This window comes from Haliotis cracherodii, unplaced genomic scaffold (genome assembly GCF_022045235.1).
Source record: "Haliotis cracherodii isolate W230 unplaced genomic scaffold, xgHalCrac1.p SCAF_16, whole genome shotgun sequence".
NCBI classification, from domain to species: domain Eukaryota; kingdom Metazoa; phylum Mollusca; class Gastropoda; order Lepetellida; family Haliotidae; genus Haliotis; species Haliotis cracherodii.
Genome location: NW_027266271.1, coordinates 30,114,055 through 30,185,377, shown reverse-complemented (window position 1 = coordinate 30,185,377; position 71,323 = coordinate 30,114,055). Strand labels below are relative to the sequence as shown.

General features: G+C 41.5%; 3 protein-coding genes across 4 annotated transcripts; 1 reads left to right on the top strand and 2 right to left on the bottom strand.

The window, feature by feature from the left end:
• The first annotated feature begins 13,877 nt into the window (after positions 1-13,877).
• Positions 13,878-38,848, top strand: LOC139464059 (cell division cycle protein 27 homolog). Of its 2 annotated transcripts, XR_011653089.1 has the most exons (20): positions 13,878-13,963; positions 18,352-18,427; positions 19,221-19,368; positions 21,341-21,466; positions 22,905-23,002; positions 23,534-23,706; positions 24,576-24,751; positions 25,313-25,436; positions 25,611-25,714; positions 26,304-26,361; positions 26,471-26,669; positions 27,497-27,669; positions 28,738-28,890; positions 29,711-29,919; positions 31,232-31,349; positions 32,811-32,939; positions 33,502-33,576; positions 33,978-34,134; positions 35,242-36,760; positions 36,833-38,848. XR_011653089.1 is itself a non-coding variant. In XM_071245597.1 (19 exons), exons 1-19 carry the CDS (start codon positions 13,940-13,942, stop codon positions 35,349-35,351), a joined length of 2,430 nt encoding a protein of 809 aa, XP_071101698.1. In that variant the 5' UTR covers positions 13,878-13,939; the 3' UTR covers positions 35,352-38,848. The 2 variants fall into 2 exon arrangements, 1 of the variants encoding a protein (XP_071101698.1); XM_071245597.1 differs by having other exon boundaries at positions 35,242-38,848.
• A 2,134-nt stretch (positions 38,849-40,982) lies between these two features.
• On the bottom strand, positions 40,983-51,424 carry LOC139463566 (uncharacterized). The gene is made up of 5 exons (XM_071244839.1): positions 51,180-51,424; positions 45,858-46,089; positions 44,109-44,248; positions 42,879-42,996; positions 40,983-42,214 (listed from the first exon to the last, which is right to left on the bottom strand). Exons 1-5 carry the CDS (start codon positions 51,220-51,222, stop codon positions 42,019-42,021), a joined length of 729 nt encoding a protein of 242 aa, XP_071100940.1. The 5' UTR covers positions 51,223-51,424; the 3' UTR covers positions 40,983-42,018.
• Positions 51,425-60,240: 8,816 nt separating this feature from the next.
• On the bottom strand, positions 60,241-68,934 carry LOC139463565 (uncharacterized). Its single transcript, XM_071244837.1, has 5 exons — positions 68,759-68,934; positions 65,325-65,514; positions 64,521-64,660; positions 62,779-62,896; positions 60,241-61,961 (listed from the first exon to the last, which is right to left on the bottom strand). Exons 1-5 carry the CDS (start codon positions 68,793-68,795, stop codon positions 61,772-61,774), a joined length of 675 nt encoding a protein of 224 aa, XP_071100938.1. The 5' UTR covers positions 68,796-68,934; the 3' UTR covers positions 60,241-61,771.
• Between the last annotated feature and the right edge of the window lie 2,389 nt (positions 68,935-71,323).

Here is a 71,323-nt window from a genome sequence, read left to right as displayed (position 1 = left end):
GAATAAACAAACAACAACCGAAGCGCTTCGATTCCATTGGCGTAACCTTCATACTTGAGAATAAACAAACAACAATGGAAGCGCTCCGATTCCATTGTCGTAACCAACATATTTGAGAATAAACAAACATCAATAGAAGCACTTCGATTCCATTGTCGTAACCAACATATTTGAGAATAAACAAACATCAATAGAAGCACTTCGATTCCATTGTCGTAACCAACATACTTGAGAATAAACAAACAACAATGGAAGCGCTTCGATCAAGTGTCGTAACCAACATACTTGGGAATAATTAAACATAAATAAACACTCGTAGCGTTACGATTACATTGGCGTAACCTTCATACTTGAGAATCAACAAACAACAATGGAAGCGCTTAGATTCCATTGTCGTAATCAATATAATTGAGAATAAACAAACAACAACCGAAGCGCTTCGATACCTTTGTCGTAACCAACATACTTAAGAATAAACAAACAACAATCGAAACGCTTTGATTCCATTGGCGTAACCAACATACTTAAGAATAAACAAACAACAACCGGAGCGCTTCGATACCTTTGTCGTAACCAACATACTTAAGAATAAACAAACAACAATGGAAGCGCTTCGAATCATTGTCCTTATCAATATACTTGGGAATAAACAAACAACAATGGAAGCGCTTCGAATCATTGTCCAAATCAATATACTTGGGAATAAACAAACAACAATGGAAGCGCTTCGATTCCATTGTGGTAACCAACATACTGTGCTGTTGTAGGCCATGCACGTGGCTTTATAAGTGCAATTATCTTGAACGCGACGTTTAACCCCATTTCACCTCACTTCACCTTTAACATAGAGGCAAACAGCAGTGGGAGAGCTACGAGTGTTGCAAGTCTTGTATTTAACGTTGTCTTGCGACTTCTGTAATGCTTACGACCGTCTCAGCACTATGATGGCCGTGACTCTGAATCCGTGAATCAGCTTCTTGCACAACATAATCTCACTGTTAGTCCCCGAGTCTTTATATCAAATACCTCTAATTAAGTGTATTATAAAGTATAATTTTGCATTATGTAAATGTTAGGGGTCAGGAGTGAGGGGGTAAGACTCCTGACAGTGTAGCGTTAAGCCCGGCGGAGTCATAAGTCTGTAGACAGTCCTCCAGTGTACCAGTCAGCGCTAATACACAGTGACACCATCAAGTGTAACAGGAATAACCAACCACCAGCACATTGGAATACGACATTCCTGGAGCTGTCGTTCACACCAGAGTTCGGTGCAAGTTCCTGTTTAGCAATTGCCTCCATTACAAGAAAGACCTGTGTGTTTTATGGCACGAGGAATCCCACGCGAGAAATGTATGTAAAACTACAGCCGCGGCAGTGTTGCCAGGCGGTCTCGGCAGACAATCATGAGCTCATGTTAAAACATTAATGGCGAATTAAAACTGTCGATGGACTTGTGATGTGATTTTTTGTATAGTTATTTTCCTGAAATGGGATTGTCTGCCTGGGTAAGTCCGGCCAAGTAGGACCAATAGCGTGTGTTTTACACAGTGTTAGGCCCTGGATGAAATGGGCTGTAATGTCTGTCTACAATGTCAGGTCTAGGTGATGTGGACTGTAATATCCGTCACAGTGTTGGGCCTGGGTGATATGGGCTGTAATATCCGTCTACAGTGTTGGCCCTGGGTGATATGGGATGTAATATCCGTCTACAGTGTTGGTCTACAGTGTTGGGCCTGGGTGATATGGGCTGTAATGTCCGTCTACAATGTTGGGCCTGGGTGATGTGGACTATAATGTCCGTCTACAGTGTTGGTCTACAGTGTTGGGCCTGGGTGATATGGGCTGTAATGTCCGTCTACAGTGTTGGGCCTGGGTGATGTGGACTATAATGTCCGTCTACAGTGTTGGGCCTGGGTGATGTGGACTATAATATCCGTCTACAGTGTTGGGCCTGGGTGATATGGGTTGTAATGTCCGTCTACAGTGTTGGGCCTGGGTGATATGGACTGTAATGTCCGTCTACAGTGTTGGGCCTGGGTGATGTGGACTATAATGTCCGTCTACAGTGTTGGGCCTGGGTGATATGGGCTGTAATGTCCGTCTACAGTGTTGGCCCTGGGTGATATGGGCTGTAATACTCGTCACAGTGTTGGGCCTGGGTGATATGGGCTGTAATGTCCGTCTTTAGTGCTGGGCCTGGGTGATATGGACCGTAATATCCGTCTACAGTGTTGGGCCTGGGTGATATGGACTGTTATATCCGTCTGCAGTGTTGGCCTTGGGTGATATGGATTGTTTTATTCGTCTACAGTGTTGGGCCTAGGTGATATGGGCTGTAATGTCCGTCTACAATGTTGGGCCTGGGTGATATGGGCTGTAATATCCGTCTACAGTGTTGGGCCTGGGTGATATGGGCTGTAATATCCGTCTACAGTGTTGGGCCTGGGTGATATGGGCTGTAATATCCGTCTACAGTGTTGGGCCTGGGTGATATGGGCTGTAATATCCGTCTACAGTGTTGGGCCTGTGTGATATGGGCTGTAATACTCGTCACAGTGTTGGGCCTGGGTGATATGGGTTGTAATGTCCGTCTTTAGTGTTGGGCCTAGGTGATATGGGCTGCAATGTCCGTCTACAATGTTGGGCCTGGGTGATATGGACTATAATATCCGTCTACAGTGTTGGGCTCTGGGTTATATGGGCTGTAATGTCTGTCTACAGTGTTGGGCCTGGGTGATATGGACTGTAATATCCATCTACAGTGTTTGATCTTGGTGATATGGGCTGTAATGTCCGTCTACAGTGTTGGGCCTGTGAGATATGGGCTGTAATGTCCGTCTACAGTGTTGGGCCTGGGTGATATGGGCTGTAATGTCCGTCTACAGTGTTGGCCTTGGGTGATATGGACTGTTATATCCGTCTACAGTGTTGGTCTACAGTGTTGGGCCTGGGTGATATGGGCTGTAATGTCCGTCTACAATGTTGGGCCTGGGTGATATGGACTATAATATCCGCCTACAGTGTTGGGCTCTGGGTGGTATGGGCTGTAATGTCCGTTTACAGTGTTGGCCTTGGGTGATATGGACTGTTATATCCGTCTACAGTGTTGGTCTACAGTGTTGGGCCTGGGTGATATGGGCTGTAATGTCCGTCTACAATGTTGGGCCTGGGTGATATGGGCTGTAATGTCCGTCTACAGTGTTGGGCCTGGGTGATATGCACTGTAATATCCGTCTACAGTGTTGGCCTTGGGTGATATGGGCTGTAATATCCGTCAAAGTGTTGTGCCCTGGGTGATATGGGCTGTAATGTCCGTCTACAGTGTTCAGCCTGGGTGATATGGATTGTTATATCCGTCTACAGTGTTGGCCTTGCGTGATATGGGCTGTAATATCCGTCAAAGTGTTGTGCCCTGGGTGATATGGGCTGTAATGTCCGTCTACAATGTTGGGCCTGGGTGATATGGGCTGTAATGTCCGTCTACAGTGTTGGGCCCTGTGTGATATGGGCTGTAATGTTTGTCTACAGTGTTGGGCCCTGTGTGATATGGGCTGTAATGTCTGTCTACAGTGTTGGGCCTGGGTGATATGCACTGTAATATCCATCTACAGTGTTTGATCTTGGTGATATGGGCTGTAATGTCCGTCTACAGTGTTGGGCCTGTGAGATATGGGCTGTAATGTCCGTCTACAGTGTTGGGCCTGGGTAATATGCACTGTAATATCCGTCTACAGTGTTGGCCTTGGGTGATATGGGCTGTAATATCCGTCAAAGTGTTGTGCCCTGGGTGATATGGGCTGTAATGTCCGTCTACAGTGTTGGGCCTGGGTGATATGGATTGTTATATCCGTCTACAGTGTTGGCCTTGGGTGATATGGACTGTTATATCCGTCTACAGTGTTGGTCTACAGTGTTGGGCCTGGGTGATATGGGCTGTAATGTCCGTCTACAATGTTGGGCCTGGGTGATATGGACTGTAATATCCGCCTACAGTGTTGGGCTCTGGGTGATATGGGCTGTAATGTCCGTCTACAGTGTTGGGCCCTGTGTGATATGGGCCGTAATATCCGTCTACAGTGTTGGGCCTGGGTGATATGGACTGTTATATCCGTCTGCAGTGTTGGCCTTGGGTGATATGGATTGTTTTATTCGTCTACAGTGTTGGGCCTAGGTGATATGGGCTGTAATGTCCGTCTACAATGTTGGGCCTGGGTGATGTGGACTATAATGTCCGTCTACAGTGTTGGGCCTGGGTGATATGGGCTGTAATATCCGTCTACAGTGTTGGGCCTGGGTGATATGGGCTGTAATATCCGTCTACAGTGTTGGGCCTGTGTGATATGGGCTGTAATACTCGTCACAGTGTTGGGCCTGGGTGATATGGGTTGTAATGTCCGTCTTTAGTGTTGGGCCTAGGTGATATGGGCTGCAATGTCCGTCTACAATGTTGGGCCTGGGTGATATGGACTATAATATCCGTCTACAGTGTTGGGCTCTGGGTTATATGGGCTGTAATGTCTGTCTACAGTGTTGGGCCTGGGTGATATGGACTGTAATATCCATCTGCAGTGTTTGATCTTGGTGATATGGGCTGTAATGTCCGTCTACAGTGTTGGGCCTGTGAGATATGGGCTGTAATGTCCGTCTACAGTGTTGGGCCTGGGTGATATGGGCTGTAATGTCCGTCTACAGTGTTGGCCTTGGGTGATATGGACTGTTATATCCGTCTACAGTGTTGGTCTACAGTGTTGGGCCTGGGTGATATGGGCTGTAATGTCCGTCTACAATGTTGGGCCTGGGTGATATGGACTATAATATCCGCCTACAGTGTTGGGCTCTGGGTGGTATGGGCTGTAATGTCCGTCTACAGTGTTGGCCTTGGGTGATATGGACTGTTATATCCGTCTACAGTGTTGGTCTACAGTGTTGGGCCTGGGTGATATGGGCTGTAATGTCCGTCTACAATGTAGGGCCTGGGTGATATGGGCTGTAATGTCCGTCTACAGTGTTGGGCCTGGGTGATATGCACTGTAATATCCGTCTACAGTGTTGGCCTTGGGTGATATGGGCTGTAATATCCGTCAAAGTGTTGTGCCCTGGGTGATATGGGCTGTAATGTCCGTCTACAGTGTTCAGCCTGGGTGATATGGATTGTTATATCCGTCTACAGTGTTGGCCTTGCGTGATATGGGCTGTAATATCCGTCAAAGTGTTGTGCCCTGGGTGATATGGGCTGTAATGTCCGTCTACAATGTTGGGCCTGGGTGATATGGGCTGTAATGTCCGTCTACAGTGTTGGGCCCTGTGTGATATGGGCTGTAATGTTTGTCTACAGTGTTGGGCCCTGTGTGATATGGGCTGTAATGTCTGTCTACAGTGTTGGGCCTGGGTGATATGCACTGTAATATCCATCTACAGTGTTTGATCTTGGTGATATGGGCTGTAATGTCCGTCTACAGTGTTGGGCCTGTGAGATATGGGCTGTAATGTCCGTCTACAGTGTTGGGCCTGGGTAATATGCACTGTAATATCCGTCTACAGTGTTGGCCTTGGGTGATATGGGCTGTAATATCCGTCAAAGTGTTGTGCCCTGGGTGATATGGGCTGTAATGTCCGTCTACAGTGTTGGGCCTGGGTGATATGGATTGTTATATCCGTCTACAGTGTTGGCTTTGGGTGATATGGACTGTTATATCCGTCTACAGTGTTGGTCTACAGTGTTGGGCCTGGGTGATATGGGCTGTAATGTCCGTCTACAATGTTGGGCCTGGGTGATATGGACTGTAATATCCGCCTACAGTGTTGGGCTCTGGGTGATATGGGCTGTAATGTCCGTCTACAGTGTTGGGCCCTGTGTGATATGGGCTGTAATGTTTGTCTACAGTGTTGGGCCCTGTGTGATATGGGCTGTAATGTCCGTCTACAATGTGGACCCTTGGTGATATGGACTGTAATGTCCGTCTACAGTGTTGGGCCCTGGGTGATATGGACTGTAATGTCCGTCTACAGTGTTGGGCCCTTGGTGATAATGGCTGTTATGTCCATCTTCAGTGTTGGGCCCTGTGTGATATGGGCTGTAATGTCCGTTTACAATGTGGACCCTTGGTTATATGGACTGTAATGTCCGTCTACAGTGTTGGGCCCTGTGTGATATGGGCTGTAATGTCCGTCTACAGTGTTGGGCCTTTGGTGATAATGGCTGTTATGTCCGTCTACAATGTTGGGCCTGGGTGATATGGCTGTAATATCCGTCTACAGTGATGGGCCCCGGTAGATATGGGCTGTAATGTCTACAATGTTGACTTCATGTACACCATGATCGAGTGCTCCCCTGTAGGGACTGATCTTGTCGTTTCTATCAGATGTACATATCCAGGATATATGCAATCACTGGTATGAATTTTGGGGATGTATATATAAATAATGTATACAAATAAATACGTTTCGTCCGCAGCATAACCTTTATGCAGACATGACTTGACATGTTTTATAGAAGCGGTGCCTCACTCCCACAATTCCATTTCCATTTAAACCAGTTCTGGGCTGATCCTATATGCTTGTTGAATCTCCTCTGAGACTATTACAATAATCCATGCATTGTACCATCTGTCAACATTACAATAAAATGTACATTGTTTCATATGTCAGTGTAACCCACAATAATGTGCCCTTTGTCTATGTACACACACAAACATGCGTCTGACGTTCAGAAGGTACACTGTGGATAGTGTTCATATGGTATGTTGTCAGTAGTGTTCAAACGGTACGTTGTCATCAGTGCTCATACGGTACGTTATCAACAGTGTTCATACGGTACGTTATCAAAAGTGTCCATACGGTACGTTGGCAAAAGTGTTCATACATTGCGTTGTCACTAGTGTTCATACTGTAGATTGTCGACAGTGTTCATACAGTACGTTGTCAAAAGTGTTCATACGGTACGTTGTCACCAGTGTTCATACGGTACGTTGTCAACAGTGTTCATATGGTACGTTGTCAATAGTGTTCATACGGTACCTTGTCAACACTGTTCATACGGTAATTTGTCAACAGCGTTCATATGGTACGTTGTCAACAGTGTTCATACTGTAGATTGTCGACAGTGTTCATACAGTACGTTGTCAAAAGTGTTCATACGGTACGTTGTCACCAGTGTTCATACGGTACGTTGTCAACAGTGTTCATATGGTACGTTGTCAATAGTGTTCATACGGTACCTTGTCAACACTGTTCATATGGTACGTTGTCAACAGCGTTCATATGGTATGTTGTCAACAGCGTTCATATGGTACGTTGTCAACACTGTTCATACGGTACGTTGTCAACACTGTTCATATGGTACGTTGTCAACAGTGTTCATATGGTACGTTGTCAACAGTGTTCATATGGTACGTTGTCAACAGTGTTCACACGGTACGTTGTCAACACTGTTCATATGGTACGTTGTCACCAGTGTGCATACGTGTCGTTATCAACAGTGTTCATATGGTACGTTGTCAACAGCGTTCATATGGTATGTTGTCAACAGCGTTCATATGGTACGTTGTCAACACTGTTCATACGGTACGTTGTCAACACTGTTCATATGGTACATTGTCAACAGTGTTCATATGGTACGTTGTCAACAGTGTTCATACGGTACGTTGGCAAAAGTGTTCATACATTACGTTGTCAGTAGTGTTCATACTGTAGATTGTCGACAGTGTTCATACAGTATGTTGTCAACAGTGTTCATACGGTACGTTGTCAACACTGTTCATATGGTACGTTGTCACCAGTGTTCATACGTGTCGTTATCAACAGTGTTCATATGGTACGTTGTCAACACTGTTCATATGGTACGTTGTCAACAGTGTTCACACGGTACGTTGTCAACACTGTTCATATGGTACGTTGTCACCAGTGTGCATACGTGTCGTTATCAACAGTGTTCATATGGTACGCTGTCAACACTGTTGATATGGTACGTTGTCAACAGTGTTCATACGGTACGTTGTCAACAGTGTTCATATGGTATGTTGTCAACAGTGTTCATACGGTACGTTGTCAACAGTGTTCATACGGTACGTTGTCAACAGTGTTCATACGGTACGTTGTCAACTGTGTTCATACGGTACGTTGTCAACACTGTTCATATGGTACGATGTCACCAGTTTTCATACGGTACGTTGTCAACAGTGTTCATACGGTACGTTGTCACCAGTTTGCATACGGTACGTTGTCAACAGTGTTCATACGGTACGTTGTCAACAGTGTTCATACAGTACGGTGTCAGGAGTGTTCATACGGTACGGTGTCATGAGTGTTCATACTGTAGATTGACAACACTGTTCATATGGTACGTTACGTTGTCAACAGTGTTCATACTATAGATTGTCAACAGTGTTCATACGGTCCGTCTTCAACACTGTTCATACGGAACGTTGTCAACACTGTTCAAACAGTACGTTGTTAACAGTGTCCATATGGTGCGTTGTCAACAGTGTTCATACGGTACGTTGTCAACAGTGTTCATATGGTATGTTGTCAACAGTGTTCATACGGTACGTTGTCAACACTGTTCATACGGTACGTTGTCAATAGTGTTCATACGGTACGTTGTCAACTGTGTTCATACGGTACGTTGTCAACACTGTTCATATGGTACGTTGTCACCAGTGTTCATACGGTACGTTGTCAACAGTGTTCATACGGTACGTTGTCACCAGTGTGCATACGGTACGTTGTCAACAGTGTTCATACGGTACGTTGTCAACAGTGTTCATACGGTACGGTGTCAGGAGTGTTCATACAGTACGGTGTCATGAGTGTTCATACTGTAGATTGACAACACTGTTCATATGGTACGTTACGTTGTCAACAGTGTTCATACTATAGATTGTCAACAGTGTTCATACGGTCCGTCGTCAACACTGTTCATACGGTACGTTGTCAACACTGTTCAAACAGTACGTTGTTAACAGTGTCCATATGGTGCGTTGTCAACAGTGTTCATATGGTACGTTGTCAACACTGTTCATATGGTACGTTGTCAACAGTGTTTAAATGGTACGCTGTCAACAGTGTTCACACAGTACGCTGTCTTCGCTGTTCAGATTATACGTATCGGGTGTCATTCACGGAACACAATCAAGACATTTCGAATGTCATTGGAAATCACGTATCCGATGTAGCTCACAGTCTGTACGTTGTCAACAGTTCAGGGTGCGATGTCATCAAGGCTGTCTAAATACAATGTCTGTTCCTGATATAGATAGCGCGTGAGTTGGATTTAACCCCGCTTTGAACAGAATTACACTATAATATAACCGAGTGGTTGGACGCTGCATGTAGTGGCATCATGTTAAAAACCCTGAAACTAATTGCGAACTGTCGACAAATACCTCAAGAAGTGGACGCGCACAACAAAACAATACGCTGAAGGTATACATTGTTAATTAAACTTCTAGTTTTCGTTTCAGGATGACCGAGCAGTAATTAAACAATCCACTTTAAATCAGTTAACAATTATAGATAACTTTGAAAAGAACGGAACACCGTTTATACTAAAGTGTAGTGAGCTGGCCGTTAATATTCGACCCTGAGTGAGACCGAGCACTGTCGATGTAAGGGAGATAACTCTTCACAGACGTAGATAAGCTGTAACCAACGCGACTTCGTTACTGCGTGTGATCGATCCCAACCAAAACTCTTATGATTTGGAGTTTGAAAATTAGAATTTTAATGTTAAAGATTAACTGTGGATGTTTCAATATCTTCTTTATACATGATTTATCACATATTTGTATGACAAATTGTGTTAATTTGCAAAAGGTTACGATAACAGTAAGTGAAATATCCAAATATTGAAAAACAGACTCCGTGTCCCTTAAGGGCCACCGTAGTTTCACACAAGGCACTGATTACGTCCTATCTGGCCTGGGTAAGGCGTGAGGGGTTTTGTTCATAATTTTTGGTATATTTAAGACTAGTTGACCTCACATTTTACGACCGCGGCCTATGTCTGACACCTGGAATACCATACACCCTTGACCGTTGGAGACAAACCTGTGTAAAGTGGTAAATACGTAAAAATATAAACACCAAACTGAAAATTGTTACATTTTATAACTACCCCAGGTGCATCATTGTCATCAAGGCTGCGTTGGTTTAAAACATTTATAAACAACCTTTCGAAGCTACACAGTTATTTGACCGCCCCCGACCGTCTGTTAAACTGCGGCATGGTATCTCGCACACACAGGCGCATGCGCACACACGTGCGTGCGCGTCACTATATAAGTGCAATAATCTTGAACACGACGTTAAGCCCCATTTCAGCTCACCTCACATTCTATTTATTATTTATTTTCGAAAACTACATTTACCTCAGTTTCCTGACTGGGGCTGAAGGACGGACTACAATTATTGTGAACCGCCTACACATCACATATTCAAAAAGACGTTTGCAGTAACAGCAATGCTGAGTGAGTATGGTTTTACGTCGCGTTTAGCAAAATTAATTTTCCAGCAATGTCATGCTAGGGGACACCAGAAATGGTCGTCACACAATACACCGATATGTGAAATAGAACCCGATTCTTCGGTGTGACGAGCGAACGCTTTCTCCACTGGGCCCTTCAATACTGACGTTAATAGGACGACGAAAGAGCTATATCTGTACATACAGTGACGGTAGAGTAGTGGATAACGTTGTGTCAGGTGTACAGTCTTAGCTCTACATATAAATGCTGTGGGACATTCGTTGAAAATAGGTCTTGAAGAAATACCTGATGGGCGTTTAATGCAGAGTTGCGTCCATTTGGCGCGCCAGAAACCCATGACTGTGGATTCGCCATGTCATGTTTCTAGATTTGTCAGCACCATACCCGAGATCGCGAGTTTCTCCAAAGTGGTAGACATCTGAGACATGCATAACTTCGGGCTTTCCTCCCACATTAAGCTGAAACGCCGTGAAATAACTGAAATACTGTTCAAAGCGGTGTAATCAAAACTCACTCATGTGACAGACAATAGCGTGTCTAAATATATATTCTTAGATATGGCATGGTATAACTTAATAAGCAATTAACATGATATTAAACATATGGTGTTTATTTGGAGAATCGGCCCTTTAAACCACTGATATAAACTATTTGGCTAAATATATATATATATATATATATATATATATATATATATATATATATATATATATATATATATATTTAGCATTTAAAAACGACAAAAGTACCTTGACTCTCATGTATGACCAATATGCACCCAGTATCAGCTATTCTCTAGGACACGTGTCAGAGTATATGTTCAGAGCTCCTCTAGTACACACGCACAGGGGCGGTCGGGTAGCCCAGTGGTTAAAGCGTTCGCTCGTCACGCCGAAGACCCGGGTTCGATTCCCGACATGGGTACAATGTGTGAAGCCCATTTCTGGTGTCCCCCGTCGTGATATTGCTGGCATATTGCTAAAAGCGGCGTAAAACCATACTCACTCACTCACACGCACAGATACACACAAATACACACTCGCACTGACACACACATACAGAAACACTCGCACAGACACACACACATACAGACACACTCGCACAGACACACACACATACAGACACTCTCACAAACACACACATACAGACACACTCGCACACACACATACAGACACACTTGCACAGACACACACACGCACACACACGTACAGACACACACACTCGCACAGACACACACACGCACACACACAAATACACACACACAGACACACACACATACAGACACACTCGCACAGACACACAAATACAGACACACTCGCACAGACACACACATACAGACACACTCGCACAGACACCTACACGCAATCACACACAGACACAAACATACAGGCACACTCGCACAGACACACACATACAGACACACTCGCACAGACACACATACACACTCGCACGCACACACACACACTCGCACACACAAACACATACTCTATACTTACACACTTACACCCAAAAACCCATACGCCGATGCATGCATATATAAATAATTACATGTATACAGATTCACTATCGTAACATTATAGGAAATGTTGGGAAAATCAGATGTAACCAAAGAAGACACTAGTTAAGGCTAACAACTTCTTTATTTACTGTAACAGGCGATGTCTCGGTGTATAGATCCCTGTACCGTTGTCAAGCAAGACGGTCAAGTTCGTCAAACGTGCATTTGATACATCTAATCCATTCATGTTTACTCTTTCCAAATTGGTTGTCATGAAACGATAACTTGATGAGGATACGTGACATGATTTCCTGAAGAGTAAGTACCTTGGCCCCAAAACATTCTCGCTTTAACCAGTTTAATAGATGGAGTCTTCCAGGTTCCCCATGTGGGGTAGCCTAGTGGTTAAAGCGTTAGCTCGACACGCTGAAGACCCGGGTTCGATTCCCCACCATATCTGTCCCCCCGAAGTAACATGTGGCCCAAGTGGACGTGGACCACCCCACCTCCACCCTCATTTAATGTTTTATATCCTGGAATCGACCTTGCCACAACGGGTGATGTTTAGTTCAATATGCACATATCAATTAGAATTTGCATATAGTTTGTATGTATAACGTTACGCACTCGGAGACATCCGTAGAGTAATGTACACTGAAGATGGGCCGCCAATGGGCGACACTGAACACGACAGACCCCCGGCGGCCAAGGTCTAATTAGCATGCTAATGGGTTGATGAAGTCACGCCACGTTGCCGCAACTAATTGTTGCACAATAGTGCCAAACTCAACTTTATAAAATACCATACACTGACCACAATAAGTAGGTAATTAGAGCCGACAGAATTAACAGAATCATTCTTCGTATCCGGGCAACAAATTGTCAAGTAATCTGTATATATGGTGTGTTGTGTCTCTCATAGGCCACGTGGCCTGACGTTGTATACGTATTGTGAATATTGTTATTGGCATCGCTACTTGCATTTTAAAATGTGTGACACTTTAATAAAATATTTGTCTTCTTTTATTTTCTTATTCTATAGATATAACGATGTTCTGAGAGAACAATATGTTTATTCAATTTATCCACAGAACGACAGGAATATGTCTTTAAATTCATTGTCCACAAATACTTCATGTTCATCATTTTCTTTAATAGTATTTATATACAATGTATACCAAGTCATTAATCTATATTAAAAAGCAAGGCGGTAACATGCATCCCTGGCTGACGCCAGCCCTGGTTTTGAAAGAAATGTACCCACTGATAAAGGTCTCTGAATGTGTCAAAAAATACTAAACAATTAAGAATTGTTAACAGACCTTGATAAATGTATTTCAACAAGCAATGCATTAATATGTAGACTATTAGAAGAAGACTATTTACAAGAATAGTATACGTTCTATACTCAAAAAGTTATAATTACACAAGAAAATATATGAGAAATAGTCTTGAGAACATGTTTTCGTATACAATTGCTTCTCATCTTCTTCGATATGAAATGGACACACATAAATATTCTATCCAACGCTATGTATACGCTAAACCAGGGACCATATACAGGATCATATCTGTATAAGGTCTCTGTCTAATCGATGTTGATGACGTTGTTACCTCGGATACGATCGCGTGCATTGGTCATTTCTGAACTTTACACAATATAAACAATGCGTTATACAAACACAGTTCAAATTCAAATACAACTGATTTAAACATTACGAATTGACCACAGATTAAAACATATCCTATTATTAGGAACAATTGCACTATAAGCATGTGTCTTACGGTGTTGTCACTGTACCTGGTTGGATAATCCATGTGAAGCTTTTCAAAGATAATAGACCGTAATTGGTTCGTAGGAATACCCCCTTGGTTCACAAGACAAACCAAAACGAGGTTAACTGTCATGGCGGTCTACATTGGGATATGAGCTGCCAGTGACAAACAGACAACCAAAATGCTCTTACAAGAGCCAGTACAGGTACTTGCAAATTATTTATGCGTTATGTCGAAACACTGACGTATTTAGCAGTATATTTTGTCAGCATATAAACCACTGTTTCTTTCTCTGTAGTTGAAATTGTAACGAAAATCGGTGACAAACATTCTGATTTATGAAATAGAAAATGGCGTATGCCCATCTTTGTTATGATTTCGCGTTAGAAGGTTATGCGGGTTGTTTTGTGTTGTTTGGAGGTTAAATGTGGTCACTGGGTGCCGTATACACGTAGGGGAGATAAATATTTTGTATCTTGTTGGTGTAGGTTGTAATGTGTGTGTATGATTACAAAGCGAGTGCAGTCCGAACACAGCTGTTGCGACGAAGGGCACCTGTCAAGCAGCCATCGCCCTAAAGTTGTAAATAACGTTCTCAATCTGTTACATGTAGTCAAGTTTATGTATGTGATTAACAGTGGATGTTGAAGGATCATGACCCTACCTGAAGTAGTGTCAAAGACGTGTTCTAGAAAAAGAAATTCATCGCTGGTAGTAACCCACTTTTTTCTTTATTTTTTTTGCATCTCAACACTAATACCACTCACTGTTTTGAAATACTTGTTTTTCTCCTAGAATTTATGATGTCTGAGTGTTTTCTTCATCCATATAAATGAACACATTTGTTAGACTATTGCAAGTATGAACATGATAGGTAAACAATGATGGTAAGAGTATTCATACATGTAATCCTTGAGGTGTATAAGAATAACATGTTACACAAGCATCAGTGAACATGCCATGGTAACTCTCTGATCAGGGGTGTTGAAATTAGTATGCCCAACTTGCCAGACTGGTGAAGATATGGTACCAGGCAAAAGGGAAAATTGAATTTAGTTGCCTTTGCCCAGTGGTTTTAACTTTGAAACTTAAATTTTAGAACAAGGTATAGTGTGTTCGTCAACTACAGTAGAAGTACCTGACTAGCCGTGTTTCTATTCTGGAGATCTCCCTTCAGGTGATGCTTCAGTTAATAAACTTTAGTTGTCAAAATAAAATGTTCTTCTTTTCCATGATTTAGCAGGGCAAGTTGAAAATCAGACTGGACAAGTTGAAATTTTAAGTTAATTTGCCCATGGGCAAGTAGGGAATGTTTGTATTTGAAACACCTGCAAATGCTCACAGAATAGAACTAAGTATTGTTTTGAAACTACAAACCTTTTCATGAATTCTTACCAATTTTGCCCTGTATAAATATTTCACAATATGATCTATAGAGATTGTTAGACATTACTTGTAATGACACCAGCAGGTGAAATAACAGTTGATAATTTAGAAATAGTTTTTGTGATCGGGATTGACTTGGAGATAAGTTTGGGAAACATACATTTGAATATCCATGATATTTGTTTATACAAGGATTGCAACAGTAGACTGTGACAATGTTGATGTGCCACAGATTGGTGTCAGCATTGAGCTGATTGTAATTGGCACTAATTGAGTTTCACTATTCTTAAGTATTTTGTTCACAGTGGCAATATAGTAATTACATGTACATTTCTCATTCACAGCTGATAGGGATTGACTGAGTTTGACCATGCCATTTCTTGTTGAAGGAAATAATGATTTTTGTGTGTCTTTGGGCCGAAAAATCAGTTTTCTATAACTGTTAATTTGTTACAGAAAATTTGTTACTTGTGTCATTTGAATGATAATATTTAGTAAAGCAGTCTAGACTTTGGAAATAGTTTGATGTGACCAATGTGTAAGTTAATATGCAATGTTTGCTATAACCATGTTCTACTGTGTAGTTGGTTCGGTTAATCCTGAAATGTAGCTTCTGTAACAGGACTTCTATGAGCATGTTTAATAGGCATTTCTTAGGAGTTGAAGGATGACAAGATGGACATAATTTACATGGATTTAACTAGACCTGCTCAGAGGCCAATCTTCGACCCCAAGTCTACAGCAAATGACAGTAAAAATTCCCAATTTGAATAATAATGTTCCATTTCCTCAGAATTTACAAAAATATCAACTTTAAGAAAAAACAATTTTGAACAATATATGCTTTCCATGGGCTCTTAGGTATCCTAGATACATCTGGATTATGGATAACAACTTCTTTAATATACTGTTGTTGTGACGTGTCAGGGTACGGATCTATTTAAGGACTGACTGTGTATCTTTATCGGTTCATTGAGGTATGAATCAAGAAAACCTATGTGCAATCTGTATGAATATGCATAGCGTTTTCTTACAAAAGTTACTTACAAAAGTGTGCACATCAGTTCTACCTCAATGAACCGAAATAAATACACAGTCAATGCTTATAATTAAATTTGACATGAAAACATGTTTTATCTACAATAGTTTAACCAAAAACAGCTGTATATATCAAAGCAGACAAAAATGCCAATAATTATAAAGAGTCCAGGTGTATGAATACATACTGTGGCGTGACATGAATCAGGTGATTGTTTAATCTATGCACATAACTTGACACGCCTACAAAGTCAGTAGCCCATCAATGGAGAGCCAAAACAATGTTCATAAGACCTGTCATTCAAGGCAAGAGGCAAGATGAAGTGCAACAGTCAGACTGCAACGAAACGGGACAAATATGTCTGAGAGAAGGTGGCTGTTTCAAATGACATGGTCAGTTATCGCCAGATTCAACCATTAATTCACTGAGAACGGGAAGACACGGTCGAAAAATGAAACCCGAAGCCATGAAAGTTGTGGAACCGAGGCAAACAGGGAAAAAACAGGCGAGGTTGTTTGGACAATGAATATGCATGAATTTTGCTTAATGTCCTGTGCATGACGATACTCGTGAACAGAAAGGTAATTCCCTCCCTCGAATATTGGGATTCCCTGACATTCCGCAGTAATAAAAGCAGTCCGCCTTGGTGGTCATGACTTAATTTTTTACATTCATTGGGAAATGAATGCAATAACACGTGACCAATTCAGCTAATCAGAATACAGGAATTTCAATGAACACAATGAAAATTTACTTATAGTGTAATGTCGCTAATATTAATGAAGTTGTTATCCATAACTTGTGTCCACTTTGTGAGAGTGATTAAGGGGACCCAACTAATAATACATCATAAGTCTGTATCAAAGTAATTAACATGATTTACATCTACTGTCAATGTCAGACTATTCAGTAAGCTTGTGCTCTCACTGGCACAAACATGTTGAAGCTTCAGAGGTGATATACGCAATGAGCCATGTGCTCATAAATTTGATAAAATAGACTTTGTAGGCATTGTAAGCGGGACTGTACTTGACATATGATTTGTAGCTATCACATGATGTAAACAGCCTAGCTAGTAGTCGACAGCCATGTATGCCTTGTCAGATGAAAGAAATGCAGAAAACAGTTTTCTTAGTACTTTCATCTGTTTGGCAAATTGATGCTATCAGTATGGTCTGTCAGTGAACATAACTATTCTTTGTTGATAAAACTTGTTTTCCCTTGTCAATTACAACTGCCTCTGTGGTCTGGTGGTAGAGCAGATCCCTGGCCGCATTGTACCAAAAGATGTTAAAAGATGGTACTTGTGTTGTGATGGTACTTGCAGTTACACATGTGCATGGAATGTAGGGCTGTGTATTGACCTGGATTTTGTATTGCAGTGTATTGCCATACTTTAACCTGGATTTTGTATTGCAGTGTATTGCCATACTTTAACCTGTATTGCGATACATATTGCAATATATTGCCATACTTTAACCTGTATTGCGATACATATTGCAATATATTGCCATACTTTAACCTGTATTGCGATACATATTGCAATATATTGCCATACTTTAACCTGTATTGCGATACATATTGCAATATATTGCCATACTTTAACCTGTATTGCGATACATATTGCAATATATTGCCATACTTTAACCTGTATTGCAATACATATTGCAGTATATTGCCATACTTTAACCTGTATTGCGATACATATTGCAATATATTGCCAGTTTACATTTTTATCATTTATTCAGAGTTATACCCTGTATTAATGTCAGATACCATCGGTCAGTGTCCCTCACTATTTTTCCTTTTCAGTGAATAAATGTATGATAAAGAGATTAAAGAATAAAAACAAAACAAGAAATAAATCTGACCTTATCCTGTTTATTTTGTAACATAGATTTGGAAAGATACAATTTTCCAACTCCATTTAATTAGGAACACAAATATACTTATTTATATTTGCCCCAATATATTGCTACATTTACAAAGGTATCACAATATGTATTGCTGAAGATTTGCACCACATTATACCGCACACCCGTTAGTGGAATTTAAGTTAAACCAAGAGACAAAACAAAGACATGATGCTTAGGTAGTTATCCATTATGGATCCAAAGAGAAAATAACATTATTGGTCAAGGTGTTTATAAAAGCCATCTGATTTTCAGGCTGCCATCTTAGATGCCTTGAATCACTATGCCTACAGCGATGCCACATTCCTTGCTGAGAGACTGTATGCTGAAGGTGAGTTGAGATGAGGATAGTGATAATTGGATGCAGGTGAGACTAGCATGGACACCATGACATGAACACTGAGAGGGACTGCAACAGATACTTTGTTGTAGGTGAAACATGTACAATATGGTATTTATATGATTTTATACATATTTTGCTACTGTGAAAATAACAGAATCACAAGAATGTCACTGATTGTTATGACAGGTGGTTTTGATACCTGTATCATAAGCAGATGCAGAGGGTGGATCCAGGGAGTCTCCCACTCCCCACCCAAACCCCCCACCCAAACCCCCCTTTTGAAATCCAAATGTAGTATGTTGTAGGCAGAGACTGAGAGGATATTGATATTTTGACCCCTCCCTTGTAACAATGCTAGATCCACCCTTGTATATGTTTCATGTCAGTTCTCCAAAAGCTGTAACAATGGAATGACAATATGGCTGAAACATTGCAGATGCAGCATTCAGTTCTAAGAGGCGACTTTACTTGTTGTAAGAGGTGACTAACAGGATCGGGTCGTCAGACACGCTGACTTGATTGAAGCATGTCATTGCATCCTGGTTGCATGGATTGATGCTCATGATATCGATCAGTAGATTGTCTGGTCCAGGCTCGAGTATTTACAGACCGCAGATATGTAGCTGAATATTGCTGAGTGTGGAGTCAAATGACAAACAAACAGTTTTCAACAGGGAATGACAATATTGCTGTGACATTAAAATAATAATTTCAACTCACCCACACAAGACTAAACATAAGACAGTTTTCAACACCTGTCATGTCCATGCTCTGTTTTCAGTGTCGTCAGATGAGGCACTTCACCTGTTGGCAACATGCTATTATCGGTCAGGCCGACCCATCCAGACGTACATGCTGCTCCAGAAGCGAGGCTGCCCCACCCCCCAGTGCAAGTACCTTATGGCCAAGTGCTGCATGGACATCCAGAAGTAAGGACTTCATCCCGACTCCTCTAACATAATGAACATAATTTGTCCCAACCCAGCAGTTTTACGAGTCTTTAGTGGGTCACAAAACAGCGATTTTATTCCAAGATAGGGTTTGGTTGGATCATGTATAGAAAAATAATGATTTCTTATTTCTTTTCATGTGATAGTCTTGGAAAACTACTGTCAATTTTTCATGTGTTTTATGTATTGAGAATCTCACCCCAGTGTCTTTGATATCAAATATATCAACGCTGTTCAATAAACATGATAAAAGTTTAAATCTCTATGGCTTGCTGAAGAATTTTAACCATTTATTGACAAATATTGATATATTTGGTGTCAAAAGACACTTGGGTGAGATTCTATTTATCACCAACATTCGTCCAACTTTTCCGCTTGTAAACTGTAATAAGTGATGTCTTGAGTGTAAGAAGTACTGTTGACCACCCTCAGTGGCTGAAAGATCAGTGATGTCATTTGATTACAACATCATGCTGACCAATTATGTCACAATTGTCTGCAAATCATTGTGATGCAATTTCATTACATCGCTAGGAGATATCGCTGGGTGATAAATATATTTTCACATGCACTCTGAATTGTTTTGTCATGAAAGGTGAGTACAACTGTTTTAGGTCCAGTGATTTTGAAGCAAAACATAAACCATAACAACAAATCAGTGAATACCTAGACTAACATCTATTCTCTGAAATGAACATATCGTACAGAAAAAAACCAGTTGTTCAATTATCTTAATAAAAATGTAATAAAAGGGAGCCCAGTGACTCTCTTCATTTTCACTGCAGTAGTCTAGACTTGCCAAACATTATAGACTTGCATGGGCTGTATTTGATATATATTTGTATCAGGGTCTGTAAGACAGACTATGCAATACCGTTCATAATTGGATGAATATATACGAATATATATGAAAGTTACTAAAGCTCCTGACACATTTCCCTCTGATACAGAAAGTATGATACAAACACACACACTGCTCAGAATGTCAGTTATGATTTTTGATGACTGTGCATTATTTAATAAATCGATACTCTAAGTAGGACCAATCCTTTTAGTTATCAAATTATGAAACGTGTGATGCCTCGCTTAGAATTTCTATCGGTCAAAGGTTCGACAACTTAAACAAGTAGGTGGAGTGGTATTCCAGGAGTTGGTGAGTAAATAATAAAAACCTACAACTTTATGGATAACAACTTCTGGTTTATTGCATGTAGCAACGTTTCGATGTAGATTCTTGCCCCATTATCAAGCTGGAGTGACTACAACCAAGTGTTGAGAGGTGTATGATATATGGAAGATATGTTGTCATAAGCAGCCATATGGTTCACAAGCCAGATGTACAGTTAGGATTAAAACCTAAACAATCGGATTAGATAATAATAGACAAAAATAAAAAAGCTGATTGGATACTAATTAACTGGTTGGTCAAGCTGATGGGATACTAATTTAAAGTCTATTGCTTTTTAGATTTTCATAGGCAGACGAGATATAAAACCCTTGATCTCTGTTGATCAACGGTTTGTGACATTGGACTTCTATGGCTTCAACGAGTTTTGTTTTTGTGAAATTCTGAAGTTTAGTTGAGATTTTGTCAAACTGGATTTGATGGCTTGGGAACTTTTGTTGGTGGTCTGAGAGGGCTGATTTGCTGTCTGCTCTGGCTGTTTTTATGTTCTTTGATGTGTAAATCTACTGGGCTTTGCAAAAAGAAAACTCTCGGATAGTGCTTGATCATGGTGTACGAATCTACAACGAGGCGACGCAACATGCAATAAACCGGAGGTTGTTATCAGTTGTATGTTTTTATTATTTACTTAAACAAACTATCTGTCAAATCTGTCACTCTGAGACTCATTGTGATATGGTGGACCAGCATGATTAAGGGTGTTTAACTGTTACCATCAGGTGTTTGGGGTTTCAGATTCCAGTGTACTAATGTGTTGTGTTGCAGGTATGCGGAGGCTGAGGACACGCTGGCGGGGAACATCCTGAGTCGCTGCAAGTCTCTGGATGAGATCGAGAATGAGTTCGGCAACATGGCGTGCCACGTCTTCTCTCTCCTGGGGAACATGTATAGGTGAGCTACAGACTAGACCCAACATCTCAGGATGTATGTGAGGTCATGTGTCCATAATCAGGTTATTGTATTTATAGTGAGTGAGTATGGTTTATGCCTCTTTTAGCAATATTCCAGCATTATCACGGCAGGGGACATCAGAAAGGGGATTCCCACATTGCACCGATGTGCGGAATCGAACCCGGACCTTCGATGTGAAAAGCAAACACTACCTCACAGCCCCTACTGTTTTCATAAGAGAATGTCCCAGGCTTGTTGCAAGATGTGACACGAATAGATGCGCATTTAACACAATGTTGAGTTGAGTTGAACATGATGAAAGCCAAGCATTAATCTAACATGGCTGGTCGGCTTGGAGTCAGTATACTGTATCAGTGTCTTTGTTTACCAGGGGCAAGGTATGTCAGTGGAATAGCACTCTAAAACCAGCATTAATCCGGACAATGACAACCAGGGTATGGATTAGTTGCTGAAGTTCACTGGCCGGGTGTTGCAAGCCCCCAATCAATGTTACTAGCCCCACTTCCTGGCTACAGCCTACATATTTTGTAGTTGGGATTAAATATGCATTGACTAGAATTTTCAACTCGACTGTCAGGCAATGTTACGGAATGTTATGGAAATGTTACTAAAATGTTTTAGAAGTCACTGGCATTTGGCTAGCAGGTAGGCAGCTGTCTTGAGCACTGAGTACAAGCAGACATGCATGCATGTGCATGTTCATGTGCATGCACATCGCTAATAAGTGCAATGATCTTGAATGTGATGTTAAACCCCATCGCCTCACAACAGTGTGGATTGATCTTCCTACTGCCCATGTGTCCAAGCAAGCCCTGGTAATACACATGGAGATGTACTTTTTGTTGAGTTTTAAAGGGAGAGTCTGCTCTGACAAAATGGCAGTCCTGGAAGGTTTGGTGGAATTGTTGTGACACCTCTTTGTTTGCTATCTTATGGTAATGATGTATTTCAACACAGCAGTGAACGATTGCCCTGATAGCATGCAGACAGTATGTCAGTTTCTCTCTCATCCTGAGGGGTTTTGGGGAAGAAATATATAATAGGGATCCCCTCTAACCTATGCTTGTAGTAAGAGGCGGCTGAATGGATCGGGTTGTTAGGCTTATTGACTTGGTTGAGCATTAATAATTACTCATAAATTCAATCACTTTTGTCTGGTCCAGATCAGATTAATTACAGGCAGCTGTCATATGGTTGGAATATTGTTGAGAGTGGTGTTGAGCAACAACCAAACAAAATAAATACCTCACACTGAAGTAATTCCATTATCTAATCCTGAACTGTAAATTGGCACCAGATTTGGAGCAAAGACCCCCTTTAATAAAGATACCTGGTATGACAGGGTATTGTCACAATGTATTGGTCTGCTATTCGCTTCACATTTTAAAATTATATTTGCACTCAAATTTGTTTTCAGTAAAACGGAACGTGTAAAGAAAGCTGCAGAATGTTACAGGAAAAGTCTTCGAATTAATCCCCTTCTGTGGAAGTCATATGAAAGGTTGTGCCAACTTGGTAAGTGTTCCAGAAAATACCTGCATGTGATAAACATCTATCTGCCCTGATCAGGGTTGAGACTCATTATTGTCCCCATCAGAAGTGGGAGGGGAATATTATTCTGTATTGTCGGGTCCAGACTTGATTATTTACATACCGCCATCACATAGCTGGAATATTGCTGAGTGCAACGTCAAACAAACAAACAAACAAACAAATAATAACCCAACTAAAAAAGCCTTGAAAATGACATTTGAAAGCCTTGAATTTTGGTGTTCCATATCTGTATGAACCTTGGCAAGGTACTAGTCAGTTAGCAGTGTATCCAGTGATAACCCCTGCCCGGGTGATCATCTCGGTGACACCACCCTACTGACAGGGCGAGAGTACACTACAATAGGGTCATGTGATTGGAGCATCACTATACTCACTCGATTTATTCGTGTTGATTACTAATACCTTTTATGTTCAGTGTTGGAGTGAGGCTGAGAACATGGATCTGTTATCTGTAAGTGATAGCTTGTTACTAGTCTGTCCTCTGTGTGACAGGTGAGAAGGTTGACCCTGGCCAGGTGTTCCAGCTACCCCAGCATACAGCCCCACCCACCAACACCCACAACATGTCACAGAACATCACCGATGTCCTCACCCCAATCTCGGAGGCCATAGCACCCGGGTGTAATGATGCCAACGTCAGGTGGGAGCAAGGTTCCCTCTTGAAGGTAAGTGTGTGCTTGCATGAACACGATCAAGGATATCGCTGTCCATGCTGTTTGTAAGGGTAGAGATAGATGAGCGTGTGCTTGCATCAAGGCTATCGCTGTGTCTGTGACCCTGAGTTGGTCACAAGTGACCATGCTGTTTGTAAGGGTAGAGATAGATGAGCGTGTGCTTGCATCAAGGCTATCGCTGTGTCTGTTATCCTGTGTTGGTCACCAGTAGCTGTGCTGTTAGTAAGGGTAGAGAAAGATGAGCGTGTGCTTGCATCAAGGCTATCGCTGTGTCTGTGACCCTGAGTTGGTCACAAGTGACCATGCTGTTTGTAAGGGTAGAGATAGATGAGCGTGTGCTTGCATCAAGGCTATCGCTGTGTCTGTTATCCTGTGTTGGTCACCAGTAGCTGTGCTGTTTGTAAGGGTAGAGAAAGATGAGCGTGTGCTTGCATCAAGGCTATCGCTGTGTCTGTGACCCTGAGTTGGTCACAAGTGACCATGCTGTTTGTAAGGGTAGAGATAGATGAGCGTGTGCTTGCATCAAGGCTATCGCTGTGTCTGTGACCCTGAGTTGGTCACAAGTGACCATGCTGTTTGTAAGGGTAGAGATAGATGAGTGTGTGCTTGCATCAAGGCTATCCCCAGTGGCCATGCAGTTTGGTGGCACTCATTGTTGTGGCATTGTAAATATGTTTACATGTTTAGTCTTTTCAAGAGGCTCAAATCTGTTAACAAGCAAACAAGTTCAGATCAGTTAAGTTATGCAAGCAATATTAATTGTATTGTACTTAACAGTGAAGCCACACCTGTCCACAGCAGTTTCGATAAACTACTACAAGCTATATGGAGAGTTATATTTATGTGTTGTATTGCTCCAGATGCAGACCCCCACCCCTCAGATCTGTGTGACTCAGTCCATGACCCCCGAGAATCAGGAGCCCCCATTGGTGGACATCCCCTCCGCCCCCACAACAGCCCGCTACCCCCGCACACAGTCCGTCATCTCCAGGGGTCTCTACAGTAAACCCCTGTTCCACAGCCCTCTCACTCCTCGGTAAGTACCGCCAACGACAATCTGCATCCAGCCTTGGTGTTCAGACACGACAGGAAACACCATGGTGCTATTTTTCTTACTGCCTTAACATGTTGAGATAACAGATAAACATTCTGACACTCAAGTAAAACATTAAACTCCCATATGGGCCAATGTTTCCTGAAAGCCTATTGCTTTTGGTCTGTTTTAATTGACAGTGCTCTTGGCAGGCACTGTAATCATGTTTGTGTCAATTTAACTGTTCTGTTTGTGTATTGTTAAGGGAGAGTTATGTCCAGTGTCCCAAAGGGACTGGAGACATATTGATTTTAGCTTTAGATTTTAGCGATGTTCCCATAAACAGTTCAATGTTCCTTTAAGAAAACTTAACATATACATTGCTCATCTGCTTATCTGGAGCCTTTTGCTCTTTTTAAATGTTTCTAAATTATTACGTTTCCATGGCAACAATTTCAACTTAGTCTCTAACGAGGCTAGAGTTGCTCAGGTAGCTGTGATGTTGGTGTATTTTGAAGTGAGAGTTCTGTTCACGTTAATGTAAGTGATCTGCTTCTGCTGCAGTTTTGGCATCCTGCCCCTGGAGACTCCGAGCCCTACGGATCATAACACCATGCCCTTCATCACGCCCAGCCCTGTCTCCTACAGTGAGCAACAGACGCTCGACCCCAAGGCGCCCAGCAAGAAGGTAAACTCTCATCAGTTGTTAGGAAGCACGTTTCAGCTAGGTGTTTTTACATAACATAATGAACATCGATCAAGTCAATTGGAATATGATGACGTTGTGGTCACTGAACCTGGAATCGCCACAGACAACTGTTTAATGTGTTTCTTGTAGTTATGTTTCCCCAACTATTTTCAGCCGGTCACACGGAGAAGTCAGAATCAAAACCAGATGCCAAAGCCTCCAGTATTCAGCATGTCTGGAAACACAGCCAACACCAGAGACATTTCTAACCAGACAGGGTGAGCCTAATTCTGCCATGACATTGAAGAAATGCTTGATTCTGATTGGTTAAAGTTAGGTATCAATTTTCTGATTGATACCTCTAAATCATGCCTTTTTACAAATAAAACGTGCATATGGATATATCAATAGCCTACATTTTGATCTTTAAACCATTACTGCCAATAACCTGTCATCACTGCATTCATTCAATATTGGAACATTATCAGATGTTTTTGATGTCCTTGACCTTAACCCTGACTGGTTTCATGGTGTAGAACAGGACATGTAGTTTGCACACTAACTAAAGCACTTGGTTCAAAATTATTATAAAACAGTATCGATTAATTTCAAAACAGAGTAGGTCCATCTCTAAAACACTTTCCCGATGTCAGATTTGGTGATTACCTTTTTTTGTGTGGTTAGTCTTTGTGAATATGATAATGGCCAATTCTGTACCTTTGTACTCTGATGTGGATAACTGCTCATACTAACGATCACTGTGACCTGTTATTTTCCTGACCATGACAATTTTCATTGTCTCATTCCTTGTCTGTATGAAAGCTGTGTTGCCAATTCTATTTCTCTTACTCTTTTCATTCATTCCAGGAATATTCCAAATGTCAGAAGAAGTTCACGGTTGTTTGGAAATTCAAGCTCTGTCAAGGTAATTAATATTTCATGTGTATAATTGTTGGTCAAAGATATGGAATATATGACTACATGCTGCCTTCAATACGAATCATGCTGATTGGGTATTGGTCTGTATCCTTTAGGAAAACAATAAGAGTCAAGGAAAATCAAGATTTGCCAGTCCAAAGGCAGTTGGTCGGAAGTCCAAGACGAGACTGAGCAAGTCCCAACAAGAACTGAATGAAATCAACAAGAGTGACTTGTCTGTAGACAGCAAGCCATCCTTGCCTTCCGACACCCCCACACAAACGCAGATCATACAGATGCAGCACCAGTCATTAGGTAAGTAGTATCTCTGTCACACTTTTACATCTTTAATACTCCTACATCAGTCATTAGGTAAGTAGTATCTCTGTCACACTTTTACATCTTTAATACTCCTACATCAGTCATTAGGTAAGTGGTATCTCTGTCACATTTTTACATCTTTAATACTCCTACATCAGTCATTAGGTAAGTAGTATCTCTGTAACACACTATTACATCTTTAATACTCCTACATCAGTCATTAGGGAAGTAGTGTCTCTGTCACACACCTTTACATCTTTAATACTCCTACATCAGTCATTAGGTTAGTAGTATCTCTAACACACGATTACACACTATTGTTTCTATGAGACCTTTATGCTTAGATTCAATGACTATGCTCTGTTTATGTGTGGCCTGTGTGATCTGTTTAAGTTACTCTATGCTATTCCTGTAAGATGTCAATGTCCTGTTTCAGTTACTCTATGCTATTCCTATAAGATGTCAATGTTCTGTTTCAGTAACTCTATGCTATTCCTATAAGATGTCAGTGTCCTGTTTCAGTAACTATGCTATTCCTATAAGATGTCAGTGTCCTGTTTCAGTTACTCTATGCTATTCCTATAAGATGTCAGCGTCCTGTTTCAGTTACTCTATGCTATTCCTATAAGATGTCAGTGTCCTGTTTCAGTTACTCTATGCTATTCCTATAAGATGTCAATGTCCTGTTTCAGTTACTCTATGCTATTCCTATAAGATGTCAATGTCCTGTTTCAGTTACTCTTTTTTATTCCTATAAGATGTCAATGTCCTGTTTCAGTTACTCTATGCTATTCCTATAAGATGTCAATGTCCTATTTCAGCGGGTATCTTGAATCTCCTGCAGGCCTTGGGCAAGGCATATCTGTCGCTGTCTCAGTACGACTGTCGCAAGGCGGCAGAACAGTTCTCCGACCTGCCTGAGCACCAGTACAACACAGGCTGGGTGCTCTCGCAACTGGGCCGAGCTTTCTTTGAAGGGGCAATTTACCAAAAGGTAGACTCTCGAGAACTTACTGTGTGAATCAAATATGTCTGTCTTTTATTTGCAAATGTAGCACAGAAGATGATCTGCCTTTTGTTCAAATTGAACTGTGGTCAGGGATACCCCAGTGGTCAGGGATACCCCCAGTGGTCAGGGATACCCCCAGTGGTCAGGGATACCCCCAGTGGTCAGGGATACCCCCAGTGGTCAGGGATACCCCAGTGGTCAGGGATACCCCCAGTGGTCAGGGATACCCCCAGTGGTCAGGGATTCCCCAGTGGTCATGGATACCCCAGGGGTCAGGGATACCCCCATTGGTCAGGGATACCCCCAGTGGTCAGGGATACCCCTAGTGGTCAGGGATTCCCCAGTGGTCAGGGATACCCCAGGGGTCAGGGATGCCCCACTGGTCAAGGATGCCCCAGGGGTCAGGTATTACCCAGTGGTCTACTGAGCTTGGAAGTGAATCAGTCCTTGTTTTGAAAAATTGATACTACTTGAAGCAATATTCAGTATTATTCACTCATTTATAAGGGGAGATAAGTACAGTTATCTCCCCTTGAGCATCTCTACCACAGTCCTCTAGACTTCTGTAAGTGCTCTGTATGCCTGCCTGTGTGTGAATATTTGCCTGATAACGATGCGTGACATTGAATGATTATGGTTGATAGTGTGAGATCACAGTCAGATGTAATTTCACTTATCTTACAAGAATGTCCGATTCTGATTGGCTAATGTACACTGATAACGTGTGAGATATATTTCTTAGTTCACCACTCGATTTGCTAAGCTGTTGGCATTGCATTCTACATATACCAGCCACAATTTTTAATTTCAAAATGATGATGTAAAATGTGATTCTCCGGATATGTACAATATTTTCTGAATGAAATAGATATAGAGGGAATAACTCAAGTTTGTTTTCGGCTGCTTTGATGTTCTCACTGATTTCAGACCAAAGTATGTATGCATAAGACATACCTGTAATGTGATTAGATGTGCAGGAACATAAGCTGTAATAGAGGGTACATCACCCCCCTCGAGACTGGAAGACAACTGACCTTGTTTGTGTTGTGACAGGCAGAGAAGATCTTCCAGGAGCTGCGTCGTCTGGAGCCGTACCACATGGAAGGGTTGGAGTACTACAGCACCACTCTGTGGCACTTGCAGCGGGAGGTGGAGCTCTCCACCCTGGCCCAGGAGCTCACTGAGCTTGACAAGAACTCACCAGAGGTGAGACAAGAGCATGCTAGCTAGTACTTATCCAATGTCCTACCCCGAGAGATTCCACTGCAGATAGGGGGTCCACAAAGTGATTGAGCACTACGATTGTCATACGTTTATGTTAAGTATAGGAGTTATGATCGACCTACCCCTACGAGCGCTTTGTGGAGCAGGGCCCTATTTCACTGTCAGCAGGGCTTGATTTATGGAACTTGCTTGAATTTGCACCTGGTGCATGTTGACATGAAAACCTAGTTGAACCAGACAAGGCCAGGTTACACCCTGGTCACATGAATTGATAAAAATTAAAAGATAGATGCATAAAATGGTCTAAATAAATGCATTCTCAGATCTCTGATGACAGTTTCATGATATTACCTAAATTAATGACATATTGTGAAACATATTAGGAACATGTGCTCATAACCTTGAAGAACCCACAGTTTGACGTGAAGACCAAGAAAGTATGACAGTGATTAGTTGATACAACTTAATTTTGTTTATCCGACCTACTCGTTAATCCGACATAAGCATATACAACCAGCCATGGCAGATTAACGGATCTTGACTGAATGTTGATGTGACTCCTTTTACTTTGAGAAGAAAGTCAACACCAAAGACAGAAACACCTTTGTCTAAGCAATTTATTTCTGCTTCAGACACAAAATGTTTAGTTGAAAGTACTCTTGTATCCCAAACCTAAATTTAATGCCTCAGTCCTGGTTTGAAAAGCAACATTGTGCCATGACTTAATGTTTATCAAACATTAAAACTGTTTTGTGTCAGTTTTGAATCAATAGCAGATTTTACACCTTGTTTATTTCAACAGGCTTGGTGTGCAACAGGAAACTGCTTCAGTTTGCAAAAGGAACATGATGTAGCGATCAAGTTCTTTCAGCGGGCGACACAGGTTGACCCAACATTTGCCTATGCGTACACGCTGCTCGGCCATGAGTATGTCTTCACGGAGGAGCTGGACAAAGCGTTGACCTACTTCAGGAACGCCATAAGGGCAGATCCCCGACACTATAACGCTTGGTAAGTCTTAACATGATCAACACATGTGGCTACAATTATGTTCATTGATCATTGTCCACATTCCAATATCATATTTGATAGTATTGAATTGTGAAATAATTGTTTTATTACTTGAAAGGCTTCATATTTTAAGGCCGAGCAAAGCCATCCAGGTTGACTTGAAGTACCTAGCACCCTATTGCTTGTCAGCCTTGGTAGACCCAGGTTAGAATAGGTCCCTAGCAACCCATTGCTTGTCTGCCTTGGTGGACCCAGTTTAGAATAGGTCCCTAGCAACCTATTGCTTGTCGGCCTTGGTGGACCCAGGTTAGAATAGGTCCCTAGCACCCTATTCCTTGTCTGTCTTGGTGGACCAGGGTTAGAATAGGTTCCTAGCAACCTATTGCTTGTCTCCTGTTGTGGACCCAGGTTAGAATAGGTCCCTAGAAACCTATTGCTTGTCTGCTGTTGTGGACCCAGGTTAGAATAGGTCCCTAGCAACCTATTGCTTGTCTGCTGTTGTGGACCCAGGTTAGAATAGGTCCCTAGCAACCTATTGCTTGTCTGCTGTGGTGGACTCAGGTTAGAATAGGTCCCTAGCAACCTATTGCTTGTCGGCCTCGGTAGACCCAGGTTAGAATAGGTCCCTAGCAACCTATTGCTTGTCTGCCTTGGTAGACCCAGGTTAGAATAGGTCCCTAGCAACCTATTGCTTGTCTGCCTTGGTAGACCCAGGTTAGAATAGGTCCCTAGCACCCTATTCCTTGTCAGCTTTGGTGGACCCAGGTTAGAATAGGTCCCTAGCACCCTATTGCTTGTCTGCCTTGGTTAACCCAGGTTAGAATAGGTCCCTAGCAACCTATTGCTTGTCGGCCTTGGTGGACCCAGGTTAGAATAGGTCCCTAGCAACCTATTCCCTGTCTGCCGTGGTGGACTCAGGTTAGAATAGGTCCCTAGCAACCTATTCCTTGTCAGCCTTGGTGGACCCAGGTTAGAATAGGTCCATAGCACCCTATTGCTTGTCGGCCTTGGTGGACCCAGGTTAGAATAGGTAACGCAGCACCATTGCTTGTTGTAAGATTGAGGTGGATGCCTGTCCTTGTACCAACATTGAGTGAAACAATACACAGTCAAACCAGCCCCTTCCACTGAAAGTCAACTAGTTGTCCAAATGAATGGCCATCATTAATTTGGTACTTAACATACTGCTTTAGTTTAACAAAAATGCTATAACATTACAGGTAGTGTTTAAGTGAGAGAAATAGTTTTTTTGAAATGTATCAAAAGTGTGATTCTTATTCCTTGAAAACAAATGTCAAATATTTTGTTTCAGGTATGGTGTTGGTATGATATTTTACAAACAAGAAAAGTTCAGCTTAGCCGAAGTCCATTTCAGTAAAGCCTTAAAGATCAACCCTCAGAGTTCCGCACTCCTGTGTCATGTTGGTGTGGTGAGTAGCTGACAGGAAGATATTGTAGTGTAGGCCAGTATTAACCCTACATGTTGTCATGGATCATGTGTGTTGTGTGTGGTCTCAGTGGACACTGAAGTATGGCTTAGTATGATATAGGATATATGCAGTGGGATGATATAGGATATATGCAGTGGGATGATATAGGATATATGCAGTGTGGTGATATAGGATATATGCAGTGTGATGATATAGGATATTTAAGTGGGATGATATAGGATATATGCAGTGGGATGATATATGATATATGCAGTGTGGTGATATAGGATATATGCAGTGTGATGATATAGGATATATGCAGTGTGATGATATAGGATATATGCAGTGTGATTATATAGGATATATGCAGTGTGGTGACAGGATATATGCCGTGGGATGATATATGCAGTGGGATGATATAGGATATATGCAGTGGGATGATATATGATATATGCAGTGGGATGATATATGATATATGCAGTGTGATTATATAGGATATATGCAGTGGGATGATATATGATATATGCAGTGTGATATAGGATATATGCAGTGTGATGATATAGGATATATGCAGTGTGATGATATATGCAGTGTGATGATATATGCAGTGTGATATAGGATATATGCAGTGTGATTATACAGGATATATGCAGTGTGGTGACATAGGATATATGCAGTGGGATGATATATGCAGTGGGATGGTATATGATATATGCAGTGTCATTATATAGGATATATGCAGTGTGATGATATAGGATATATGCAGTGGGATAATATATGATATATGCAGTGGGATGATATACGATATATGCAGTGTGATGATGTAGGATATATGCAGTGTGATGATATATGATATATGCAGTGGGATGATATATGCAGTGGGATGATATAGGATATATGCAGTGTGATGATATAGGATATATGCAGTGGGATGATATTTGATATATGCAGTGGGATGATATAGGATATATGCAGTGTGACGATATAGGATATATGCAGTGTGATGATATATGATATATGCAGTGTGATGATATATGATATATGCAGTGTGATGATATGGGGTATATGCAGTTTGATATAGGATATATGCAGTGTGATGATATAGGATATATGCAGTGGGATGATATAGGGTATATGCAGTGTGATGATATGGGATATATGCAGTGGGATGATATTTGATATATGCAGTAGGATGATATAGGATATATGCAGTGTGACGATATAGGATATATGCAGTGTGATGATATATGATATATGCAGTGTGATGATATATGATATATGCAGTGTGATGATATGGGGTATATGCAGTGGGATGATATAGGATATATGCAGTGTGATGATATAGGATATATGCAGTGGGATGATATAGGGTATATGCAGTGTGATGATATTGGGTATATGCTGTGGGATGACATAGGGTGATGTATGACCACTAGAGACACTGTTTCTCTCCCTATCCAGGTTCAGCATGCTCAGCAGAAGTCCGAGTCCGCCCTGCAGACTCTCAACATCGCCATCAGTGCAGACCCCAAAAATCCTCTATGCAAGTTCCACCGGGCGTCCATAATGTTTGCTAATGACAAACACATGGTAAGCAGCACAGCCACTATCGCATAATGGCAGTTTGACTCTTAAGGTCTCTCTTTTGAATCATACAAAATCATTTTGACAAATTGTAGGGTCAGTGGTTGAGAAAAGAAAATTGTTTTGAGGAAAGTTACGTGAATAAAGGGTTACCTCCCTTTGAGGTTTATTGCATGACTCTGCAGGAAGACTTTGTGTTATATTCCATGTTTGTGATAATAGTTGATCCATAAACAAAAGATGAGACACAGGCCATGTCACACCAAGAGACGTTAAGAACCTGCATTTGTTGCTATCAGTACACTGTGACGGACAGGGAGTATCCATGTTAAACTGATATCTCAGGGGGCTGTAACTAACTTTAAAACTGGCATTAGTCCAGACTAGTTCAAGCAGCCACACACACATACATGCCACCCATGAAGATTATAAGTGCAAAAATCTTGGACGCCAGGTTTAAACCCCATTTCACCTCATTTCACTTTGTAAATGTGAAGTAAGCTTTTTTTGCGGAAGGATGTCCCCGTGGTCTCCAATGCTGGTGACACACTACAATTTCTCATTTCAGGAAGCTTTAGAAGAGTTAGAAGAACTGAAAATGATCATTCCTAAGGAATCTCTTGTTTATTTCCTTATTGGAAAGGTGAGTTCATATCAGACAAGCAAATAGAAGTTTGTCTTCACTGTTTAAATCAGTTGATGTCAGAAAACCTTTGAAGTTGAAATGTTGTTCCTTGATAATACAGTGAAACTCAGTCCTATGTTGGCACTTTTCTTGCATTGAATGTTCAATTTGATGGATGCTTTGAGTTTACAAGGTTAACATGCAGATATGTTAATACTGTATTCGTCGTAATAGGTGCCTAGAGCCCTTGGAAAATAGACAAATAGAGATGTGTGTTAAGACCGTAAACAAGTTAAATCTGTTTTCTGAGCTTGTGCAGTAGTGAAAAAGCTTAGTTCAAATTGTCAAGGAAACAAAAACTCTTGAGACAATAGTTACAAGGTAATTCTGCTTCAAAACATGCTTGATGTATGATGCAGGTCCATAAAAAGTTAGGTAACACCCACCTGGCTTTGATGAACTTCTCCTGGGCCATGGACCTGGATCCCAAGGGTATCAACAACCAGATCAAGGAGGCCATTGATAAACTGTACGTCCCAGAGGAAGACGACCCACTCTCTCGCCTCAATGAAACAGGTATGTTGGGGTGTTCAGTAAGTAGGGAGACTGAATATGTGCTCTTGATGTCAAACTTGTTCAGAAGCCTGACAAGATCAAGATTAGAATTGGTTCTCAGGAACCCATGCTTGTCGTAGAAGGTGACTAATGGGAACGGGTAGTCAAGACTCGTTGACATGGTTGATACATGTCATTGTAACCCAATTGCGTAGATTATTGCTCATGATGTCCGTCACAGGATTGTCTGATCGAGACTTGATTATTTACTGACTGTTGTCATGTAGCTGGAATATTGCTGAGTGTGCGTTAAACAAAAACAAAGAAATAAACTTGTTCCGAGTGTTGATGAATTGGCAGATGAGGGTCATAAAGGCACTACACCACTGCAGAGAGGGGTGCCCATCAGGGACAATCAACGAGCTATGTTGGTATCTGGGTCTAGTAGACACAATTATCTCCCTTGGTTGATACCCTAGTTCCCAGACCCATTGCCTACAGGCTGGTGTGATATAGCTCAGTAGGCTGTGAGACATATTATGAGTTATCCACTGGTTGCTAGGGAGACATGGGTTAATATGTCCGCTACGTTAGGTTAGATGTTCGGGCTCATTGGAACATAAACTAAGTATATTGCAGGAATGTCTTATGCATGCATGCTTTGGTCTGAGTTGGTAAGAATACCACTGTTACACATTTATCCACTTCGTTCTTGAAGATGATAAAAAACAAACTCTGGGGAGTTATTCCCCCTAGATCTATTACATTCAGAAAATATAATAAGCATCATGGAAAATGGCATCTCACATCCTAAATGCCAACAGTTCAGCTGTGGGAGTGGGGAAGAAAAGAAATTACCTGACATGTCAACAGGGTACATTGAAAATAAAAGAAATGGTCTCAGCCAATCAGAATCCAACATTCATGTTTAAAGTAAAATAAAACCATAAAATATTCTTTCACTATTCCAGGCGTAGTGTACTATGGTCTTATATTATTTCAGTTGTAGCATTGTTCCCCTAAAACCAGGTGTAAGATACAGTTGTCCTGGACCTGTTCTCAAGAGTAATGTACTATTCCCCTGGAGGAAGTTGTTAGTGTGATACTATTCCCCTGCCACTGTTTCAGGTATGGAGGAAGGAGCAGGGCTGGAAGATGGCCAGGAGGGAGCCTCGCAGAGCACCTCGTCCAACATGGACCCTGATCTGCAGGCCATTGAGAGTGATGAAAGCTTATGACAGATGGATATAGAAAACTAGACACTATAGCTATTAGACACGACCACCAAAATTGGGCGGGAAGACTGTCTACTAGACACCACTACATAGGCTGGTCAAAAGGGCTGTCTGGTCAATAGTTATAGGGCTTTCCTCTTTCTCTCTCTACCTCTCCTAGGACTTCAGATAACAGGTCAAAGGAGGATCTTACAACACAAGGACAAGTGCAGAAATTTGTCTACCTCCGATGCTGCAGTTAATGGCAAATTTCTCAACTATATTTGTTAACCTTGAAGTGTATTTTTCAGAGACACTGAGACTGTATTCTTGTAATTTCATAAGATCTTATTTGAAGTAAGATGTGATGCTAGTTTCAGCTTTGAATGATGAAGAAGATGGATGTTGGTTAATCTCAAGCACCTGTTGGAGATAGTGGTCATTAGTGAGTTGGTATAGCCCTAATAATGTTTCTAGGATTGTCAGCACCATACCTGTGCTCATGGGGTTAGCCAAAGGGGTAAACGTTTGAGACCTGCGTCACTTTGGACTTTGGGACAGAGCATGATATAACTGGAATACTGTTAATAACGGCGTTAAACCCAACTCATACACTCACTCACTCGCTCACTCACTCACTTTCTACTAACCTACAGTTATTCAGTGGATTCCATGTAAGGCTTAGTGATGTTTGTTAATTTCAGATTAAGCACCTGCTATGAAAGATAAATCTTTAATTAATCATGACAATTATTCAGTGGACACTTTAGAAAAGGGTAGTGACTGTTGGATGTTAGTTTGTCTTGGATTATTACAAAAGCATGAAAGAGAATGCTGAACTAATCACTGCCATTATTCAGAAGGATAGTCAGGGTTAGATACGGCACTGTACCACTAATCCAGACAGGTGGAAGTCTCTAAGGACCAGTTGTTTTCTCCTGAACAATGTTATGTTACATAAAGTGCAAGTACGAAATGAGATTTGGACAAGTTGGATTTTAAATAATAGAATCTACCCCTGGGATGGGAAGTGTTGAAAGAACTCTTTGATCAAGCTCCTGTTGAAGATAGAGGGGAGGCTGTCACGGCTAGGTGGTCCCTGCGTGTAAGTGATCTTAGATCAAGCACCTGTTGGAGAGATGTTGAGGGGAGGCTGTCACGGATAGGTGGTCCCTGCGTGTAAGTGATCTGAGATCAAGCACCTGTTGGAGAGAGGTGGGGTAGACTGTCACAGATATTTGTTCCCTGCGTGTAAGTGATCTGAGATCAAGCACCTGTTGGAGAGAGGTGGGGTAGACTGTCACAGATAGGTGTTCCCTGCGTGTAAGTGATCTGAGATCCAGCACCTGTTGGAGAGGGGTGGGGGGGAGGCTGTCATGGCTAGGTGGTCCCTGCGTGTAAGTGATCTGAGATCAAGCACCTGTTGGAGAGAGGTGGGGTAGACTGTCACAGATAGGTGTTCCCTGCGTGTAAGTGATCTGAGATCCAGCACCTGTTGGAGAGAGGTGGGGGAGACTGTCACAGATAGGTGGTCCTGCATGCATGATTCTGTGTAAGTGATTTGTGAGCAACACCTCACTTTATGTTGTATGTTTCTATGAGTTTTACGAACAGTTTGCAATATGAAGGAGTCCAGTGTTATAAACCAAGAGGCTCATGTTGATGCAAGTTGTGCATTTGTGATACAAACTGCTGCAGGAAACAGACAAGCTGGCAACAACACAAGGCAACCAGTTATGTCGCAAAGTGCAAAAGGATTATTTTGTATTTACCTTGAACTATTCGGAATATTTTTATGCTTTTCAAGCTCTGATGAGTTATTTCATGGCAGTTCATGGTAGATATTTACTTCAAGGAAACCTGTTTAGAATGTTTAGTTAGTATTTATTGATAGCAAATAGCTACAGGGTGTTTGGGTAGAATATTGGGGGTGTGTCTTGACAAACATGAAGAGTTGATGGAAGGATTGTGTCAACTCAGATGTCTTTGTGTTAATTAAGGGATGAGGCTGGTGTAAAGATCATTGTACTTCCAATCAACATCTGCCTATGCTAGATGCCCAGGGCCCTGTTGACAAATGTGATCTTAGCTGCAACTATCATATTTTAAAGAATAAAGACAGGTGCTGAGATCCCTTTCTTTAACAGCCCTTGGGGCTGTTCCACTAAGGGATCTTAGCGCCCCGACTGCCATGACCATGTTGAAGTATTGGAGGTACAATCACCTTTGCACTAAATTCGCTTTATGCAGCCCGACGCTGAAGACAGTCCTCAGAGATCAGCATCTGCCCCGAAGGCCTGTCATTCTTCTCATGAGCCTTACAGCTGAATAAGACTACAAAAAAAGAAGTCAATAGGTTCGGAGAGGTGGTTCTGGCAAACAAGAAATATTGTAATATGTTACACGTTGCACGGGTAGCTTCAATGTTGTGGATGTACTAATGGTGTGGAATGTGATCGAGTCTCAACCACAGCTTGAATCCCATTCACTGAATGAAACACAAAGCCTTCAAAGGTTGTTGTCATCTGTGATTTCAGACAATTTAGGTCCAAGACGACCAAGAGAATTGTCCAGAGCCTTACAGCTCGCATGCCATATTGATATGGATTATGTTAGTCCTTTTCCACCTGTTTTGTGAATGTTAGTGCATGGAACAAAGGGTTCTGGACTGTCCATGCTTCCTTGTGGGAGATACTCACTTTGCATTTAAGGGTGGATGAACACAACATGGAGTCACCTCTCCTTAAACCGTCATTATCTAATTTAAGTTATACAACTTGTTGGGAGAGATTTTTGTTTTTATTGATTTGTAATATTTTGTTAGTTTGTGTGAATATGATTTTGAGTATTGTCTACTGGAGTCTTTTTATACCTGAATGATTTCTACGTGGACAGCATCTTGACAAGTGTGACATTATGTGCTGAGTTGGTGGTGAGCTGGCTGCTGCTGCTGATCCTACTGCTGTTCCTCAATATCCCGCTGTTCCTCATACACCCATATCCCCTCGGTGGGGATGTAAAGGGACAGCATGAGCAGCCCTGGAGGTAGATAATACATACGGGCTTGTATGTACCTGATTTCACCTGTTTGCTTTCTTGTTGTGTAATAGTGCTTCCTGGAAGTGACCAAAGACATATTTAAAATATTCGAGCTGTGTGTCCTTTAATAATATGCACTTATGCAGATGCATCCTGCAGCTAGGTTAGTCAGTATGCAGGGTACACAAGCTCCACTTCCCGTCATGTTTGCAGTGGACATCTTGCAGTCAACAAAGTTTGAATGATGTTCATCAAACCTGCCACCATACTTGGTGATGTTTGAGACCAGATTGAATTGGCATGAGATCAGGATCTTGCTGCAGCAGCGGTAGCAGCAGCAGCAGCAGCAGCAGCAGCAGCAATATGTGTTGAAACTGTACTGTGCAACTACAAGGTCTGTGTGCGAGAGAGGTTATGACAGTATTCAATATATTGTACAGAATACCAAACTCTGATGTTGCCTAACATCATACATAATAAACATATAACAACATACTGAACTGGTTTGTTGGAACTTGCATAAAATAGGTGGATGGAGAGCATCTTTAATGCTTCATCTGGTCAACATGTTATTTTGTGAAAATGATATCACACCAACCTCCACGTTTCATTAATTGTGGAATTGTATGCCACCAACAGTTGCTTCTTGGTGTGAAGGAACATTGCATCCATGAAGGTGTCTCCATGTGATGTCAAGGGCAGATTAAAGTCCATTAAGGAATCGCTGGCCAAATCTTGTAAGGAGTCTCAATACTCTCTACAGAGTTGCATTCCATAATTGCTGGGTTTCTAGGTTTGTCAGCACCATGCTCGAGCTATGGTTTTCACCGAAGCGGTCAGCGTCTTAAGACCTGCTTCACAGTGGTCATTATTTCTCAACATTTAACTGGAACGCCCTCATGTAAAAGAAGTCCTGTTTAATCTCACTCCAATAATGATATACTGAGGTTGACATAAATAAGATTTAATTGGGTTTCCGTTACAGGAATACACACTTGACCAAGAGGCAGTAGGGTAGCCAGCCGTTAAAGCGTTCGTTCGCTCAAGCCGAAACACCAGTTCGATTATTTTATACCGGTATTATTTAAAAACAGCTAACGACAATGACTGGAAACGGGACTATTCTATGAATATTAGCTCCCGCTGTGATGTCCCCGTCAAACCAGCCGTTTCAGTCAGAGGGGGTTTATTGTGATTTAATAGCCTTTGACTGACCAATCAGAATCGAGTAATTTCCAAATTCATGGTTGAATGTTCACTCACACACACACTCACTCACAGCCAAGACTGAAAGCAGGCCTCATATACTCAAATAGAAGGTTAGATTAATTCACATGTACAAATCTGACACGTACAAATTTCAAGACCGCCTCCATGGTCTGGTGGGCACAGCGACAGACAGGAGAGAAGGTCTGTGGTCCGATACCCGACAGCGCCATACCAAAAGATTCTGAAAGATTGTACTTCTTACCCTGCTTGCCGCTTGGCAAGGACTCTTATCGTGAGACAGCCAACAGTCTCGGGGTCCCACTGTGTGGACACACAAGGCTAGTATTGAAAATCACCACCGAAATTGTCCATTCGACATTTCAATGAAACAAAATTCAGATCAAAACGAAGATGAGTGCTCCCGGTTCAATCATGAGAGAGTGGTTATTTGTGAACGGCAACGTCCGAGTCGGCCTTAGTATACTGCTTAATGTTTCATAGGGATACTGCTACGGTGTATACAATTTACATGCACATAACATCGCACAGTTTGGTGTTTCATGGAATTATAGGAAAATATCTAGCAGAAATTAAATAGTACGTGATTCGCGAAGAACATATATTGTCATCTTGGTAAGGCCACGCCAATGTCAGGATATGTTCTCAGCCTTATAAATGCATTACTATGACTTGTCCAGAGGACTAGTGTGAACCCTATTACCATTGTCCCAGTTCTTCTGGGAAATGGCAGACATGCTGCTATGTTTTCTGTCAGTGTTATTCAGTTGCGGACGAATTTTGTATGCTGTGTTCTTCCACCTTCTGTAGCTATAGGAGGAGAAAGGGTGTGTTCACAACATCAACGCCAGAAAATAATCAGCCCTGAGTGACTGCCTGGACTGATTCCATTGGGCGCAGAAGGCAAAATACTGATGAAAAGTTTAAATGAGTGAGTGAGTGAGTTGGGTTTAACGCTACTTTTAACAATATTCCAGTTATATCGCGGCGTGACAGCTTAATGTGGGATGAAAGCCCGAATTGATGCAGGTCTCAGACGTTTACCACTTCGGTGGAACCCACGAGCACGGGTATGGTGCTGACAAACCTAGAAACACAATTGGGGCGAACCGAGATTCGAACCCACAATCATAGGTTTCTGGCGTGCCCAAGGGACGCAACTCTGCACAGCGAATCGCGCCGCCTTAGACGACCGGGCCTCCCGTGCCCCCATATTAACTAAGACTCGGTTGATATTTCCCATATTAAACTAACACCCGTGATGAATCTAGCGTCGCATTTTAATGCTTTTTGTTGTGTACAACTTTTAAATTATTTTTTTGCATATGATAATATGGTAATATGATAGATTTAACAAGACGCATCAATAAATCTCGTCACACATAGACCAAACGAAAGTATATTTTATTAAAAAAATAAATCTTATGTTGGTTAGTTATTTACAATCAGAGACATGGATACGGTGACAACGATACTCTTACAACGTGAGTGAGTGAGTTAGTGTGTGTGTGTGTGTGTGTGTGTGTCTATATATACATCTCCCATCGTAGTGAATGTGGAATATTAACATTAACCATTAATTAGAACGTTAAGGCGAGTCAAACCCATGATTTTTTTTATCTTAATACAACCAAGCAACATTCCTGAGCGTCTTCGTCTTCCAGACAGACCTAGAAACCAAAATATATAAAAAAAAATCACAAGCACATCTTCATTACTTTGGTAAGTCTAAAAGCTAAAAGAAAGTTTTGTGACATTCTTTGCTAGCATGATAAATCAAATGCTTGAAGACAAAGCTATGAAACACGTGGATATGTACAGTGTGCTTCGTTCCTTTAAAGATCTGCCTTCAATTTGGGAAAAAAGCTGTATTTTGTGAATACACTTGTAAAATAGTTTCAAATAATCCTCAAAGCAATGTGGAAGCTTTTGTGTTTTAAGATGTCTGTACCCGACCAACCACCCAGACAACTTTGTAGCAGAATGAAGTATTCGTCGTTATTTCCCCATAGACGTGACACCTCTGTTTCATTGCGTGGATCGATGCTCATGATGTCAATCACTGGATTGTCTGGTCCAGACTCGATTATTTACAGACCGCCATCATATAGCTGGAATATTGCTAGTATTGCGTTATGAAATCACTGAATTATTAGTTGGCTTAAAAAACATAGTTGTATAATTTACTGAGGACTAAGCTGTTTGAACGTTTATATTTCTGTTATAATTAAAGGAATGTCACGGGATAACCTTCCAATAAGTGTGAACAGACAGCATCACTGAGAGAGTAATTCAACGAATATGTTGATGTTGCTTGTCCATTAACCCTGCGAGAGGCAAGGTGACATGTTGGAGATGTACATCTGTACACACATATAAATCGTGTCTCTTGTTTGGATGACACGCCTGGAAACCGTTGCAGTCTCTAATGAAGAAAGATCCTGCTCACTATGCGAGATAGTCCAGAGAAAAGCAATATGGCTGCCAGTGATGTCACGTGATGAGTAGCGCCACAAAACGATGGGGCGAAATAGTCCATAGCTCGACTGTGAATGTCGACATCAGTTTGACCACATTCCGCCAGAGAACTGACCACACACTGACGTGCGTATTCAAAAGTCCTGAAATCAAGATGGATACATAAGTATTTCGGGATGATGGTAAAACGTGTTGTTTCACAAGCTCATTGAAATCAAAATGGCGGCTAATTGTGCACTGACATTAAACCTATTGGTTTGTACGAAATGCATACGGATGTCGGAATTAGGAACGATCAGAACGGAACATTTCATGATTTTTAGATAAGATAATTTACCGTACCAAAATATTCAGAACGGTTGAGACAAGATCTCAGAGAACTTGCTTATCCTGTGTAGTCTCCAATCCTTGTGTCACCTATAACGTTGCCTGCCATTCTCACCCCTATCTAACATCTGTCTCCTTGTCCTCGATGACATAAGTCCTCTGTCACATCCGGCCCTCTAATGTCCACTGCACTGACAACCACAAATGTCCTCTGTCCCAGTGTAAAAGTTGTAGTTCTTTGGCAAACCCAATATTTTTAGCAGGTACTTGTCATTTTACTTTAGCAATACCCCTTTTCTCTCTCTCTCTCTCTCTCTCTCTCTCTCTCTCTCTCTCTCTCTCTCTCTCTCTCTCTCTCTCTCTCTCTCTCTCTCTCTCTCTCTCTCTCCCCCCGGCATTATTGCCACATCTACTAATGTAGTAGTTACCTTGTCATAGATGCTCTATATAATAAGAAGTGGTTTTGAGATGGCCACTGACCTGCACATCCGGTCCTGCACGTAGAACTCCTCGTTTTCCGTGTAGCTTGTCTGGTCTTTGCGCTTGACGCATCCGATCACCTGACTCAACCTCCCCGTCTCACACTGGGCATCAAGACCTGGAGAAGAAAGAACGCAGGATTTTATCAGGGGGCATTGGAGCCGCCCATTTGATATTCTCTAGGGGTGGGTGGTTGGGCGATTTATCGAAAGAAATACATTGCCACCGAAAATACTTCATAAAAATGAAACTAAATAAAAATAAGTATGTTTCAGACTGTTGAAATCAATGAAAGTTCCTGCCACAAAAATAACATTGTTGCAAGGTGTTTTTCATTGATTAATTCAGGCTTATAGATATAAAATATATCTCAGGAATGTTGCTTAGTTGTATTAAGATAAAGAATCCTGGGTCTTAACGTTCTAATTGATGGTTCATGTTAATATTCCACATTTACTACGGTGGGAGATCTGTAGCTGAAAAATATCTAATCTCGATATCAAATGTAGATGTAGAGATTGTTAGAGAACAGCAGAGTGATACATTCATCCGATGTGCTGATAGTAGGATGATGGAAATCAGTGAGAGTATCCTATCGGCATTTGGCAAGTAGATAAAACGCAAGTCAGACAGAAAAAGGCCTCTGATCGCCTTCTTTTCGCGCTTATATAGGTACATTCAGCCTTCTTGAAACCGTCCAAGCCCGAAGCTACACGAACGGTGAAGCCTGTGGTGTTTGTTTGTAAACAATCAGGGGCGGATAACTCCAAATTCCACTCTCTGTCACCGACAGTGCTTGAAATTGTACTGGCCCTTTACTCATATGCTGACAATTATTACTACAAAATATAAAACCTAACAACAGGTAAAGGGGTTACTCAGTAAAAGTAAAGAGGAGGGGTTGGGGGCTCAGTAAAGGTAAAGGGGTACTATGTACAGGTAAATGGGTACTCTGCAAATGTAAAGGGGTACATAGTACAGGCAAAGTGTGTACTCAGTAAAAGTAAAGGGGAGGGGTGGGGGCTCAGTAAAGGTAAAGTTGGTTCTAAGTAAAGGTAAAGGGTTACTCGGTACAGGTAAAGGGGTACTTACTGGACAGGTAAAGGGGTACTTACTGGACAGGTAAAGGGGGTACTTACTGGACAGGCATATGGGTACTCACTGGACAGGTAAAGGGGTACTTACTGGACAGGTAAAGTGGGTACTTAGTCCAGGTAAAGGGGTACTTACTGGACAGGTGGTCACAAATGTACTCCATGCCCTCCTTGATCCTGGACAGGTAAGGCAGGAAGGAGCGGTAGGCTGGCTGGACACACTCGGTCATCACGGCGTAGCGACAGTCCACCTGTGCAGCCCGCTTCAGACGCTGCCTGCAGAGACACCGGAGTTGTTACATGCCCGACAATCCTCTAGGCCTTAAGTTATTGTTGGTTTTAATGTGTGAATGGCAGTGTTGCCCCACACTGGGTCAGTGGTCGCAAGAAACATGGAACAGATCACCCCTTTTTGGTTCTTGTTTTGACAAAAGATAGAATCGGTAAAATAATAAGATATATATTTGAAAATCTGTTCCTCATTTGGTATTTTGTTAAAGTGAGAGGAATGTTAATTTGTTTATAGCGTTTACATGGGTAGAAATACTGCTTAGATGCCGATGACGCTGTGGACTGTATTCGTTGTTGCTACATCTCAAGCTTGGCGCGAACATATACAGGTCGTGTATCACCTTTTATGATCACGCAGTGAAACAATTCCTCCTCTCAACTCTGCTGGTACACGTCCTTCTCTTGACGTTATTGGAACATACATATCCGTCTGTCAACAGTAGCGGTACACCAGTCCATAAATGGGACTTCTGTAAGCCTATGTTGAAGTATGTGACTTCTGTAAGCCTGTGTCAAAGTATGGGGCTCCTATTAGTCTATGTGTGGCGGTCGGATAGCCAAGTGGTTAATGCGTTCGCGCGTCACGCGGAAGACCCGGGTTCGATTCCCGACATGGGTACAATGTTTGAAGCTCATTTATTGCTAAAAGCGGCGTAAAGTCAAAACTCACTCACTCACTCACTCACTCACTCACTCACTATTAGTCTATGTAAAGTATGGTGCTTCTGTAAGCCTATGTTAAAGTATGGGGCTTATGTAAGTCTATGTTAAAGTATGGGACTTCTGTAAGCCTATGTTAAAGTATGGGGCTTCTATTAGTCTATGTTAAAGTATGAGGCTTATGTAAGTGTATGTTAAAGTATGGGGCTTCTGTAAGCCTATGTTAATGTATGGGGTCTCTGTAAGCCTATGTTAATGTATGGGGCCTCTGTAAGCCTATGTTAATGTATGGGGCCCCTGTAAGCCTATGTTAATGTATGTGACTTCTGTAAACCTTCGTTAAAGTATGGGGCCTCTGTAAGCCTATGTTAAAGTATGGGGCCTCTGTAAGCATATGTTAAAGTATGGGGCCTCTGTAAGCCTATGTTAAGTATGGGGCCTCTGTAAGTCTATGTTAAAGTATGGGGCCTCTGTAAACCTTCGTTAATGTATGGGGCCTCTGTAAACCTTCGTTAAGGTATGGGTCCTCTGTAACTCTTCGTTAATGTATGGGGCCTCTGTAAACCTTCGTTAATGCATGGGGCCTCTGTAAACTTTCGTTTAAGTATGGGACCTCTGTAACTCTTCGTTAAAGTATGGGGCCTCTGTAAACCTTCGTTAATGTATGGGGCCTCTGTAAACTTTCGTTAAAGTATGGGACCTCTGTAAACCTTCGTTAATGTATGGGGTCTCTGTAAACTTTCGTTAAAGTATGGGACCTCTGTAAACCTTCGTTAAAGTATGGGACCTCTGTAAACCTTCGTTAATGTATGGGGCCTCTGTTAACTTTCGTTAAAGTATGGGGCCTCTCTACGTCTGTGTCAAAGTATGGGGTCTCTGTAAGCCTATGTTTTGGACCCTAGACATGTACACAAGGTGCGGAGGATGAACGTACTCGTTGAGGCACTTGATCTCATCCACCTGCACGAAGAGCTGCTGGTAGTCGACTCCAGTGCTGGACACCAGGCTCTGACTCCCCATCACGCCGTCGGCGACCAGAGACGGCGGGAGGAAGACGTTGACGGGCTGTTCGTAGCGCCGGGTACAGGTGTCCAGCTTGATCTTCAGATGCGGGAGGTCACACGTCACCTTGTCGAACAGGTTGAAGGCCTGGCTTGGTAGCAGTGCTGGAAGAGAAGTGTGTTAATCTGACTCCCACAGGAGATATCGCTAGGGTGCTACCATTACATACTCTCGACACCCAGGCCTATTTCTAACACATACCTTTCTATACCCTTGACACCCTGGTCTATATGTCTAACACATACCCTTCTATACCCTTGACACCCTGGTCTATATGTCTCACACATACCCTTCTATACCCTTGACTCCCTGGTCTATATGTCTCACACATACCCTTCTATATCCTTGACACCCTGGTCTATATGTCTAACGAATACCCCGGTATACCCTTGACACCCAGGTCTATATGTCTCACACATACCCTTCTATACCCTTGACACCCTGGTCTATATGTCCCACACATACCCCGGTATATCCTTGACACCCCGGACTATATGTCTCACATATACCCTTCTATACCCTTGACACCCTGGTCTATATGTCCCACACATACCCCGGTATACCCGTGACACCCTGGTCTATATGTCTCACACATACCCTTCTATACCCTTGACACCCTGGTCTATATGTCTCACACATACCCTTCTATACCCTTGACACCCTGGTCTATATGTTTCACACATACCCTTCTATACCCTTGACACCCAGGTCTATATGTCTCACACATACCCTTCTATACCCTTGAGACACAGGTCTATGTCTAACACATACCCTTCTATACCCTTGACAGCCTGGTCTATATGTCTAACACATACCCCGATATACCCTTGACAACCTGGTCTATATGTCTAACACATACCCTTCTATACCCTTGACACCCTGGTCTATATGTCTAACACATGCCTTTCTATACCCTTGACACCCTGGTCTATATGTCTAACACATACCTTTCTATACCCTTGACACCCTGGTCTATATGTCTCACACGTACCCTTCTATACCCTTGACACCCTGGTCTATATGTCTCACACATACCCTTCTATACCCTCGACACCCTGGTCTATATGTCTCACACATACCCTTCTATACCCTTGACAGCCTGGTCTATATGTCTAACACATACCCTTCTATACCCTTGACAACCTGGTCTATATGTCTAACACATACCCTTCTATACCCTTGACACCCTGGTCTATATGTCTAAAACATGCCCTTCTATACCCTTGACACCCTGGTCTATATGTCTAACACATACCCCGATATACCCTTGACACCCTGGTCTATATGTCTCACACATACCCTTCTATACCCTTGACACCCTGGTCTATATGTCTAACACATAGCCTTCTATACCCATGACACCCTGGTCTATATGTCTCACACATACCCTTCTATACCCTTGACACCCTGGTCTATATGTCTAACACATACCCTTCTATACCCTTGACAGCCTGGTCTATATGTCTAACACATATCCTTCTATACCCTTGACACCCTGGTCTATATGTCCCACACATACCCTTCTATACCCTTGACACCCTGGTCTATATGTCTCACACATACCCCGGTATACTCTTGACACCCTGGTCTATATGTCTAACACATACCCTTCTATACCCTTGACACCCTGGTCTATATGTCTAACACATACCCCGGTATACCCTTGACACCCTGGTCTATATGTCTCACACATACCCTTCTATACCCTTGACAGCCTGGTCTATATGTCTCACACATACCCTTCTATACCCTTGACACCCTGGTCTATATGTCTAACACATACCCCGGTATACCCTTGACACCCTGGTCTATATGTCTCACACATACCCTTCTATACCCTTGACACCCTGGTCTATATGTCTCACACATACCCTTCTATACCCTTGACATCCTGGTCTACATGTCTAACACATACCCTTCTATACCCTTGACAACCTGGTCTATATGTCTCACACATACCCTTCTATACCCTTGACACCCTGGTCTATATGTTTAACACATACCCCGGTATACCCTTGACACCCTGGTCTATATGTCTCACACATACCCTTCTATACCCTTGACACCCTGGTCTATATGTCCCACACATACCCCGGTATACCCTTGACACCCTGGTCTATATGTCTCACACATACCCTTCTATACCCTTGACACCCTGGTCTATATGTCTCACACATACCCTTCTATACCCTTGACAGCCTGGTCTATATGTCTAACACATACCCTTCTATACCCTTGACACCCTGGTCTATATGTCTCACACATACCCCGATATACCCTTGACACCCTGGTCTATATGTCTCACACATACCCTTCTATACCCTTGACACCCAGGTCTATGTCTGACACATACCCCGGTTTACCCTTGACACCCTGGTCTATATGTCTAACACATACCCCGATATACCCTTGACACCCAGGTCTATATGTCTCACACATACCCTTCTATACCCTTGACACCCTGGTCTATATGTCTCACACATACCCTTCTATACCCTTGACACCCTGGTCTATATGTCTCACACATACCCCGGTATACTCTTGACACCCTGGTCTATATGTCTCACACATACCCTTCTATACCCTTGACACCCTGGTCTATATGTCTCACACATACCCCGGTATACCCTTGACACCCTGGTCTATATGTCTCACACATACCCTTCTATACCCTTGACACCCTGGTCTATGTCTGACACATACCCCGGTTTACCCTTGACACCCAGGTCTATATGTCTCACACATACCCTTCTATACCCTTGACACCCTGGTCTATATGTCTAAAACATGCCCTTCTATACCCTTGACACCCTGGTCTATATGTCTAACACATACCCCGATATACCCTTGACACCCTGGTCTATATGTCTCACACATACCCTTCTATACCCTTGACACCCTGGTCTATATGTCTAACACATAGCCTTCTATACCCATGACACCCTGGTCTATATGTCTCACACATACCCTTCTATACCCTTGACACCCTGGTCTATATGTCTAACACATACCCTTCTATACCCTTGACAGCCTGGTCTATATGTCTAACACATACCCTTCTATACCCTTGACACCCTGGTCTATATGTCCCACACATACCCTGGTATACCCTTGACACCCTGGTCTATATGTCTCACACATACCCTTCTATACCCTTGACATCCTGGTCTATATGTCTCACACATACCCTTCTATACCCTTGACACCCTGGTCTATATGTCTCACACATACCCTTCTATACCCTTGACACCCTGGTCTATATGTCTAACACATACCCCGGTATACCCTTGACACCCTGGTCTATATGTCTCACACATACCCTTCTATACCCTTGACACCCTGGTCTATATGTCTCACACATACCCTTCTATACCCTTGACATCCTGGTCTACATGTCTAACACATACCCTTCTATACCCTTGACACCCTGGTCTATATGTCTCACACATACCCTTCTATACCCTTGACACCCTGGTCTATATGTTTAACACATACCCCGGTATACCCTTGACACCCTGGTCTATATGTCTCACACATACCCTTCTATACCCTTGACACCCTGGTCTATATGTCCCACACATACCCCGGTATACCCTTGACACCCTGGTCTATATGTCTCACACATACCCTTCTATACCCTTGACACCCTGGTCTATATGTCTCACACATACCCTTCTATACCCTTGACACCCTGGTCTATATGTCTCACACATACCCTTCTATACCCTTGACAGCCTGGTCTATATGTCTAACACATACCCTTCTATACCCTTGACAACCTGGTCTATATGTCTAACACATACCCTTCTATACCCTTGACACCCTGGTCTATATGTCTAACACATACCCCGATATACCCTTGACACCCTGGTCTATATGTCTCACACATACCCTTCTATACCCTTGACACCCAGGTCTATGTCTGACACATACCCCGGTTTACCCTTGACACCCAGGTCTATATGTCTCACACATACCCTTCTATACCCTTGACACCCTGGTCTATATGTCTCACACATACCCTTCTATACCCTTGACACCCTGGTCTATATGTCTCACACATACCCCGGTATACTCTTGACACCCAGGTCTATATGTCTCACACATACCCTTCTATACCCTTGACACCCTGGTCTATATGTCTCACACATACCCCGGTATACCCTTGACACCCTGGTCTATATGTCTCACACATACCCTTCTATACCCTTGACACCCAGGTCTATGTTTGACACATACCCCGGTTTACCCTTGACACCCTGGTCTATATGTCTCACACATACCCTTCTATACCCTTGACACCCTGGTCTATATGTCCCACACATACCCCGCTATACTCTTGACACCCAGGTCTATGTCTGACACATACCCCGGTTTACCCTTGACACCCAGGTCTATGTGTCTCACACATACCCCGATATACCCTTGACTTCCTAGTCTATATGTCTCACACATACCCCGGTATACCCTTGAGACACAGGTCTATGTCTGACACATACCCCGGTATACCCCTGACACACTGGTGAATATGTCCCGGGTGTTTTCATAACTTTTTCAGGGGAACTCGAGGAACTTAAAGTAACTTAAAGGAAGCTACCCAGCGATGCGCAGAGGCTGGGAGACCTGAAGTGACACGTGCCCTAAAAACTTTTCTGCATAACACATTCATATTCTAACAAAGACTATCAACAAAACACGAGCGTGTTAGCCTCGTTTGGCGATTAAGCAGTGCATACAAGCGCTTGATTGTCTGATTATTTCATTGTTTTAATGTAATGTTTGAAATTAATGCCGTAGACGCTTATAAAACAAGATGTAAATACCATAAAGCAAACTTATGATTAATTAGAGGAACTACGGCAGGTGTAGCTTCTAGCGTATTCTGGCTTAGCAACGCTGGTATGTCCTGATAACACTGACAGATTTAAATTTGAACATGACTGCTATTCAGCCATCAGCCACTTTGTTGTTTTTTTTCAGGGGTTTATATTTATATAGATGGGTGCTGCCTACTTTTATCAGGATTGTTTTTTAAAAACAAACATGTATGAACGAGGCAAAAATCAATGAAGAAATGAATAACAGTACTGTTACAAAATGACCATAAACATATCTACCGATGTTATTTGTCGGTATCAACCTAAACAGTTACTCTAAACACCAGCACACCCGATGTCCGGTTGTTGTTACCTACCTGTACACAGGACAAGCAGGGAAATATATCCCTCAACGTCCATTGTGTTGGGCAGTTTGTTCCCCGATAACCTGACACTCGTGTTTAAGTAGGCACTGAGTACATCGATTACGTCATATATGACACAGCGAGACTGTGGCTGGTCAACGGTCCGGGTGCATGTATCCTGGGTTAAGGAATCGATATGCGCATTATAAGTCTGATTAGGCGTGTTATCTACCTGGTCAACAAACAAACCCTATTATATGAATCATTGTCTTATCAGCAGTCACGTGACCAAACGGCAAGAGTTATGTGCCCTTTGGTCAAATATTTGTGAGGACGAAGTTATTTTGCTGTAAAGCTAATATATCCTTACAAAATACACCCTTCAAAACTGTTTTAATCGATAGGGTGATTATTCACTGCACCGGTTTATCTATACACTCTCCAAAACAATAACGCACGGGTAGATGTTTAGTACATTTATTGTACCTAATAACGTCGATATATTAAATTTAAAATCAACTGTTCATTGTCATGTCACATAAGGCCACAAGGTTGCGCTGAACTCAGTATCTCGTGTGACCGCTCCGGGCAGCAATCACGGCTCTGCATCTCCTCGGCACTGACTGGATAAGTGTACGAATTCTGTCCTGCGGAATTCTGCGCCATTCTGCTTGTAACGCGTTGGCCAGTTGTGTGGGTGTCTGTGGCGTGTTCTGACGTTGACGTACACGTCGATCGTGTTTTTACCAGAGGTGTTCGATTGCGTTGAGATCTGAAAGTCTCGACGGTCAGGACAAGTCGTTGATGTTGACATTATGGAAGTAGTCTACCGTGGCACGAGATGTGTGCGGTGGAGCGTTTTCCTGTTGAAACAGCTCCCTCTGGCGGACAATGATTGGAAGAAGGTAAGGTTGAAGAATTAGATTCATGTAGTGATTTGTCACATTTCCCTGAACCACAACCAAGTGAGATCGCGTGGTGTAGCATATGCCCCCCCCCCCCCCCCCCCCCCCCCCCCCCACACACACACACACACACACACCATGACACTACCGCCACCGAAATTGTCGAATTCACGTACACAATGTGGGGCAAAACGCTCATCTCGACGACAATAAACACGTTGTTTTCCATCCCGCCGGTGAAGGAGAAATCGTGATTCATCGCGAAACCACACTCGTCTCCAGTTTCTCAAATTCCAAGGCTGTAAGGTATGGCACCAACGGATTCCAGCCTCGCGAAGATAGTTCCTGACAGTCTGGTCCGATATCGTAATCAAACCAGGGATGCGTCCTGCAGTCCCCGTAGCTATGGCATTGCGATTACGTAGGTGGAACAGTCGAATGTAGCGATCCTGTGCAGGGGTGGTAACTCTTGGTCGGCCGGTTCTCGGACGGTCTGCAGTGGAATTGAACTGTATAGATCGGTCACAAGGGCGGCAAATGTTGCTATGGTGGACGTTGAAATGGCGTGCAACAGAAGAGCCGATTCCCCTCTTTGGATACGATATTCCGTTTCGGCATTTATGAACATGAAAAATTTTGACACTTGAATGGCAAATTATTAGCTTATGCTTGCCTTTTTTAGCCACTACCACGAGTTACGAATGCCATAACATGCACGTGCATTTTTCTTTACCGTTTTCCTCCATGACATTTTTGAACAATGCCGTTTAAGACATTGCAAATCGACAATGGCTGCGTTTTGACGCACCTTTTGTCGAATATCAGGCCACCAACATTTTCGAATAACATATATCCAATTTATATATCGGAATTTTTGTGTAGTCAGGTTTAATGAACTACATACTACCTGTGCGTTTCTTTTTGTGAAGAGTGTACTTGCGTATGCAGTAATATATCGTTACCATTCACTTGTGTAAGCACCATTATAATTTGCGTAGGCAGTGATATAATGTGTAGGCATACTTGTGTTGGCAGCCATATAACACTGCCATATACTCGTGTTGGCAGTAATATAACGTTACTTTATACTCGTGTAGGCAGAAATATAACGTTACCATACACTTGTGTAGGCAGTAATATAACGTTACTATACACTTGTGTAGGCAGAAATATAACGTTACCATACACTTGTGTTGGCAGTAATATAACGTTACTATACACTTGTGTAGGCAGAAATATAACATTACTATATACTTGTGTAGGCAGAAATATAACGTTACTATATACTTGTGTAGGCAGTAATATAACATTACTATATACTTGTGTTGGCAGTAATATAACGTTACTATATACTTGTGTTGGCAGAAATATAACATTACTATATACTTGTGTAGGCAGTTATATAACGTTACTATATACTTGTGTAGGCAGTTATATAACGTTACTATGAACTTGTGTGGGCAGTTATATAACGTTACTTTATACTTGTGTGGGCAGTTATATAACGTTACTTTATACTTGTGTGGGCAGTTATATAACGTTACTTTATACTTGTGTGGGCAGTAATTTCAACCCTCTTCCAGTGACCTTTACACGGAAATAGCATGTGGTGAGGCAGACTTGTACGTGACACCAGAGGTCGTGCATCTTTGCCGTATCACACAGGTCATATGTGACATGATAGAAGTTAAGTGCCATTTTCGTGCATAGGCCTGGACAATTTCAAAAGAACTTTGTGGTCCACTCCTATGGTTGCTAGCCAGGGTTGTGTCATCAGCCATGAGTATCTCGTGTGACCGCTCCGGGCAGCAATCACGGCTCTGCATCTCCTCGGCACTGACTGGATAAGTGTACGAATTCTGTCCTGCGGAATTCTGCGCCATTCTGCTTGTAACGCGTTGGCCAGTTGTGTGGGTGTCTGTGGCGTGTTCTGACGTTGACGTACACGTCGATCGTGTTTTTACCAGAGGTGTTCGATTGCGTTGAGATCTGAAAGTCTCGACGGTCAGGACAAGTCGTTGATGTTGACATTATGGAAGTAGTCTACCGTGGCACGAGATGTGTGCGGTGGAGCGTTTTCCTGTTGAAACAGCTCCCTCTGGCGGACAATGATTGGAAGAAGGTAAGGTTGAAGAATTAGATTAATGTAGTGATTTGTCACATTTCCCTGAACCACAACCAAGTGAGATCGCGTGGTGTAGCATATGCCCCCCCCCCCCCCCCCCCACACACACACACCATGACACTACCGCCACCGAAATTGTCGAATTCACGTACACAATGTGGGGCAAAACGCTCATCTCGACGACAATAAACACGTTGTTTTCCATCCCGCCGGTGAAGGAGAAATCGTGATTCATCGCGAAACCACACTCGTCTCCAGTTTCTCAAATTCCAAGGCTGTAAGGTATGGCACCAACGGATTCCAGCCTCGCGAAGATAGTTCCTGACAGTCTGGTCCGATATCGTAATCAAACCAGGGATGCGTCCTGCAGTCCCCGTAGCTATGGCATTGCGATTACGTAGGTGGAACAGTCGAATGTAGCGATCCTGTGCAGGGGTGGTAACTCTTGGTCGGCCGGTTCTCGGACGGTCTGCAGTGGAATTGAACTGTATAGATCGGTCACAAGGGCGGCAAATGTTGCTATGGTGGACGTTGAAATGGCGTGCAACAGAAGAGCCGATTCCCCTCTTTGGATACGATATTCCGTTTCGGCATTTATGAACATGAAAAATTTTGACACTTGAATGACAAATTATTAGCTTATGCTTGCCTTTTTTAGCCACTACCACGAGTTACGAATGCCATAACATGCACGTGCATTTTTCTTTACCGTTTTCCTCCATGACATTTTTGAACAATGCCGTTTAAGACATTGCAAATCGACAATGGCTGCGTTTTGACGCACCTTTTGTCGAATATCAGGCCACCAACATTTTCGAATAACATATATCCAATTTATATATCGGAATTTTTGTGTAGTCAGGTTTAATGAACTACATACTACCTGTGCGTTTCTTTTTGTGAAGAGTGTACTTGCGTATGCAGTAATATATCGTTACCATTCACTTGTGTAAGCACCATTATAATTTGCGTAGGCAGTGATATAATGTGTAGGCATACTTGTGTTGGCAGCCATATAACACTGCCATATACTCGTGTTGGCAGTAATATAACGTTACTTTATACTCGTGTAGGCAGAAATATAACGTTACCATACACTTGTGTAGGCAGTAATATAACGTTACTATACACTTGTGTAGGCAGAAATATAACGTTACCATACACTTGTGTTGGCAGTAATATAACGTTACTATACACTTGTGTAGGCAGAAATATAACATTACTATATACTTGTGTAGGCAGAAATATAACGTTACTATATACTTGTGTAGGCAGTAATATAACATTACTATATACTTGTGTTGGCAGTAATATAACGTTACTATATACTTGTGTTGGCAGAAATATAACATTACTATATACTTGTGTAGGCAGTTATATAACGTTACTATATACTTGTGTAGGCAGTTATATAACGTTACTATGAACTTGTGTGGGCAGTTATATAACGTTACTTTATACTTGTGTGGGCAGTTATATAACGTTACTTTATACTTGTGTGGGCAGTTATATAACGTTACTTTATACTTGTGTGGGCAGTAATTTCAACCCTCTTCCAGTGACCTTTACACGGAAATAGCATGTGGTGAGGCAGACTTGTACGTGACACCAGAGGTCGTGCATCTTTGCCGTATCACACAGGTCATATGTGACATGATAGAAGTTAAGTGCCATTTTCGTGCATAGGCCTGGACAATTTCAAAAGAACTTTGTGGTCCACTCCTATGGTTGCTAGCCAGGGTTGTGTCATCAGCCATGAGTATCGCTGGTGTTCTGCAGCGTCCCATCTGTAGCCCGCACTAATGTTTGTCAAGGTCATTGAGGAGGTCACTGATATTGAATATGCCAAGATGAAAGTTTTTTCTATTGATTAGGTTTATGATATTAATTTGTTCAAGAGCTCTCATGCCTCTCTGTGGTCCAGAGGATATAGATGTAGACTTGAATACCTGAAAGGTTGCTGGTTGTGAGTTCAAACCCAGGATTCAGCAATGAATTTTTTGTATAATCTGAAATGTATATTGAAGCCCCAGTTTCACTTCTTCCTGTCATGTGATCAGGTGTGAGCACACAGTCCCCATGCATTAGATGTACACGTGATATGTGATCCTCCATGTTGTCTGTCGATTGTCACAGTCTGAATGAAAGTATGTTGGAGCACAAATGTAAGTTTTCTTTTTGTATTTCTGACATATTGTGATGATAGGTAAATGCATTTATATGCTATTGTACTTCTTGAGTTGAAAAAGTGAATTAATGCATATATTTTAAGAAATGTCAAAACATGTTTATATAGAAAATTAAGGTCTAAATGTCACAAACTAAATTTCTTTTACTTTGTATTGTAGTTTCTAAACCTCGTCACCTCGTCACCTCGTCACTTCGTCACCGGAGGCATCATTTCAACGTTAACAGTTCGTGATGCAAACGAAACTTTCAGTGTGAAACGTTTAACGATATGACACTGACAATAAATTCCCTGTGATGCGAGCGTTTCAGAGTTTTTGTGTTCTTGCATCTGCAGTGAACGAATTAGAAAACATGCAAGACGAATCGATATGGATTCAAATATGCTTACCTCAAAGCTGAGTTTTATTGTGCTCTGTCTACAGACCAGAACATAATTCAGTGAACTTTTGGACTCGCTTAGATGATAGCATTGAAAATGCCCTGGATATTTCGTGCAAGATTACTATTGTTGGTGACATAAATGAAAACAAACCTTCTAACTGGAAAGTTTTACGTTATGTTGTGAAGAACTCTGGCTCATCTAACAACATAACCGCTCTTAAAAAGTATGATACGGACGAACACCCGACAATTTTTAATGATATTGAAAAGGCAGAGAAACTGAATAAATATTTTCAATCTATATCTGATGTCCACGATACAAGAACAACTATGCCCGACTTCACATTTCGTACAGAGACAGAGATGAACAACATAATCATATCTAAAAAGGAAATTGAAAACATAACACAATGATTGCCTCTTAATAAAGCCTCCGGACAGGAGAAAATGTGTCATAAATTATTAAAGAAAACTGTATATTCTATAAGCGAAGCATTGTGTTTACTGTTCAATTTGTCACTACAATCAAGTATATTTCCATCAGTGGAAACAAGCAAACGTTATGCCATTATTTAAGAAAGGTGATCACACTATCGTTTCAAATTATAGACCGATCTCACTCATTAGCTGTTTAGGAAAATTGTTTGAGAGAGTAGTGTTCAAACATTTATATAATCATTTTCATAAGAACAAATTGTTGTATAAGTACCAATCTGGGTTTCAGGCTGGTCACTCAACTGTCCATCAACTAATAGAACTTTATCATCAAATTTGTACAGCGTTAGATAACAAAGAAAACTATTGTATTGTATTCTGTGATGTATCAAACGCCTTTGATCGTGTATGGCACAGTGGGCTTGTGTATAAATTAGAGAGGTATGGTATAAAAGGCCAGTTGTTAAAATGGATTACCAGTTACATAAGTAATCGAAGCCAAAGCGTATTTGTGAATGGGGAAACATCCAAACCAAGATACATGAAGGCTGGCGTGCCACAGGGGTCCGTGCTTGGTCCTTTACTCTTTATTGTTTATGTAAATGACATTGCTGATACATTAGACTGTATGACAAGACTGTTTACCGACGATACATCGATTGGCATGTCATTCAATGATAACAGTGTACCGGAACGTTCCTTAAGCACAAATTTAGCAATCTTAAGTGAATGGGCGAAACTTAACTTACAATCCCGATAAGACCAAATCGGTTCTATTCTCTCGCAAAGACAACAACGGAGGTCTAAAACTATATTTCAACGGAAAAGAAATCAGCTCTGTAAACAGTCATAAGCACTTGGGTCTTATACTTGAAGCCAGTGGCAAATGGTCTTGTCATATAGATACCATAATTAAAACAACTTCCAAGATGATTTTGAGAAAACTCAAAAATCTACTTCACAGAAATGCTATTAACAATATATATAAAATGTTCATAAGACCACACTTTGAATATGCATGTGAGGTTTGGGATGGTTGCACCGAAGGACAAAGTGAGAAATTAGAACAATTACAATTAGAAGCTGCACGCATTGTAACTGGTCTACCTAAATATGCCCCCAGGCATTCATTATATTACGAAACCGGTTGGGAACCCTTAGTTGAGCGTAGAAAGAAACGTAAACTTTGTCTTTTCTTCAAAATTAATCATAACATGGCCCCTTCCTATCTAACAGATATTCTACCCAAAACCGTTGCTGCAAAAAACTCATACAGTCTCAGAAACTCTGAAAACATCAGTGTTCCTCTCACAAGACTAAGACATTCGTGTGAATCCTTTTACCCATCGTTTATCCGATTGTGGAACTCTATTCCGTTATCAGATCGAAATTCTACGATTTCTTGTTTTAAAAATTCGCTACAAAAGCAACACCCCACGCCACCTGCGTACTTTGCTTATGGAAAAAGAAAATATAATATCTTACACACAAAACTGAGATGAATGTGCAGTCAGTTGAATTATGATTTATATAGAATTGGTATAAAAGATCCCCCGAACTGTACATGTTCGAATACATGTGAAAAAGCGTATCATTATCTCATGGAATGTACATTGTTTAGTCATCAGCGTGAAATTATGTTAAACAGCCTTAAAATTATTGTTCATAACATACCTATTGATGTACACTTACTGTTACACGGCAATGCAGATCACATTGTTACAGAAAATGAAGCTATATTTAAGGCAGTACAACATTATATATGTACAACTAAAAGATTTGTGTAAAGAACTGTTCATTCAACAATGTCTCTCTCTCTCTCTCTCTCTCTCTCTCTCTCTCTCTCTCTCTCTCTCTCTCTCTCTCTCTCTCTCTCTCTCTCTCTCTCTCTCATCTATAGTGTTTTATGTTTTATGCATATATATTGAATGTGAAATTGTGAATATTTTGTAAATACCAGGGAGAGGGCATTCTAAGTTGGAAGTACTTGTCCCCCAATCCCGTTCACTCCTTGTGAATAAATATGTTTAAATCAAACATCCATGCTTAGAGATCACCACCTTGACCAACACCCTGTCCCCTTGAACATCCATGCTTAGAGATCACCACCTTGACCAACACACTGTCTCCTTGAACATCCATGCTTAGAGATCACCACCTTGACCAACACCCTGTCTCCTTGAACATCCATGCTTAGAGATCACCACCTTGACCAACACCCTGTCTCCTTGAACATCCATGCTTAGAGATCACCACCTTGACCAACACCCTGTCTCCTTGAACATCCATGCTTAGAGATCACCACCTTGACCAACACCCTGTCTCCTTGAACATCCATGCTTAGAGATCACCACCTTGACCAACACCCTGTCTCCTTGAACATCCATGCTTAGAGATCACCACCTTGACCAACACCCTGTCTATCTGGGGAGACTTGACTGGTATTGCCGGCATATCTGACATAGGCCGGAGAATCTTTGTATGACTGTCTGAGTATATGCCAGTGCACAGTACCATAACGTTACAATGTACTCGTGTATGCAGTAATTGGTGGTACCGAGGGTGTTATATCAGGAGATTCAGTCCAAAACTCTTTAACTTTTCCCAATTGATGTAAAAATATCAAGTACAAGATTGAATTATTCTGTATTTATTCATAGGCTTTCCTCAAGAATGTTGAAGTAGAGTGTCGTCATTTACGTCATTTTTCGAATACCAGACATTCAATTGTTAATAAATGTCAGTATAACGGTCATGTGACCGGCCTTTTGTCCAATGGAAAATCCATATCTGTGTAAACTTAACATCAACACATAGTTCCTTACTCAGTGTTTTTCATGTGTTGTACCTGCGCGATGAATGTATATTATTATTCTGTGATCCCAGCACTGAATAAAACTGGCTTTGTGTGACTTTGTTAAGTACCACACTATGATACAGCTCACACTACATCACCACATTGAATGCCAGGTGCTTGTAAGGCAACACTGATGCTAGACTCACATTGCACCATAGGAATATATAATGTACACGATAATGAGGTTAAGTTTTTTATTTACAATGTACAGCCGTAGAAAAAAATAGTGATCTGTGAGTATAATTGCAAACATCCATACATGAGGGAGGGGTGTGTGTCATAAGGGGTCACGTGTAGTGGAGGGGAATGAACAACACCAATCACGTGACTGTCGAAACATAGATGACATATTTGATCATATTTTAATGGTAGAAACAGTTTGGTCAAGTCCACTTTATACGGGTGGGGACCGACCATCTGCTATTCTGGGGGCCTAGGAAATTATCCGGAGATTAGTCATGTTTCAGCTACTGCTGCGAAACTAGATATTTGATTAATGAAAACGGCGAGCTCGAAAACCTTGTTAAAGATAAACACCTGCAACAATGTCATGTTTGAGAGAGATAGCCCCCTTGATGGTATGTTGTAATTAGCTGATAATGTGATGTTAGAAGTTGATGGTAAGATGTTAGAAGCTGATGGTATGATGTTAGAAGTTGATGGTGTGATGTTAGAAGTTCATAAGATGTTAGAAGCTGATGGTATGGTGTTAGTAGCTGATGGTATTATGTAAGTAGCTGATGGTATGGTGTTAGAAGTTGATGGTATGATGTTTGTAGTTGATGGTATGATGTTAGTTGCTGATGGTATGATGTTTGTAGCTGATGGTATGATGTTAGTTGCTGATGATATGATGTTAGTAGCTGATGTTATGATGTCAGAAGTTGATGGTGTGATGTTATAAGCTGGTGGTATGATGTTAGTAGCTGATGGTATGATGTTAGTCGTTGATGATGTGATGTTAGTAGCTGATGATGTGATGTTAGTAGCTGATGTTATGATGTTAGTAGCTGACGGTATTATGTTAGAAGTTGATGATGTGATGTTAGTAGCTGATGGTATGATGTTAGTAGCTGATGGTATGATGTTAGTAGTTGATGTTGCGATTTCAGAAATTGATGGTAATATGTTAGAAGTTGATGGTGTGATGTTAGTAGCTGATGGTATGATGTTAGCAGCTGATGTTATTATGTTAGTAGCTGATGGTATGATGTTAGTAGCTGATGGTATGATGTTAGAAGTTGATGGTGTAATGTTAGTAGCGGATGGTATGATGTTAGTAGCTTATGGTATGATGGTAGTAGCTGATGTTATGATATTAGTAGCCATTGGTATGATGTTGGAAGTTAATGGAGTGATGTTAGCTGCTGACAGTGTGTGGTTAGGTACCTTAGGGTCGAGGGTCACATCATATTTAAAGTTTATTGCCAACAGATTGTCACATTTCCTACCATAGTGTCGCCGACTGATTGTATTCACGAAATGATACTACTTCAATAAACTGTGAAGCAGTGTAATCCATAGGTTCTAGAGGTATCATTCGAGGTGTGGGAATCACCCGAGATAATGCGAAACCTCTATACAAGCCGTACACGTCTCCATCCTCCCATTCAATCGGTATTTAATATTAACTGTACATCATCTACTCGCATAATCCACAGAATGCACAACACTTCTTTGTAAAGGTCTCATGTCGTGTATCATACAGATCTTACAACAACACGTCGAACAACGTCTTACACATTGTCATTGCAAGCGTTAGCATCACAGCGGTGACCTTGACCGCTCCACTACAGACACGTGGTTTGAGGTAGGTCATGGCCTCCCTGTAGATCTTGAGCGGAGTGGCCCCACACGGTCGGAACGTTGTGGCAACACACGTTGAGGCGTAGGAATACAAGCTGTAAACAAATCAGAACATTACAGGAATTATCTGATCATCTAGATGCAAACAATTCTTTACAAACAAACCATGATTTGAAGTATTTAGTGAATCAAGAAATACAGTAACATGTTTGATTTTTGGTTTGTTTGAAGGTTTGTGCCTTACTTCCACCAGTCGTACATCTCCGGACATCCCCGGACAACTCCGTAAGTCAATCAGTTGGCATCGAACAACACACGGACATAATTGAACAAAATACCCCGTTCCCTCGAGTTATATGTTTTGTTGAATACTAGTTCAAATCAATTACAAACTGTATTTAAGAAACCTATATTAAATAATTCATTGTTAAAGAAAGAATAACTAAATATTCCCTGTCCGTCAATATAACTGCAGGGTAAGGAAACACAGACGTTTATATTTGTCTACGTCCTTTTTCGTGGATTACGTGTGTATATTACCTGAAAGAATGACGTCACTGGGACTATCTTAGCTGAGAGTTTGACGTCACTGGAACTATCTTAGCTGAGTTTATAACGTCACTGTGACTTTATTACCTGACTGTATAACCCCACTTGGACTTTCATAGCTGAGTGTATGACGTCACTGGAACTGTCTTAGCTGAGTGCATGACGTCACTGGGACTACCTTAGCTGAGTGTATGACGTCACTGGAACTGTCTTAGCTGAGTGTATGACGTCACTGGGACTATCTTAGCTGAGTGCATGACGTCACTGGGACTAGTTACTATGACAGTGAGATGTGTGTATGACGTGGCTGGGACTCGGGGTATGGCGTTACTGGAACTGTTTGGAGTGTGACTGTGTACTGACTTGCACGTGTTCTCCGTGATAGATGAGTCCGCGATCTTGGCGGGGTTATCATAGCCCCGGTGCAACAGACACTCGCCCATGTTAAGCATGTAGTCCCTCAGACACTGGTCGTTCATCTCTGCAACATCCCAGAAACATCACAGTAACATCCAAGAAACATCCCAGAAACATCACAGAAACATCACAGTAACATCACAGTAACATCACAGTAGATAACAGTGCCCGACCTATATCAGATCACAGCAACATTTCCGCAACAGCAACCCGGTGTCGTAGGCTCAAACGACTCCCCCAAAATTTGACTGAAGAGTCATGTAGGCCTAGGCTAACATGACTCCCCTAGCCAGACTCAAAACACTCCCTCAGGCCCTAATGACTCCCCTTGTTTTGAATTAAAATGATTGCAGAAAAGATCAAACATATCTTGTATTATAAAGGTTTTCAACCCCTCTTCCTCATTTTCTATTCTGAAATATCAGGTTAAGAACAATCCCCAATATTGTGTGTCAGATATTTTAGTAGCAGTTATTTTATAATGTTTATATTCAACTTTAATTGAGAAAACTCCAGATGCCTCTCTTAAGTCACTATACTTTTCTTAACCTATAATTTATTTTCAGAATACGCCCTGTGTCCTACATCCATTCTTGAGTATCAGGCTCAAACTACTCCCCCTGTTCTATATCCGATTCTTGAGTATCAGGCTCACACTACTCCCCCTATTCTATATCCGATTCTTGAGTATCAGGCTCAAACTACTCCCCCTATTCTATATCCGATTCTTTGATATCAGGCTCACACTACTCCCCCTATTCTATATCCGATTCTATAATATCAGGCTCACACTACTCCCCCTATTCTATATCCGATTCTTGAGTATCAGGCTCAAACTACTCCCCCTATTCTATATCCGATTCTTTGATATCAGGCTCACACTACTCCCCCTATTCTATATCCGATTCTATAATATCAGGCTCACACTACTCCCCCTATTCTATATCCGGGAATAGGCTAGGCTCAAATACCTCTAGAGTCATCTGAGCCTGGGGAGCCTCCTACACCGGCTGTATCCACCAACGCGAGTCTCACTACATCTTGATGTAGTAGAGCGCAATAGGAAATGGCACATTAATTTACATTGATATTACTTGATATATCAAGATTATTTATAAAATGTTCAAAAATCAACATTAAATCGAGGTACAAACAAACAACTCAGTAACCTAATGAGTGAGTGAGTTAAGTTTAACGCCGCTTTCAACAGTATTCCAGTTATATCACGGCATGTCAGCTTAATGTGGGAGGAAAGCCCGAAGTGATGCAGCTCTTAGACGTTTACCACTTCGATGAAACCCACGAGCACGGGTATGGTGCTGACAAACCTAAAAACATAATCGGGACGAACCGGGATTCGAACCCACAATCATAGGTTTCTGGCGTACCCAAGGGACGTAACTCTGCACAGCGAATTGCGGCGCCTTATACGACTGGGCAACCCGTGTCCAAATCCAGAAGCCTAAGGCGCCCGACATCATTCTGCAAAGGTTGCATCCCTTGACGGTATCAGGATCCGACGATGATTGGTTTCCATCCAGGATTCGGCTCGCCAATGATAATTGACAGGCAAACATGGTTGTTGGTTTCACAAAAGTGGTGAACGCATAGGCGTCAATTTACTGAAATATGTTTCAAGGCGGCGTTGGGCCTGACTCTCCCATTCTGAACTATGTGAAGTAACTCACCTAACAGGTTCGTGCACAAGTAGCGGACGGCCGCCGCCAAGTTGTACTGGTCGGGGAGCAGGTGCTTGTACTCATCAGCCAGACACTCGTCTATCACATTGTGTTTACACGTCAGCTGGGTCGTGAACTCGTCCAGGTTACTGAAACACGGTTGCGAACAGGTTACTGAAACATATACATCTGTCCTATATCATCAGGTTACTGAAACATGTACACCTGTCATGTATCAGCAGGTTACTGAAACATGTACACTGGCTCTATATCATCAGGTTACTGAAACATGTACACTGGCTCTATATCAGCAGGTTACTGAAACATGTACACCTGCCCTGTATCAGCAGGTTACTGAAACATGTACACCTGCCCTGTATCAGCAGGTTACTGAAACATGTACATCTGTCCTGTATCAGCAGGTTACTGAAACATGTACATCTGTCCTGTATCAGCAGGTTACTGAAACATGTACATGTGTCCTGTATCAGCAGGTTACTGAAACATGTACACCTGTCCTGTATCAGCAGGTTAATGAAACATGTACACTGACTCTATATCAGCAGGTTACTGAAACATGTACACCTGTCCTGTATCAGCAGGCTACTGAAACATGTACACCTGTCATGTATCAGCAGGTTAATGAAACATGTACACCTGTCCTGTATCAGCAGGTTACTGAAACATGTACACCTGTCCTGTATCAGCAGGTTACTGAAACATGTACACCTGTCCTGTATCAGCAGGTTAATGAAACATGTACACCTGTCCTGTGCCACTGTGACAGTCTCCTGATGTAGAATATCATATCACCTGCACGTGGATCTTGTGGCGGAAACAAATAGTTCCTCGTAGTCGACGAAGCCTGTTGACCTTGATGCTGCCGACGACGTCTTGAGGATGCCCACCTGAAGATTGCTCTTCCTGCAGTCGGTGATGCGGTCCGACAGCTCCGTGTGTTTACAGTGTATCAGGTTCTCCACGTCGTCACCGCCACAGATCACTGGAGGACAAGAAACACGTTCACCAGCACAGCATGTCATGTAAGCAAAGAGCGATCACTGGCTCTGTATTTAATATACATAAATATGGGAGATGAACGGCTCTGTATTTAATATACATAAATATGGGAGATGAACGGCTCTGTATTTAATATAAATATGGGAGATTTACATCACCAGCACAGCATGCCATGTAAATATACTGGCTCTGTAGTTGATATATATGGGGGACGACTGACTCTGGAATAGCTATATATGTGAGATGTAAAACTGATAGATTGTTCTTTGCAATGAAGGCAATGTGTAAAACTGAGAGATGGTTCTTTGTAATGAAGGCAATTTTTAAATTGTTCTTTGTAATGAAGACAATGTATAAAACTGAGAGATTGTTCCTTGTAATGAAGGCAATGTATAAAACTGAGAGATTGTTCTTTGTAATGAAGGCAATGCATAAAACTGATAGATTGTTCTTTGTAATGAAGGCGATGTATAAAACTGATAGATTGTTCTTTGCAATGAAGGCAATGTATAAAACTGAGAGATTGTTCTTTGTAATGAAGGCAATGTATAAAACTGAGAGATTGTTCCTTGTAATGAAGGCAATGTATAAAACTGAGAGATTGTTCTTTGTAATGAAGGCAATGTATAAAACTGAGAGATTGTTCTTTGCAATGAAGGCAATGTATAAAACTGAGAGATTGTTCTTTGCAATGAAGGCGATGTGTAAAACTGAGAGATTGTTCTTTGTAATGTAGGCAACGTATAAAACTGAGGGATTGTTCTTTGTAATGAAGGCAATGTATAAAACTGAGAGATTGTTCTTTGCAATGAAGGCAATGTATAAAACTGAGAGATTGTTCTTTGTAATGTAGGCAATGTATAAAACTGAGGGATTGTTCTTTGTAATGAAGGCAATGTATAAAACTGAGGGATTGTTCTTTGTAATGAAGGCAATGTATAAAACTGAGGGATAGTTCTTTGCAATGAAGGCAATGTGTAAAACGGAGAGATTGTTCTTTGTAATGAAGGCAACATGTAAAACTGAGAGATTGTTCTTTGTAATGATGGCAACATGTAAAACTGAGAGATTGTTCTTAGTAATGAAGGCGATGTGTAAAACTGAGGGATTGTTCTTAGCAATGAAGGCAATGTATAAAACTGAGAGATTGTTATTTGTAATGAAGGCAACATGTAAAACTGAGAGATTGTTCTTTGTAATGAAGGCAACATGTAAAACTGAGAGATTGTTCTTTGTAATGAAGGCAACATGTAAAACTGAGAGATTGTTCTTTGTAATGAAGGCAATGTATAAAACTGAGAGATTGTTCTTTGTAATGAAGGCGATGTGTAAAACTGAGGGATTGTTCTTAGCAATGAAGGCAATGTATAAAACTGAGAAATTGTTCTTTATAATGAAGGCAACATTTAAAACTGAGAGATTGTTCTTTGTAATGAAGTCAATGTATAAAACTGATAGATTGTTCTTTGTAATGAAGGCAACATGTAAAACTGAGAGATTGTTCTTTGTAATGAAGGCGATGTGTAAAACTGAGGGATTGTTCTTTGCAATTGTTCTTTGTAATGAAGGCAACATTTAAAACTGAGAGATTGTTCTTTGTAATGAAGGGAATGTATAAAACTGAGAGATTGTTCTTTGTAATGAAGGCAACATGTAAAACTGAGAGATTGTTCTTTGTAATGAAGTCAATGTATAAAACTGAGAGATTGTTGTTTGTAATGAAGGCAACATGTAAAACTGAGAGATTGTTCTTTGTAATGAAGGCGATGTGTAAAACTGAGAGATTGTTCTTTGCAATTGTTCTTTGTAATGAAGGCAACATTTAAAACTGAGAGATTGTTCTTTGTAATGAAGGCAATGTATAAAACTGAGAGATTGTTCTTTGTAATGAAGGCAACATGTAAAACTGAGAGATTGTTCTTTGTAATGAAGGCGATGTGTAAAACTGAGGGATTGTTCTTTGCAATTGTTCTTTGTAATGAAGGCAACATTTAAAACTGAGAGATTGTTCTTTGTAATGAAGGCAATGTATAAAACTGAGAGATTGTTCTTTGTAATGAAGGCAACATGTAAAACTGAGAGATTGTTCTTTGTAATGAAGGCAATGTATAAAACTGAGAGATTGTTCTTTGTAATGAAGGCAACATGTAAAACTGAGAGATTGTTCTTTGTAATGAAGGCGATGTGTAAAACTGAGGGATTGTTCTTTGCAATTGTTCTTTGTAATGTAGGCAACATGTAAAACTGAGAGATTGTTCTTTGCAATGAAGGCAATGTATAAAACTGAGAGATTGTTCTTTGTAATGAAGGTAATGTATAAAACTGAGAGATTCACATAACGTATTTGAGACAATTTGAATTAATACCATGTGGATTCTTTTGCAATCTCTGAAAAGAACTAAGTTAAATTCTGTCAAAACATTTGACTATCCCACATGACAAATTTTAGGAACGACATCATTCCTTGTCCCATGGGGCTTTTGTTACAAAACGTGGTAACCATGGATACAGTAATATATCTAACTTCAGCAGAGGTTCAATGAAACTTGTCAATAATGGAAGCAGATACCATCCTAAGTTTACAGAGAAAACAATATGTGAAATGTTGGGTTTCCTCATTGATAATATCTGTGTAAAACTTTAGGATACGACATTTGAGAGGAAGTAGGCATCCCCATGGACACCAATTGTGTTCCCCTTCTAGCTGATCTGTTTCTTTATGCATATGAATTGGAATTTCTGATCGGATTGACAAAGTCAAAACAAAATAATATGTCCTTGCTTAAGCTTCAGATATATAACTATGATCTGATATCGTTCAATAACCATCAAATAGCCTTTTCCCCTACCCTGGTGTACCCACCTGAACTAGCAATAAAGGAGACCAGTGAGCCCGCATCATCTGTTTCATATTTAGATCTATGCATAAATATTCCCAGTGACAAAACACTCTCCACAAGACTGTATGACAAGAGGGATGACTTCAATTTCCATGTGTAAACCTTCCCTTCATGTCGAGCAACATTCCAGCAGCTCCAGCCTTTGGTGTCAACTACTTTTGAGGTACAATCGAGCATGCTCTTTCTTCGAAGATTTTGAAGGGCGCCATACGACTCTTGTTAAAAACTTGTTTGATCAAACAGCGTTGGGATAACGACACTGATTACGAGGCTATAACGGGCATATTATGGACTCACATTGATACGATAAATAAGACTTCAACTTACCTATTAAAGTAAATATGAAATACACTGATCTCTCCATCAGTGCGTCTTTGTCAGTCAACCTCGGGTAAATGTCCTCAATGAGTTGAGCGATATATCAATCATTAACAACCGGGACACACATAATGATTCAAAAGCAAAATGGCGGCGGTGGTGTTACTATAACTGTCCAGATTAGCCGTGGCTGCTCCGGGTGGTGTGTTTATCTAGGCCGGTATTTTCTAGAATAGTCACAGGTTTCAGATATGTGAAGCTAATCAGTTACCGTATTCACCGTCATTGACGAGCAGATGATAACCTTTGGTAAGGTTTTCAGTGTTTTGTCTCACAAACCCCCCCGATATAATGAAGAAATTCTCTGAAAATTTTGCTTTGTAACCCAAACTGTTTATTCATGTAAACAATGACGTATAAGCACGCCTGTGTGACATTATTTGGGTTCGTGATAGCCACCTGTTCGTTATATCCGAGTTCGTTATATCCGGGACTTGATGTTAAAGTTTCTTTGTAAATATGAACCATTCTATATCTCGACAGATTCAGAACAAGGGAGATCATCAAGAATTGGGACTGTCGAATTATTCCGATAATCGCCCCCGGTGAGGCAGGATACGCTCACCTTTCGCGAACACCTGGTATCATCAGTATTTGCATAGAGAATCATAAACACATGCTCATGATATAGTCGGAATCGTATAATAGACTCTGTTTTTGGCACAGATTTCTTTTGAATATGGAATGGATTATGATGTGTTTAACCATTTCATGTGAAACTTGGGCTGATTTTGCTCCACAGTAGCTTTTGATACGTCAGCTGCCACGGTGATGTCACTTACTGAAACAGTTGTAACATAAGCAGTACCAAGCACCATCGATTATCCAGAGCGTTATATCTACATTCTTTTACGATAAAGCCCCTTGGCCTATTCGCTACCATTACCACAGCATGGTTTTGGAAGTGACGTCTCCATATCAATCTACATCAATAACTTCCCTCAGAATTGATTTGGTTACTATTTTCCGCGTCAATCATGAAATGATAAGGGCGGTTATTGCAGCCAGGGTATCATAATGGAATGGAGATATTGTACACTGGATAATCGAAGATGAGCGCTTGGTGGCAAAAAGAGGCTTGAACCTATATTAAATGTCCTATGACATCTTCATAGATTATTACAGGCACAGTTAGTATTATGAAGGAAGTGATATAGGTAAATACAAAAACTTAAAATAAATATTCCTTAATTATTTTGTTTTGTGTTTTAAACTATTAGCTGTCTGGCATGTCAAATGTTACTAATCCAAGGTAGCAGTTAAATGGAAATTTAAGTCTGCGATTTTGTGGAAGAAGGATGTAACATACTGAACGCTGAAAATGTTTGTTGTATCGAACAGGTCCCTGCATCTTGTGCTTGTGATGGGAGACGACTAAATACTATGACAATCCGGTCGGTGGGCTCTATGATTGGTTAATTGCGTACCATCGCACCCGATGGCGTGGTCTGTTCGTTTCCGGGTCCATTACTTACAGCCCTCTCCGACACCGCTGAGTCGTACACAAAGATTCACTCACTTCACAGGGGCGGTCGGGTAGCCTAGTGGTTAAGGCGTTCGCTCGTCACGCCGAAGACCCGATTTCGATTCTCGACATGGGTACAATATGTAAAGCCCATTTCTGGTGTCCCCCGCCGTGGCATTGTTGGAATATTGCTAAAAACGGCGTAAAACCACACTCACTCATTTCACAGATCAGGTCACATGAGATTATATAGTATATATTTTACTGCCGCTTCAATGACTTTACCTATGTATTTGTATAACTAAGATGTCAGGGCGAAGGATGTATCAATGTGCAGCTATTTCCTCAATTGTTTCTGTTGTCTGATGCTGACGGGTGATTTGAACCTCAAAAATAGAATATGTTATTCCAATATGGTATCTGTGAATACTACATTTCAATGTTCAAACACAAATCAGTGACGGTGTTCCATGTCTGTACGGAACTGGCATTAAGAAGCTGCAGCAGGTTTTATTGAACAACCTTCAGAATTTAGTGAGGTCCTACTCAATTTGCTTTGGTTGTATGAAAACGCGAGAGCAGAAAAACATACATGTTACCTTCGAAGACAAAAACACCACTTTCACGATGAGGAAAACAATCCTGCCGTTGATCGTAAACCGTCTGATACTGTCAACATTGGGGGAGGTGTTGACAGACATGCATCCCTGATGGATGTACTCACTGAGGGGATATATGGAGATGAACAAGGCGAGTTTTACCTATTGAAAATATTTATTTGTCAACATGCAATTTCTAAAGAAAGAAATTATCAAAAATTAAGATATGTCTATAAAAAACACGTATGTTTTCTGTAACGACTATGTATGTAGTCGGAGATCTGAAATACAATAACCATCTTTTACTTTGACCTACGTTACATCCATTACTGTCTGTCTCTCAGATGTTGAAGTGACGTGATGCTCGGGAGTTGCCCAGATGACAGTTGACTCTGAGGATGAAGTGGGGCTCTATCTCACACCAACACGTGATATCCTTCATAACGCTTT

Excerpts from the sequence above, each read along its gene's own strand:
- LOC139464059 (XM_071245597.1), top strand. The coding sequence starts at position 13,940 with ATGCTCTTACAAGAGCCAGTACAG. Across the intron at positions 26,670-27,496 it reads GATGCAGCACCAGTCATTAG|CGGGTATCTTGAATCTCCTG; the intron begins GTAAGTAGTATC and ends GTCCTATTTCAG. Across the intron at positions 29,920-31,231 it reads CCCCGACACTATAACGCTTG|GTATGGTGTTGGTATGATAT; the intron begins GTAAGTCTTAAC and ends ATTTTGTTTCAG.
- LOC139463566 (XM_071244839.1), bottom strand. The coding sequence starts at position 51,222 with ATGGACGTTGAGGGATATATTTCCCTGCTTGTCCTGTGTACAG. Across the intron at positions 44,249-45,857 it reads GAGATCAAGTGCCTCAACGA|GCAGCGTCTGAAGCGGGCTG; the intron begins GTACGTTCATCC and ends GTGTCTCTGCAG. Across the intron at positions 42,997-44,108 it reads CATTTGTGACCACCTGTCCA|GTCTTGATGCCCAGTGTGAG; the intron begins GTAAGTACCCCT and ends TTTCTTCTCCAG.
- LOC139463565 (XM_071244837.1), bottom strand. The coding sequence starts at position 68,795 with ATGGAGAGATCAGTGTATTTCATATTTACTTTAATAG. Across the intron at positions 65,515-68,758 it reads TTTCATATTTACTTTAATAG|TGATCTGTGGCGGTGACGAC; the intron begins GTAAGTTGAAGT and ends CTTGTCCTCCAG. Across the intron at positions 64,661-65,324 it reads GCCACAAGATCCACGTGCAG|TAACCTGGACGAGTTCACGA; the intron begins GTGATATGATAT and ends ACCGTGTTTCAG.